This window comes from Adiantum capillus-veneris, chromosome 17, assembly GCF_014529385.1.
Source record: "Adiantum capillus-veneris isolate H3 chromosome 17, ASM1452938v2, whole genome shotgun sequence".
Classification (NCBI taxonomy): domain Eukaryota; kingdom Viridiplantae; phylum Streptophyta; class Polypodiopsida; order Polypodiales; family Pteridaceae; genus Adiantum; species Adiantum capillus-veneris.
In genome coordinates this window covers 155,641,939-155,714,027 of record NC_140947.1, presented here as the reverse complement: position 1 = coordinate 155,714,027, position 72,089 = coordinate 155,641,939, and the positions used below count along the sequence as shown (strand labels likewise).

Here is a 72,089-nt window from a genome sequence, read left to right as displayed (position 1 = left end):
CAGTTGTGGGGGAGAGGGAGAGATGCTTGAGAGACTATGTCTCTTCTTCTTCTTCTTCTTTAAATTCTTCTTCCAATGGGATGAACTTCTAGAGCATGATCTTGGCATGGTTGAGTAAGCCAAGTGGAAGTTGAGGGAATGGGGGAGATGGATGAGAGTACTCTCGGGGATGGAGATAATGATAGGTAAGTAAGAGCCATGGTGAGCAATAGGGCAAGGGAGAACGAAATCTTGAGAAGAGTAAAGCTTTTTATGAACCTAATTGGAGTGAGAGAAGGCAAGGTTAAAGGGGAGATGAAGTGAAAGGTTCCATAGCTAAAACTATGCATGCATGGAAGGGGAGGGGAGAATTGGAGTTTCCTTGAGGGAAGGGGAGGGTCTTCTTGTGGAAAGTTATACTGGTGGGAGAAGCTTAAGGGTGAAGGGAGCATACATACCTGTATAGGTGTATGTTCACTTCTTCAAAAAGTGGCTCCTAATATAGCAATGGACTCCAAAGCTCTTATAGACTTTAGTCTACTAGTTTAAGATAACAAATCCACTTTTAATTTGAGCTAGTTAGATTTTTAATGCAACACAACTTGCTTTTACACTTCACATGCTCTCCCTTACATTTCTTTACTCTCTTCTTACAAGCGTCAAACCTCTTCTTAAAATTCACATGCCCTTTCTTACATTTCCTTACACTACTCATGCTTCTTCTTACAAGTGTCAAACCTCTTCTTACAATTCACATGCTCTTTCTTACATTTCCTTACACTACACATGTTTCTTCTCACAATTGAAAAGTTTATTACAAATCACATGTCCCTCCTTACAAGTCCTTACTATATGATAAGTGAGTTAAAGGGGTACTTTTGTGAGAGAAAAGTATTGCTTGTAAGAAAGGTATTTTCTTGTAAGAAAAATATTTTCTTGTGAAAAGTCAATTAAGTGAGAGGATTTTCCACTAAAAAAAACAAACAAAAATTGGACTTGTTCTTTTTATAGAATCGAATTTTGAACTTATGCCAAGTGCATAGGATGTTTCTCCCACACTTCTCTTGATTTTTCCACTAGTGAAAAAAAAGTCAAAAGTGGATGCTTCGAAACAAAATGCACCAAGATATGGCCCTCAATTTGGTAGTGTACGGGAGTCCGAGAGGGACCTTATAGAGCTAGATCAGAGTCGAGGTGTTTGTCGGATCAAAAGCCTTTCTTTGTCCTCATAGCATCTTCTAGTACCTATTCCAACATGGTATCCAAGACCTTGATGTCTCAACATCCTTGGATGCTCGATTGTATGTTGATCTGGTGTTGTTTTGGACTTGATTGAGAGAGAAGAAGCTTGTTTTTTTTGCTTGGGATTTCCTCCAATTCGAGACTTTTGAGTATGTGGAGGGTATGTACCCTCGCTTTCAACTTTCCCCTTGTTTACTCCAGCCTCTCTTTATAGTGGAGAAGCTCATGGAGGAATCAAGATGTGGAGCATTTCTCTCAAGTGCTAGAGGAGGATATTCTCAAAGTTGAGCCAGATTGGAATCTTTTCTTTGTCTTCATTGCATCTTTTGTTGCCTATTTTGACATGGTATCAGAGGCCTCGTTGTTTGGACAACCTTGGATGCTCAATTGATGATCTCGTGTTGTTTTGGACATGATGGAGAAGTTTGTTGTTTTTTTGACGTTTTCTCTAATGTAAGGATGATTTGGGTATGTGAGGATATGGACCCTTGCTTACAAATTACCCCATATTTTACCCTTGTTTACCTTGACCTCTCATTATAGAGGAAAATATAGTGGAGGATTCAAGATGCAGATTCGGCACTATTCTTGAGTGCTAGATAATTCTCTAGAAGTTGAGCCAAATTGAGTTGAGGTGTTTTTTAGATGGGAAGCCTTTCTTTGTCTTCATTGCATCTTTTACTGCCTATTCTAAAATGGTATCACAACCCTTGGTGTATCCATAGCCTTGAACGCTTGAGTGTTGGCTGATCTAGTGCCGTTTAAAACTTAATTCAAAGAGAAGGAGCTTGCTTTTTTTAAAAATATAGAATGGTTTCTCCAATTTGATTTGGGTATGTGAAGGATATGGACCCTTGCTTATGACTTCCCCGTATTTTATCCTTGTTTACCATGATCTCTCTTTACAGAGAGGGGAACCTTGTAGAGGATGCAAAATTTGGAGTACTATTCTCAAGTGATAGAGGTACTATCAAAGTTGCTTGGTGTGTGTGTGTGTGTGTGCACGCGTACACGTGCGTGTGTGCATGTGTTGAGCATGCTTCACAAGCTCTACTAAGACGCATGGTTGGATACACAAGAGAGAGAATAGGGTAAACCCAAAATGGAAAGAAAAATGCAAACATTCTTCTTGACGTCATAATAGATGAAGAATATCTCCATATGATAGAGATTGGGACTAGGGGAAATGAAGAACAATGGGACGTTGTCTCTTGTGAGCAACATGAATAATTAGTAAACAAGGTGCGTACTATGGAAATTCAAATGAAAACCTACCTTAGTGCATTAGATGTTATGAAAACACAATTGATCAAACTTACTCAATTGATTGAGAAGGGAAAAATAATTCAAGACTCAATAACGATGGACATTCCATCTACATCCTAGGTGATGGGAATGTGATCGTTCTAGCTAAGGTGGGTGATAGACAAACATTATGCACACAAGTGAGTGTGTGTAGGCTATATTATTACTCAAGAAAATTAGGTTCCAAGATAGATTAGCTTGAACTCATAAACACGATCTTGAGTAGTTGGCTAGCCCATCACAAGCTCATCAAGAGACAAGAGACTTGTAACAACCTCACACCTTTAAATGTGGGATAATTCCACCTCTTCTATCATTCACTCACACTCTAGTGACTCTAGGACAAAGCCCATACCTTACAATCCTCCCGTTTGAGTCTAGACTAGGAAAATACATGTAGATTCTATATCCACTAAGGATGACACATGGCATCTACACAGAATGACAAAAAATCCTCCCCTTGAAGTAGAGAGGCTACAATCTTTGTGTTTGATTCTGGAAACACGTATTTTCTTCCCCTTTTTTCCTTTATTCCATTCTTGGAGTCTTCTATCCACACCTTGTTGGTGCCAATGATGTCGCTTTGTCTTGAGCTTTATTGAAAAAAAAGTACAATGCTAAAAATACTGATGCAAAATAACTACTGATGCGGATGCTAATGTTGTTGTGCCAATTTTCAATCCCTTTGAATTGGAACTCCCAAATTCCCCCACGGTACCTTAGAGTGATCTTCGCACTTGGAGACTCTCTAAGGACAGTGTCTTGACTCCATACAAGTGCACGATGACATTATTCTCCTTAATGATAGATGTAGTGACATACATTGCAAGAAATTGTGGTAGGTTGCAATTTTTTTGTGTTTAGAGAGAGAGAGAGAGAGAGAGAGAGAGAGAGAGAGAGAGAGAGAGAGAGAGAGAGAGAGAGAGAGAGAGAGAGATTTTCCTTATGTGAAGGTCCTCTTCACCAGTGGTGAAGCCTCTCTTCACTATAAAGGAGTAATGCCCATTGCTTTGAAAGCTTTGATGAAGGCCTTGAGGTTTGACTTTGAATATCCTTGAAGTTTTTAAATCCTTGATTCTTTGGCTTTGCTATAGCTCATTGGGAGAAGGCCCTTAAAGGGTCTCTTGAGACCTTGTAGTGTCTCGGGATAGCTCTCTTCACAAGGAAGAGGTTGGGGCTCATTGCCTTAAGGGCTTGAGGAGCTCATGGGAATCGGTCCTAATGGACCCAAAATTGGATTTTAAAGCAACTTGAAGGCGGCCCTTGATGTAGCTAAGGCCTTTAATATCACAAAAACCACTCTCTATGGACTCGACATGAGAATTCAAAGGTAGGGCTTATACTCCGCTTGCGTCCGGCTCTACGTGAACTCTGTGAGAGTGCCAACTTGCAGACCCACTACTCTTTAAAAACCAATTTTGATAGTGAGTATGTTTTCGCACAGATTTCCCACATTGAACCCACAACCATGCCCCACACCAACAATAGTATACCCGAATTGGGCTAGCCAACAAGGCCCGTGAGCTTGGTTGATGATGAGCTCAAAATTGAAGGAATTTATGCTCGGTTCTATAGGAACTGCACACACAAAACTCTCTCTCTCTCTCTCTGTGTCTCTCTCTCTCTCTCTCTCTCTCACACACACACACACACACACACACACACACACACACACACACACACACACACACACACACACACACACACACACACACACACACACACACACACACACACACACACACACACACACACACACACACACACACACACCTAATTTTAGTAAAAAAGATGGTGATGGGGTTGAGGGGGCTCCTGATCTCAGAATGGAGAGCTTGAAGTGACTATGGAAAGCTCTCATTGAGCACTTCCTACACACAAGAAATGATTTACAATAATGAGAAAAGGGATGGATTAATTGAAGATGCAAACTACTAGAAAATCGACATCAAAGTGTGTTTTAAATGCAAACGCAAAAAATGGATACTAATCCTTTCCCTAATCAAGCTTACTGGTCATGGAGGGTAGTGGCCTGTTGGGTGTGCCAAGGACATTCCCATACATAGCTAGATTAGGGCTTAATTAGCGAGAGATGCAGCTAGTTATACAAAACGTCAATGGATTGTAACGATGATTAAGAAATACTAATCGCTCTAATGGAGATGCTAATCGCACTAACACACAAATGCATAGCAATAAACCTAGCTAGCACACCATAGCTCTAATACCAATTGATGGGAATGGGATTGTGCTAGCTAAGGAGGTGGATAGAAAAACATTATGTACACAAGTGAGTGTGTGTAGGCTAGATTATTACTCAAGCAAACTAGGTTCCAAGATAGATTAGCTTCGACTCATAAACACAATCCTGAGTAGTTGGCTAGCCCATCACAAGATCGTCAAGAGACAAGAGACATGTAATGCAAAACTTGGAATGATTGTTTATTCATGAAAGAATCTTTAAGTAGCTCTATAGCCTCACACCTTTACATGTGGAATAATCCCGCCTCTTTCCTTATTCACTCGCACTCTAGTGACTCTAGAACAAAGCCCATACCTTACACTAGGATGTTGAGATACTATCGAAAGATGAGAATATCCCTTCTCAAGATTCTGCTCCTAAGACTAGAGGAAATTTTGTTCTAAAAGATATAAAACCACCCTAATTTAGCAGCAGTGAGGGGAAAGATAGAAATAAAGACTCTGTTTACACTTTCCTCTAGAAATGGACGTCATATGCAAGGAGGAACTAATCTCTCACCCGGACCTAGTATCATGTGCCAGTCATATGCATGTATAGTCTATAACTTGGATTTGGGGAAATTAACTTTAGCCCAGTCATTGTGCCAAACAGGTGAAGAGTATGCATAATCTGTTGTACATCATCCATGTTATTCCAAGGCATAGCAAGGAGTTGTATGCATAAAATTGGCCTATGAAGTGCTTCACGGGACGGTAATGTCAAACCATGGAAGCTATTAGTGGAAGTCAAGGACGCAAGATGCATAAGGAATGGGTCGGTAGAAATTGCATAAAGCAAGGCAGTGAGAGGACATCCTTGTCAAATTTTCCTAGAGGCCATGGATCTATGGGAAATCTAGCAGACCCGCAAAGGTGCTATGAACATATAGGAAAAATACCACCTAGGATCTTTTGGGCCCAAATCCAAGCCGTTGCATTTTCCTTGCAATATAGTCCCAATGCATAGTATTGAATGCCTTTTGTATGTCAACCTACATGACCAATATATCTTGTTGAGTATATTTTGCATATTACATGTTGAGAATGACACTTGCCACATTATTTGTAATTTGGCATCGTGGAATGAAACCATATTGAGATTTATGAATTCCATTTATTCAAGTGAGCCTTAAGACGATTGACAATCATTTTGGCCATCATCTTATAGACTACATGCATGAGACTAATTGGCTGCCAGTGAGAGAACTCTTCACATAGAGCATGCTTGGGAGACAACTTGAGGTGTCCTTCCTTCCAAGAGGATGGCAACTCTTGATTTTCCCATGCCACATTTATCATTACAAGCATTGATTGTTTGAGGTAGTCCCGAATCCCACAAGGACAAGAAGATCTTCTCAGTAAGGCCATCCCAACCAGGGGATTTCCAACGACCCAAATCCAACAAACTTGCATGCAATTCCATCTCAATAAAAGGAACCTCAAGTGCTTGAGTTTTTTCATTGAAAGATTAGGAGTAACATGGATAGAAACAAAAGATGCACCTGCCCAACCTCCCGTGGGCTTCAAAAATATTTCCATAATGGGTTATCAAAGCATGTGCAAGCTCTTTCATGGAGGAGGCCCACTCCTCGCATTGAAGTTTGATTCGCTTGATAATTTGAGACCTTCAAGCATGATACAAATGCTTACATATTGTCTGGAACAAAAACCTTCATCAGTAAAAGCTTTCCATCTATCTTGAGTCTACCACTTGCCTATTTTTTGCTCATCATTATGGTGCAATATAGTGTGGAATGACAAAAATTCTACTATCCGAGCCTCTAAGAGTGATGAGGTATTGGTCAAATCCATTAATCCTTGGCAAGTGTCTTTGGCTTGCTGTACTTGGCCTCTTAGCTGAGACATGTAGTACTTCCCATAATCATTGATGACACATTGAACATGCATGACAAAGCAATGCCAAGCATTGTCGATATCAACATGCATCTTGGAGATGAGTGGCAAAATAATATCCACAATCATATTGCAAAACACCTCATGCTTCAAATATGCATTGTTGACATGCAATAGGTGCTTCTTGGGTAATTTAGCAACATCTTAGGATGAGCCAACACACACAATCTTGGAGCGTGGACAAACACACACACATGCACTGGTGGAAGTTCTAGTTGGATCACACACACACACACACACACACACACACACACACACACACACCCCCCCCCCCCGATGGAAGCATCAATTGAGTGGAAAATCAACACAATTTTTGGTGCAAATATGAGTGCACTAACCTGACACTCATTTGTTGATTTATGTGCAGGATTTAATTGACGATTAAGTGCATAAGATTTGGTGAAATTCTAGGTGCATTAGTGTGTGCCTATGTGTAGGAAATGTGCACACATTTTGACTCACATATATGGAGATTTTGGTGCCAATGGATTGATGTGAAGAAACCGGATACTTGTGCTGGTAGTTTTCTTATGGTTCAGAGTTTTAAGCATTCACTTTGCATTGAAATTGCGTTAGAATTGTCTGTGTGTAAGCTTGTTAAGTGATTGTACTTAATGTGCATGTTTACATACTTGTTGAAAATTGATTTGTATGTGTAAATTAATGTGAAAAATGGAATGATTAATATGCTAATTTACTAGTGTTTTTACCAATGTGCTGAAATGTTTTAATTGAATTGCTAATCAGACTGATTTTTGGATTAAAATTGAGTGTGAAAATGATACAAAATTATTCAACTTTGATTAGCACTTTGGTGAATGATTGATTGAAATAATTGCATTGCTAAATATTGCATTTTTAGTTAGATTGAACCACATTAATTTTTTGAATTCTTGGTAACGTTTTGGCTATTTTTTGTAATTTTCAACATATTTTTTGATAATTTATTACCTAAAACTACTAATTTTGTATAATAAGTAATAGAAAATGTTAAGAGTTTGATACAAACCGTTGATTTAGAGAGTACCTTGTAAATCTATGAGTTTTTACTAATTTTTTGGTTAGTTTTGATAAATTTTTTTATTTTTTAGAGCCTGCATATTTTTTAGAGTCTGGCAAATCTTTTCTAGTTTTACGATTGTATGAATTTTAAAAATTTTTTAATAGAAAAAATCCACCTTCGTAGCACTCAATCTTTGTTTCCACTATTTCTTTTTTGGTTAATTTTGGTTTTTATGATTTTTAATGTATTTTTAAAAAAGTTATTTTATTTTTCTTATTTGGTTTTTTTGCACTTAATTTTTGGTTGTTTTCTTTGTAATATTTCATTAAAAGAATCATCAAAAAAATTATTTGCCTAAAAAGGTTTTTTTAAAAAAAGAATTTTGAAAAATACAAAAGGAAAAAATAGAAAAGAGAAAAAAGAATAATAAAAAGGATTTAAAAAAAAGACAAAATTACAAAACCACAGAAATACAAAACAATAATTAAAAAAAAACTAAAAACTTTAAAAAATTCACACACATGCACACACGCAGCACGCACCTCTCTCTCTCTCTCTCTCTCTCTCTCTCTCTCTCTCTCTCTCGTGCGCAAGATAGAAATCGAGGGAGAAAACAAAAAAAGCATATATGGCATGTGAACTCTGATGATAATTTATAAAGATGGTGAGGCTAAAACTTGCTACATCGATGACAATCTCTGAAGCGTTGAATTTTGTAGCCAACACCTTGATGGAATACAATCGTCAAGAGGAGGCATTTTCATCTATTCCTAGTTTTAAATTCTCTAGGATAGATATTTGATTCCTACACCCTACTGTTTAAATTCTCTAGGGGAGGAGACTTGTATTTCTTGAGTGCTACAACACACATGGGGAATCTTGCTAGAGTGTGTGACATTTTTTGCACCTCCATATGGAGCCTTTCCCTAACCACTGATGCATACCTACCTATCCCAAATGATGCCCATACATAAGTACATGGCCTATGGGTGTTTCTACACATGTTCCAATTGCATATGAAACTAAGAGATAGGTCAAAACAGTCTCTAAATGGGTTTATCACTTGAATTTCTCCTTTTGGGCTCATCATTGAGCTCTCTCACATTTCATCATGATGTAACTAAACACATGTTCCAACTGCATATGAAGCTAAGACCCTAAAAGGATGCATCTCTAGACTATGTCTATATAAGAGGCTCTCTTATAATCAATGTCATGATCAAATAATCAAGCTCTACTATGCTATTTTCTATCCATGAATTGGTTACTTGTATTGTATTCTTGCAGTAACTCTACACTTGGAAGGTGGTTTCTTCACCTTCAAGTGAAAACATTCACATTAAAGTTTAATGTTTTGTAGTGAAGAGTTTAATCAATCTAAAGGGTTCGGCTATTTGATGTTAACATTAGAGACTTTTCTATCCATTCTCTCTTCACTCAAAAAACAAAAATCTTCTTCCTTACCTATGTCGCCCATCCACAGTTGTCCTCTATGCGATGATGGAAACCTCGCCCAACTTGACTTCCTCTCCTAGCTCACCTCGTCATTCCATTGCTCTCTCTCTCTCTCTTTCTCTCTCTCTCTCTCTCTCTCTCTCTCACACACACACACACACACACACACACACACACACACACACACACACACACACACACACACACACACACACACACACTAATGACCTTCACTCTGCGCAGTAGTCCAGAATCTCTTCTCTATTACGCATGAGTACATTCCTTGGATCTCATCTCATCGCAATTGTGTGCTTGTAGATTGTACAATCCTTTCTAATGATTTATATAAATAAGGGAAAATTACCAAAATACCCCTCTAATTTGTGGAAATTCCCAATATACCCCTCAAATTTCAAAAATTCCCAAAATACCCTTGTATCTATTTTTGTTGGATCTTCAAGATTTTCTAATCTATTCTTGTTTGACAATTGAGATCGGTTTTTGAGTGCTTAGCATGTAATTTTTTGCAAATTACCTTCCAAAAAAACAGCAATTATGTCTAAAAATAATGAAGGAATTCATCTCCAAAGCCTACATAACCAGCTCAAAATTTAGTTTTAGCATCCTCTATGGTAGACAATCACTCTTCTTAAGCTACAAGTTTTTTTTGTTTTTCAAGAAATTTACTCTCACAACCAGGGGTATTTTGGGAATTTTGGAAAATTGGAAAGGCATTTTGGGAATTTATGACAAATTATGGGGATACTTTGGGAATTTTTGAAATTTGAGGGGTATTTTGGGAAATTCCACAAATTAGAGGGATATTTTGGTAATTTCCCCTATAAATAATTATGTGATCTCATCCGTTTATGATATTTTTTATTTCTTGTCTCTCTCATGCAAGAAATAAAATTTATGTAACTATTGAAAGCTTAAAAAAAACAAGCGTATGGAGCAATTCAAGCTACAACTATTGAAAATGTGTGGACTTGAAAGAAATCAAGAGAAAAACCAAAGTTGATGGAGGATAAAAAAGAACATAAAGAAAAAAACAAACAAAGTTTACTCATTTATGTACAAGATTCCACCCAATCCCATCCTTATCTCCCTAAGGGTAAGGCGAGACTGTCTCTTACCATTTCAAAATGAGGATCAACGACTCAAACTTAAGCCCGTGCTACCCACAGAAGTTGAAGCTATGGAGATGGATACAGAGGTTGTGGAGATGACAGACATACGATGTTTTTTTAAAATTTTCATGCATAGCATATGTGGGCTCTTTCTCTCTTTCCTCCTTTTCGCTCTTAAATGCAGGGTGCATTGCATCTCAGTTGAACCCCCCCCCCCCCCCCCCCCCCCCCCTTCTCTTTCCTCCCTTTTCAATTTTTCTTTTACTCCCCTGCTTTGTGCGACACCTCATGCTGCATGACTCATTGCATCTCGTTTGATTTGTTTCCTACTTTCGTTTTTAAAAATTGTATGCACATACTTGTACAATCTCAAGAGGAGGTAGTGATGTAGATCTTGGGTTGCTGCCAAAGTTACAAGAATTTTCAAAGAATGAAACTTTAACGAGAATTTACACATAAGAGAGAGGTGGAACAATTTTCTACTTTCATTTTCAAATGGTGATATTACTAGCTACTTCAATAATTGTAGTAAACAAAAGAAGCAAAATATATTGGAAGGTAAAAAGGGGAAAGGGTGGGGGGGAGAGGAGGGGGGGGGGGGGGGGTTGTTTGGTTTCCAATCTTTTATTTTTTTTGGTATGCTTAAGGCCACTACAAAGTGAAAAATTTCCCAAAATACCCTTTATCTATTTTGGTTGGATTCCTCAAGAGTTTCTAACCTTTATTCTTTTCGGACAATTGAGACCCGAATTTGGAGTGCTTAGCATATAGTTTGTCACATATTACCTCGCTAAAAAAAAAAGGCAAATATGTCTAGCGACTCAATTCATCTCCGAAGCCTGTATAACCAACTCAAATTCTAAATTTAGCATCTTGTATCGATACACAATCTATCTTCTTATGAAAAGCTACATTTTTTTCCATCTTTGGAAGAATCTAATCCCACAACCAGGGGTATTTTGGGGATTTTTGAAATTTGAAGAGTATTTTGAGAATCAGAGGGTATTTTGGTAATTTTCCATTTTTGAATCTTGAAAAAAAAAAGTATTTTCTGGAACATGGCCGTTCTCTCTCTCTCTCTCTCTCTCTCTCTCTCTCTCTCTCTCATCCCCCCTTGTCTAATACGATTTTGAAGCATTAGTTTCGATAGAATCTAATAAGAGTGAGCACAGTGATTTCACGTGAAGGAGAGAGAGGGGAGTAGAGAGAAAGGAATGACGTGCATCATCCACTGCTGGGTACAATTGTGTGCAACACTGCCATGAACAGTCTCTCTGTGTCTCTCACGATGCTACGCACGAATGGTGGGTGGGGGTGTAGGGCCAGGAAGTGAACAGGATGCGGGTGCAAAGAGTCAGCTAACGAGGACATGGGGGAGACGACAGAGACTCTCTCTCTCTCTCTCTCTCTCCCCACATTGCAAGCTTGGAGCGGCGAATGTGGGGAGAGAGAGCTTGTGATTTTTCCTTTGGAAAAGTAGACAGGAAGGGAATTTTATTAGATTCCATATGATAAAAGCGAGTAGCACGCGGCATGATCAAAAAGAGGTAAAGAAACCGCATGTCCAAAGTATTATACACAACATTACAGCTAAAGATGTCAAGGATTAGAGCTTTATATAGCTGATGAAATAGAAAATTAGGTTTGCCTAGCTCACATAAATATATTTGGTCGAGCTTTGATGGATCGGAGGTTTAATTTGCAACATCCCATTGGTCAAGATATCCTATCAACTCTCCGTAAAAATTTTAAAAGCAGTAAGTATTATCATTCTCTCCATGCATCACACCATTTCAAGGGACGGGGATGCCGAGTAACAACTTCAATGTATTTTGGAGGTGCTTGATTTTCACTAAGGATCCTAGCTTTGCAGTTCTCATGCCTTGGCAGATTTGAACCTCAAATCAAATGGCTTTGAACTAAGCAACTCTAATATTTCATACTTTTACTTTTGTAATTATAAAGTAACCTTACTTTTATTCAAATTTTTTTGCAAATGCAGTGAGTCATTTGCAAAGGCAAAGGAAAAACAAAACAAAACAGTTGAATTTTTTTTTAATAGCAAAACTCACAATTGTGAGTGAATTATATTCATCATCCCAACAAATTACAAGATCTTGCCATGCTCGTGCCGAGCCATGACATCATGGAGAGACTATAATTACATCGGCTAATTGGGGAGCCACCCCAAACGGTCTGCCCCTTTATCCTTGGTACAAGGCATCAGTAATCCTAGGGCAATCATCCGAGTTTTGCTTGCGCACGAGCATCCATATTAGTACTTTGCTTTTTTGTATAATTTCTTTTGAAGCTTGCCACCTCAGAATCTCCTTCAAACACACGATGGCTCCTTGTATGCCATACATTATGTAAGAAGAAGTACCTGACAATTTGAGTGCTGATGAGGAGGGCATGACTTCCAAAATTCTTACATCCAAGGAATAAATCAGTCTTGAAAAAACCAAATTTCCATGTCCTTTGGACCCACTTGCATATTTTCCCTACGAGGCCTCTGACATCTGGACATTCCATGAATAGATGGGCCAGATCTTCGCTAGCCAACCTACACCCCAAACATCGATCTGTCCCGATCCCTCTCTCATGAATCTTCACCCCTGTCGGTAGAGCACCCCAAATTACCTTCCAGAGAAATACCTTCATGTGCTGCGAAACCTTTGGCTTCCAAATGTTCTCCATTACTTGCTCCCACCTTTCCTCCAACCATTGTTTTTTCCAGTTGTGCATCATTGTTTTTTCCTGTTGTGCTAGACCAATTCTTGTTGTGCATCATTGTATGATATATTCCTTTAGAATGGGGTTTCCATAATAGACTGCTTCCGGGCCATTTTCCACACATTCCAATCGAACTCTGATTCACAGATTGGCATCACTATGTTGTCAAGTTCTTTCATCACTTTCTGGACAAGCAAAGCCTCCAAGCCATTCAGTTGGTAATGGGTTACAAGAAGGTCAATAGTTTTCCAACTCTTGCTAAAACAATTGATTCTTATGATGCTTGCAAAGAATTGGAAAATAATAAACCCAACAACAACTCTCAACGAGATGTAAAGTGATGAACACACAAAATAAAAGGGGAAAGGATTTCGGCTCCCCGCTCCCCCCCCCATGTGGCTAGCTTAGCATGATCCAAAGAGTGCATTCTGAAGCCCGGTGGCACAGGGATACACACACACACACACACACACACACACACAGAGAGAGAGAGAGAGAGAGAGAGAGAGAGAGGTGCTTTGATTACGTTGGTAATGCACGTGACCTCGGCGGCTCTTCATGGCCTGCTCAACCTGCATGGTGATGGGGCATGCACGTAGTGCCACGACTGAGTGCCCACGAGAGAGAGAGAGAGAGAGAGGCGGCCGAAGTGTTCCCTGCGGGAGACACATAGACACATGCATGCAGAGAGATGTAGGGAGCGAGGTGGAGGTGCCCTACCACATTACGAAAGGCTTCGACAGACCCTTGAATTAAAGAGACAGCGCGCACTCCAGCATTTCCTACACCTTGGGCATGGCGTGAAAGGCTGAGTGTGCACGATGCGCATGTGCATGTGCATGTGCAGGCAGTAGAAATTCGGTCCCAAAATAGAGAAAAATATTGTAAACACCCGAGGCAAGAGGAAAGGAGACATTCCGCCCCAAAATAGAGAAAAATGTGTCAACTTAATATCATGCAGTTTCGAGTTACAAAATGCCGGTTGGGGCAAGGGGAAAAGGACAAACTCCGCTTTCCTGCAGCTTGGGCAGGGCGTCTAAGGCAAGTCAGGCTGTGCGTGTGCATGTGCACGCAGTAGAGCTTGCTCGAGACTGTCAATGCTCGAATTTTTTTTTTTCCAGAAACTTGGCAAACCTACATATTTGAAACAACAAAGGTAAATTGACAAAATTTGAAGGTTTTCACACCGAATTACACTAATTTTTCAAAATTTTGTAGGTTTTTTCACTTTCAAATATATAATTTAGAGGTGAATTTCAATATTTGTAGGTGGCATTACACTAAACCTAGGTTTTTTTCGAGCACGGGCTCCAATGTTCCCGTTAAATCTGTCTTACTCTTAGCCTAATATCGTGCGAAAGGAAAATTTCCACCCCAAAATAGAGAAAACCAGTGTTAAAAATCAAAAAATTAATCTCCTTTCTTTCCTCTCAATTGCTAGAAAGTCCATCTCTCTCTCTCTCTCTCTCTCTCTCTCTCTCTCTCTCTCTCTCACACACACACACACACACACACACACACACACACACACACATAGTAGGTGCCACGGTTAGTGTTCGGAAAAAATGTGTCAACTGCTTATCGTGCCGTTTCCAGATTCAAAATTCCAGTTGAGGCAAGGGGAAAAGGAGAATTCCGTCCCAAAATAGAGAAAAATATCGTAAACACCCGAGGCAAGGGGAAAAGGAGACATTCCGCCCCAAAATAGAGACAAATGTGTCAACTTAATATCGTGTCGTTTCCACTTTCAAAATGCCGGTTGAGGCAAGGGGAAAAGGAGAAAATTTTCCCCAAAATAGAGAAAAATATTGTAAACACCCAAAAAAATAACCTAATTTTCTACAATTTTCGCTTGACAAATTCATGGAAAATTGATTTTTCCCAAACACTGGTCTCAATGCAGTGGAGTCAAGGCAAGTAGGGTCTAGGCAAGCCCTCTCCTTTCTCTCCTCTCAATTGCTAGAAAGTGCATCTCTCTCTCTCTCTCTCTCTCTCTCTCTCACACACACACACACACACACACACACACACACACACACACACACACACACACACACACACACACACATAGTAGGTGTCACGGTCAGTGTTCGGGAAAAATGTGTCAACTTAATATCGTGCCGGGACCCATTTCAAATTGCCGGTTGAGGCAAGGGGAAAAGGAGAAATTCGGCCCCAAAATAGAGAAAAATATTGTAAACACCCAAGGCAAGGGGGAAGGAGACATTCCGCCCCAAAATAGAGAAAAATGTGTCAACTTAATATCGTGCCGTTTCCAGTTTCAAAATGTCGGTTGAGGCAAGGGGAAAAGGAGAAATTCTGCTTTCCTGCACCTTGGGCAGGGCGTCTAAGGTAGGTCAGGCTGAGTGTGCACTGTGTGCGTGTGCATGTGCAGGCAGTAGAGCTAGCTCCAGTGTTCGCGTTAAATCTGTATCAGCCTAAAATTGTGCGGAAGGAAACTTTCCACCCCAAAATAGAGAAAACCAGTGTTAAAGATCAAAAAATTAATCTCCTTTCTCTCCTCTCAATTGCTAGAAAGTGCATCTCTCTCTCTCTCTCTCTCTCTCTCTCTCTCTCTCTCTCACCCACACACACACACACACACACACACACACACACACACACACAAACACACACATAGTAGGTGTCACGGTTAGTGCTCAGGAAAAATGTGTCAACTTAATATTGTGCCGTTTCTAGTTTCAAAATTCCGGTTGAGGCAAGGGGAAAAGGAGAAATTTTGCCCCAAAATAGAGAAAAATATTGTAAACACCCGAGGCAAGGGGAAAAGGAGACATTCCGCCTCAAAATAGAGAAAAATGTGTCAACTTAATATCGTGCCGTTTCTAGTTTCAAAATGCCGATTGAGGCAAGGGGAAAAGGAGAAATTTTTCCCCAAAATAGAGAAAAATATTGTAAACACCCAAAAAAAAAACCTAATTTTCTACAATTTCCGCTTGACAATTTCATGGAAAATTGATTTTTCCCGAACACTGGTCTCAATACAGTGGAGTCAACGCAAGTAGGGTCTAGGCAATCCCTCTCCTTTCTCTCCTCTCAATTGCTAGAAAGTGCATCTCTCTCTCTCTCTCTCTCTCTCTCTCTCTCTCTCTCTCTCTCTCTCTCTCTCTCTCTCTCTCTCTCTCTCTCTCTCTCTCTCTCTCTCTCTCTCTCTCTCTGTGTGTGTGTCCACAGCACGCACATAGTGTGTGTCTCGGTCAATGTTCGGGAAAAATGTGTCTCAACTTAATATCGTGCCGTTTCCAATTTCAAAATTCCAGGAAGCAAGGGGAAAAGGAAAAATTCCGCTCCAAATAGAGAAAAATATTGTAAACACCAAAACAATAACCTAATTTTCTACAATTTCTGCTTGGCAAATTCATGGAAACGAAATTTGTATGTTTGGAAAAATTATTTTTCCTAAACAGTGGTCTCGATGCGGTGGAGTCAATGTAAGTAGGGTCCAGGCAAGCCCTCTCCTTTCTCTCCTCTCAATTGCTATAAAGTTCATCTCTCTCTCTCTCTCTCTCTCTCTCTCTCTCTCTCTCTCTCTCTCTCTCTCTCTCTCTCTCTCGCTCCCCCCCCCCTCCATAGCATTCACTGGAATTGGAGTTGATCTCTTCAGGTAGCTGGTTCCAGTGTTAGAATTTAAAGCTAATGGTAGGTCGTCAGTTCAGTTAGGAAAACTGGAATAGAGAACTGAGACTGGAATGAAATAGTTAACTGAACTGAAATAGTATACTGAGATGAGAGACATACTAGACGACAGGAAAAGTATTTACAGTTTCAGATTAATAGTTCAAGGGCAATCAGTACAAGGTGTAATGGGTTTAAGCTCAAATGATTACAACAGTGACGATTACAAAGTGAAGCTAGAGGCGAAGAGATTGTAACTCGAGAATACTTGGAAGCCAAAGCCAAAAGATAAGCAACTAAGCCAAGAGACTAAGAAGCAAGAAGCCCAATTACAATGTAACGGGTCCTATTTATAGCTTCCAAGAGTTACTGTAGTAATTGCCTTCGGTAATTATTGATGTGTGACTAATCCATTGTTCGTCCTTCTAAGAGAAAGTTCGTGCCTGCACAATTGTCCTCGCCTTCTACATCCTTCCCTCCTTTCTTGAATTTTGGTATAATTCCAAAAAATTTGGAAAAAATTCCACCGCCTGATTCTGATTGATTGTTGAGGAAACCATCCGGCCTTTTGGTTAGCCTAGACCCTAAACCCTGCTGGTGGCTGGTTTGGCCGATGTTCCTCGTGGTATGGCCGATGTTGCTCATGGCAATACTCTTTCAATATTGCTAGCTTTACACCATACTTCATGCTTGTTGAATGATTGACACTCTTATAATTGTAATTCCAAGGGTGCTCAGCCAAAGAAATACTAGTGCCTCACTGGGAAAATCCATCGTCTGATTCTGAGATGGAACTACCCAGTATCCTTCCACTGAACCCAGCTTCCTTAGCAGGAAATGCATACAGGAGAACTGGTGAATCAGGCACAAATTCTAGGAAATTAAGTACAACTTGGTTCTCCTGCTGCATCATCTTTCGAGTCACCCGGACTAGCTGAAAGAGTCTTTGGAGAGCAGTTGCATGTTGCCGTACTGTCATTTGAGTCCAAGGTCCTTTATTATTGGAAGTCTGATCTTCAATAATAGCCTGCACTCTCTGGTCCAAAACTCCTCTGGCAATTTGCATTTGAAGTAGAATTTCTTTTAGTTGATTCTTACTTCCTTAATGCACTTGTATGAAGGTCTGTTTCCAAGCAGTAGATCTAATTCAAGGGCTAGAGAATGTCGATTGGTAGTGGACTATCGCTGCTAGCGTGGATTGACTATCTTATCATCAGAAGTCAGCACTCACTCAGGTACCCTTTCCAACAGCTGGATGCTGCTGAGATGCACAGGCAGTTGACACAATTCTTGATTGTGGAAGGCAGCTGATTTCCAATGCTAAATCATCTCTCTCGTGCCGAGATATAGCCTTTGAAAGTGTTCTACATCAGAGAGAAGAAAATCATCTTCCAAATACATCCCAGTAAGAGGAGCTTGTTGATGTCTCAATCTCTCGTTCAGTGTGATAAGCTTATCAATGTAGTCCAGGATAGCTTGATTTGCTAAACCACTGCTATATTCAGAAAGCTTATCTTGCAAGTCACTCTACATGGTCTCCATAAGTACCTTCAGATTATCCATATTGATTTGCTAAACCACTGCTATATTCAGAAAGCTTATCTTGCAAGTCACTCTACATGGTCTCCATAAGTACCTTCAAATTATCCATATTGAAAGTGACATTGCCTTCTGGATTCAGAATATCATCCAAGTTATTATATATATACCTCTATGTTAAAGAGTCTTTTAATGCAGTGTGGCTAGTCAGCAGTGCATTGAAATCAACCCTCTTCACTCTCAGCATAGTCTCAAATCTATCAGCATTTCTCAGAGCCTCTGCCTTGTCTTCATTTAGCTACCTATTCTCTGTTTCAAGCTTTGACAGGTTAACTTCCAATGTCTGAATTGTCCTGGCTGACTGATTTTCAAGAATACTATGCCGCAAAGATTGTGCCCATATGTCCTACTTCAATTTTTGAACTTTCTGCTGACTGCTGTCCAATTCTTCATTTAGCTTATTCACTTCATCAATGGAAGCTGAGGCATCCCTCATTTGCCCTAGAGCATTGACAATTGTATTCCATGATGATTGGATAAGCACTGAGGAACCATCCATTACCATCGCTGGGTCAAAGGGAATTGGCTCATAAATCGTAACAAGAGCCATGCATGGTAATGTTCCAAAGTCAAGTTTCTAAAGGATTAGTCGTCCTTTGAGAGGGTGATTCTACAACTATTGTAGCCTGTCTTTTTTGGCTAAGGATAAAGCCAATTCATTCAAAGGAATAGGATTTTTGCTCGCCGGACTGGTAGGTTATGGACCCTTTCCCTTGTCAGTATGAACCGCCAGCTGATCAGCATTGGTCCTCTCGTGCCGGTCTTTTCTAGTAATGGTGTTTACTGGAATTTTGTTCTTGTTGTTGGCTGGTCCCAGCAGTAATCCTTGCTGGAGGCTATCCTCTAGGTGTTGCTGAAGCCTTGCCTACTGAAGTCTGGCCTACTGAAGATTTTGTAGTAGGCGAAGACTTAGCTTGACTTTTTAGCTGCTTTAAGAAAGCACTGCTTTTGGCCAATGTAGTCTTTGGTTTCTTTGAACTACTAGCTTCCACGTGCGTGGCCTTCCTCTTTTGTCCAGCTAGAGCCAACTGAGTGGTTGGGGCTTCTTTATTTGAAGATAAGTCAACATTGTTAGTCTCTGGGATGGGCTTCTCACTCCAAGCCATCCGTACCTGATCATGAGCATTTATAGAAGTTGCCCAATAAAGAAATTGCCAGACATACCAAGCGATTCTTTATTGGGAAACTTCTACAAATGCTCATGAAAGATCTAGGGCTGTTGCATCATTACTTGGGCGCATAGTTGAGGAGTGTGATGGTGGTATTGCATTGTGTCAAACAAGTTACATAGAGACATTGCTATGTAAGTTTAGACTTGAGGTAAGTTGATTGGAGATGTAGCATCCAATCTTTTTGCAAGCAACATCGAAAACAAATTTTTTGACACATACGTGGGGTTATTTTTCAGACTAATAGCTTCAGCCACAAATCGATAAACAGCGGGGACGTCAGACCTGCTACTAGAATCCCTTGTGCACTAGTGTTTTGTTTTTTCTTGGCTGCTTCACCTTCCGTGAGAGCTAAATTCATTTGTTCTACAGTTGTTATGGTCGACTTTGGCTCATTTGGCATTTTGAAAGCATAAGCAATGTCGTTAGGAGCTGCTGACACTTTCATACCATTGACTATAAATCTGCCCTCTTCGGCATTTAAGGAATCAAGAACTTGCTTGATTATAACCGTGTCAAAATCTATTCTTGTGGCTTGTACCACTACATGAAAATCCCACATTTGCAGCAACGCTTCAGCTTGCTCAATAAACACATATCGTTGTATCTTGCTACAGGGAATAAGTGGTAGAGAAGTTTTAATAGGGGTAATGAGTGTCGAAGTTTCATTTATGGTATCCTGCATCTTCTTTGACATTTTTCTTCTGCCCATGCACTATGAAGACAATGAGTCTATAGAGGAAGAAGACTTACTTAGATAGTCAAAGCCGTAGCTAGGTGTGTCTGGTAAGGATAGACAGTGATCGATGGACTCTTCGGACGAGGTGGTTTGTGGCTGTAGTGAAGAAGCCTCAGAGCTTGGCGATGGCGAATGTGTAACAACAGGCAGGCGTCGCGCAAGAGATTTATGAGGAATAATGCCCACTCGCCTTACTGTTATACGCCATAAAAGCTCCACTACTTACCGTTCCTAGAGTTTTTTGCACCGTCAGCAACGTGGCACACATGCATTGGCTAATACTCCTCATGTTCCATATGATTATCAAATGCAGTCCCACTGACTCTTTTGCCCATTAAAATTGATACTAGCTCAGATACGATACTGTCTTTGCCACTGGCACTGCTTTGTCGTACTGAGACTTAGAAGACACCTTGACTCGCTCTGGTACTGGTTGTACATGAAAAATATTTAGAATGGTTGATTCTTAATTTTCCTTGCCATCAGTTCCAAGAATGCCAGTATCTTCTTCTCTGGAAGTCTCTTTCTGATTAGAATAAAATAGCTTAATCTTGGCCCCATTATAAACACCCAGCAACAGTAATCCGGATAAATCCTTCAACCTTACTGTGCCATTGGAAAACACCCAATCAACCTCATATGGACCGGCCCAAGCTATTTTCAAATTTGGTTTCTTAGGCCCTAGTTTGGATTGATAGAGTAGAACCAAGTCGCCCTTCTGGAACTCCCTAAGTTTGATTCGTCTGTCATGCCATTGTTTTCTTCTCTGCTGAACAATTTCTTGTTCCAGCATAGCACTTGCCTTAACCCATCCAACTCTGCAAATTCCTCGAGTCTATTTTTAAGATTATGATTAAAATCCAATCCATATTCTACCGCCATTCTAAGACTCGGAATCACAAATTCCATAGGCACTACAACTTCAGTACCATACACCATTGTGAACGGTGTTAGTCCAGTAGTGACTTTATGAGTTGTCCTGTAGGCCCATAGAGCAGTCTGGAGCTTAAGATCTCAATGGTGTGTCTCCTTCTGGACAATCTTGGTGAGAATGGTCTTGATGGTTTTATTACTGCTCTCTACTTGCCCATTGCACCTTGGATAATATGGCATTGACTTCCGATGCTTTACTGAGATAATTTCCATCAGAATATCCATAGTATCAATAATAAAGTGTGTCCCTTGATCATACACAATCTCCATAGGACATCCATACGGGCAGATAATTATTTCAAATAGGAAAAGAGCAGTGGACTTCGTGGTGTTATCTGGAAGAGCTTTGGCTTCCACCCATTTGTTGGTGACATAACAAGTGGCCATTAATATATATTGGTTCTTCCAGCTTGGAGTGACTTTATTGAATGGACCAATGAAATCCAGACCCCATTTCATAAATACTCTCAATGGTTGAATTGGAGTAAGAGGTGTCATATCTGCTGGTGTTGGTATGTCCATCCTCTGACAGATATCACATGTTTTGCAAAGCTTCTAACATCAAATATTAGAGTTTGCCACCACAATCCAGCCTGCAAAATCATATTGTAAGTAATATCAATGGAGAAATATCCTCCAAAATCCCCATCATTGTGCCTTAGAAATAACTTGCATTCTCCCTTCCATTGGCACATATACCTTCAGAGAACCCCATCTACTCCTAGTCTATAGAGGAATCCTCCGATGATGGTGAACTTCAGACTTTTAATAATCAAAGCCTTCTTCTGATTTTGAGCCAACTTTCTGAGAATCCTCCTTTAGAAATGAATTGATATACATCATACCATTCTGGATCGATGTTTTTCCTAGCTGTTACTTGAAACAACTCTGTGTCCATTGGCTCATCTCTCAAGGATACTTCGGAGTAGCCATCAGTACTCCTAGATAGGAAATCAGCACCACAATGGGTTTTACCGGGCTTATGAAATATATGGAATTCAAACTCCCCACCTTATCAATCTTCCTTGAATAATGACTTTGTTTATAAAAAATAATAATGCCTGATGATCCACATAAAAATGAAATAGCTTGCCCAACAAATAGTGTCGAAAATTAGTAGCACTAGAAACCATTCCTAAGGCTTCTCTCCGCGTAGTAGTATATCCTTGTTCAGCCTAACTGAATCTTCAACTGGCAAAATACATTGGATAATTAGTCTTCCCTTCTGGTTGAGCCATTATTGCTCCCATTGCCAGTCCTGAATCGTCGACATGCACATGAAAAATAACATCCCAATTTGGTTGTCGAAGGACTGGCTTACTAATAATGGCATTCTTGAAAACTTGAAAACTCTCTTCACATTCAGCAGTCCAAATGAACTTGCTGTTCTTCTTTGTCAGCTCATACAAAGGTAATGCTTTGGAAGCAAACATATGAACAAATCTTCTATAAAAATTGATATATCCTAAGAATGCGCTTAACTCTAATGCCGTGCATGGTGCCTTAGCTTGCTGGATACATTGGATCTTTTCATTGGCCATGTCTATGCCAGTTCTGGACACTATGTGTCCAAGTAGTTGTCCTTTCTAGACTAAGAAAACAGATTTAAATTGGTTTAGACAAATTCTCTTTTCCTTACAGCGTCGGAAAACCATTTCCAAAAAGAGTAAATGCTTCTCTTGAGTTGAATAGACAGTGAAGTCGTCCATGAATATGGCAAGAAATCGGTGGAGAAATTCAAAAAATATTTCCATCATACATCTTTGGAAGGTCGCTGGAGCATTGCAAAGACCAAACGGTATAACCAGATACATGAATGCTCCCCATTCAGTAATAAAAGAAGTTTTATCCCAGTCTTCAGGAGCAATCTGTAGTTGATTATAGCCAGTGGCCACTATAGCCATCCATAAAGCTATACATCACGTGGCCTGCAATTTTATCAAGAAGCATGTCCCTAAAAGGTAATGGAAAAGGATCCTTGATGGTCCGAGCATTCAGCTTCCGATAATCCACACAAACTCTAAGCTTTCCCATTTTCTTGGGCACTACAACATTAGAAAATAACCAGTCACTACTAGCGACCTCAGTGATAAACCCAGCCTTCAGAAGGTTATCGATTTCTTCCTTGACCTTCTTAGAAAAATTTGGATTTATTCAATACTGTTGCAGTTGCACTGGTTTTGAATCGAGTTTCAGAGGTATTCTATGTTGACAGACCTCAGGATCTACCCCTTTTAGATCAGTATGTTCCCATGAGAATACATCTTTGTACCTCTGGAACATGTCTCGGGCTTTTCCTTTCATTCCTGGGTCTAGATGATTATTGAATTTGATTAATCTAGGATTTTCCTCAGAACCCAGGTTCCATTCTTCGATTTCCTTATCATCTGGAAGAAACTAGTTAGGTCCACCTCCCTTTCTCTTGGTTGACTCCTCAGCGTAATCCCAGGATGGACCCCTTAATTCTGACCCATCATTCTAAACTTCAGTAATTTCCTTAGAGTGTACCTGTTCAGAGGTCGTTGGCGTACTGGAATCTGAGAATTCTTCTTGTAGAGTCAACTGGTTTTTCTGGCCTTCTAGTTAGCGGAACTGGTCATTCTCCAAAATTCAGTTTGATGAACTAACCTGGAAATTGCTTCCTTTTCCTTTCAGCTTGATCTTTGTCAAATAATACTGCATTTAGATTTATCTCATCCAATGGAAAAATATTCATTGCTGCCAGCATCCTCTCAATTTTCTTTACTCCATACTTCTGGCAAAGCTCTTCTGGTCACAATGCCTTTCTCCAGTTCCTAGTGTTGTTTGTCTGGATTTGAATTCCTTTATTGGTGCCCTGTATTGTCAGAGTCCGATTAGCATAGTCGTGAACAGCCTGTGCCGTTCGCAACCATGGGCGCCCCAGTAGCATCCCATATGTGCCTTGCATATCTAGTACTAAGAAACTGGTCTTGAACTTTTCTTTTCCCACCCTTATCTGCATACTTTCTATCATCCCAGTTGCCTGCACAACTCGATGATCGGCCATTCGAACTTTGAAAGGTGCTAGTTTCAAGTTCGTGATACCCATCCTTTGATGAAGGTGTGTCCCTCAGGATGCTTACTCCTGCCCCTCCATCCAATATGACACCAGATAGTGGGTCTCACTGTTTTCTAACCTTGTAGTCTACCTGGATCACCGGCACCTCATCATCTCTAACAACAACCAAGTCAACTGCTCTGGCTTCCTCTTTAGCCTTCCTTCACTGTCTAATGAATTTTGCTGCTTCAGGCAAAGTTTTTCTAATGTCATCTAGTTCAACTGTCAATTTTTGCATTCTTTCACAAATTTTAACATGAATTTCCTCTTTCTTTTTATCAGAGTTATTATCAGAACTTGAAGAATTGAAATTATCTGGACAGTGCCATTCCTCTGTTCTGGTACCTTTTGTGCCTCCTTCAGTGTTTCGTGTTGCAGTTATATTTGATTTAACGTTCCCTATTTCCTCCATCAATCCCTGAACTGCAGCCAACATAGTCTCAGGAATCCCAGACCCCGACTGATCTGGTTGTGTTTTCCCGAAAGCCTGCGCTGGTATATTCTGAATGACCTGGGAATCATAACTTTCTGGCTGCTCTGGTAGTTTCTTGGCTAGATCTTCTGTGATCTTAGCCGCTAGTTCTCTCTACTCCTGCCATTCAATGACTACCTTTTCTTTACCCTTTGCCTTCCACACCTCTCTCTGCTGAGCCCATTTGATAGTTTTAGAACTGACTAGTTTGGCCGGCTCATCTGGAATTTCCTCAATGACTACCCCTTTACTGCATGTAGTTGCTCGTACTAGAACTGGCTCAGGGGCTTTCGCCTTAGTAGCCGCAGTGCTAGGTGCTTCTGGACATTGAGCCACAAAATGTCCATACTTGCCACAACTATAACAGTTAAGTCTTCGATTCTGAAAGTTACCCCGACCCCGGCCCCAACCAATACCTCCCTGGTATCTGCCGCCCAGTACCAGTAGCACTGGTACCTGATTTCTCCTCTTGGGGTACACTGCTCGTCTCTACTCTGGCTGGTTCAACATTGGTAAATGTCACTATAGACAAATCCTTTCCCTTCTTGAAGTTATGAATGTGAATGCCACAATTGTTCCATAAATGACCATATGCTTTGCAATAAGTACACTATGGACAATCATTGGAAACATGATCTTTAGATTTGCACCTTGAACACCAAGTTTCTATTCTTCTAACTGGTTGTCTGGTCTGGTTGATATCAACAATCTGCCGGCCCATTTCATCAATATTTCTAGACCAAGACTCCTTCTTGGCCTTGTCTTTGCTCTTTTCATTTGAGATGCTTTCAGAGCTATTGGAGGTCTCATTGGAATCATAATTCTCAGTGGAAGAATTGCTACTAATAGACCTCCTCTTTTTGTGACTCCCCTCCTTCTTAGCCTGTTGTTCAAGCTTCAAAGCTCGCTGCACCAAATCATTAAAATTATTTGTTGGTGCAGGAACCTCCTGTTCTCTGAGCTTCTTACTGCGGAACCCATTTAGAAACCATACTCGTAGCCTCTTTTCCGACGGTGGCTCCTGCAACTGCCTAGTTAACTCCTTACTTTTTTCAACATAACTTCTTACTGACAATTTCCTTGTTTAATCTTATCTATCTCATAGAGGATGTCCTCATCTCCCCGGTTGTCTGAATATTCCAATCTGAAAGCCTTGAGAAATTTGTTGTATGATCTGAGTTGGAAAGCTGGGTAACGATAGTACCATTTCCTTGCTGCATCCTTTAGTGTCCGAGGAAAGTATTCTTTCCAGTCATCTTCATCAATATTCTTCAATTCAGCATACTATTCAAAAGCTTGGATATGTACATCTGGATCGTCTTTCTTCCCTCCTTTGAGCACTAGGAAATATATTTTTAGTGAAGAGGTATAATCATGCTGGTCAACAGCATCTCTGCTTCTTCTAACCTTGGGAGCATGGCTTCGTTGTGAAGAATTCTTGTAGATAACTACTCTTGCTGCCCTTGGTCCCAACATCTCTATGTGTAGAGTGAGAACTCCAGGTCTTGCGTTCTTCCCGCTCAGCCCTTCTCCTTCGGGAATGACTGGAGTGCTGAGAGTCCTTGGCCTCATCAGTGTGATTGTGCTCCTCTTGAGCCTCAGTCTCAATCACCGGGTCCTTCTTAGGATCAAACTCTCTTTTTGATTCCTCAAGAATAGGGTCAACACGCTTGCAATCAGTGCCTAACAGAGTGGATGGTTTACGACCATGACTGGTTTTGGGCACCATCAGTACAACTAAAAATTCTAACTGGGAGAGAAGAGTTTTCTGGTCGAAGAGTGAACAGCTCTAACCACCATGATTGCCAAAATGGAATCGGACATGATCTCTTCAGATAGCTGATTCCAATGTTAGAATTTAAAGCTACTGCTAGGTCGTGAGTTCAGTTAGAAAAACTGGAGTAGAGAATTGAGACTAGACTGAAATAGTTAATAGAACTGAAATAGTATACTGAGATGAGAGACATACTGGACGACTGGAAAATATTTGCAGTTTAAGGGCAATCAATACAAGGTTTAATGGGTTTAAGCTCAAATAATTACAACAGTGATGATTACAAAGTGAAGCTAGAGGCAAAGAGATTGTAACTCGAGAATACTTGGAAGCTAAAGCCAAAAGATAAGCAACTAAGCCAAGAGACTAAAAAGCAAGAATCCCAATTACAATGTAATAGGTCCTATTTATAGCTTCCAAGAGTTACTGTAGTAACTACCTTCGGTAATTACTGATGTGTGGCTGATCCACTGTTTGGTCTTCTAAGAGACAGTTCCTGCCTGTGGAATTGTCCTCGCCTTCTACACGCACATAGTGTGTGTCTCGGTCAGTGTTCGGAAAAAATGTGACTCAACTTAATAAAAGGGGGAGGGATCCCCCCTGCCACATGGCATTGTCTCCTGCGTCTGGCCTGTGGCACTTGCAGCTCCGATGAGACTGAGCGCCCGCGAGAGAGAGAGAGAGAGAGAGAGAGAGAGAGAGAGAGAGAGAGAGAGAGAGAGAGAGAGAGGCGGCCAAAGTGTTCCCTAACTAAGACACATAGACACACACACACACAGAGATGTAGGCAAGGAGGTGGAGGTTCCCTACTATAGTACAAGGAGAGAGAGAGAGAGAGAGAGAGAGAGAGAGAGAGAGAGAGAGAGAGAGAGAGAGAGAGAGAGAGAGAGAGAGAGAGACTCTGATGGAGAGACACAGACACACTGCCCATGGTGAGCTTACGTGGAACAACCACATGAAGCACTTTATGATATGCAATTCACAATGCACATTAGCTAAGAAATGGGATGCTGGTGTGACATACTAACTCACGCCCAAGCACCACATGCCAACTCACGCCCAAGCCCCATGTTCTATGCTCCATCCTGGTGTAGTCGCCCGAGGAGGGAAACCCGCTTAACACTAGTTTGGTACCAAAACAGGACACTTTACGTGTCCTTTTTTAACAAATTTAGATTAAATGCTACTTGCATTAGACGGTTTATTTAAGAAAACCCTCTTGATATGCTCAAATATGCTAGCCGGAGGGTCTTTTAAAAATATAACCTTGCATTTTAGAATCTATCATGATCAAGAACTATACCCATCAAGTTGACCCTCGTAAGAGTGCAATTGACGCTTTGAAGAAATCGCCTTTATAAACTCAAGAAAAAATGAAGCGACCTTGTAGAAAATTTTAGGTGACTCTTCCAGAATTTTGCTATAGATAAATAAAAGTTTCATGTGCAAAAAAATTGACTGTGGAGTATATAAAATAATGGAAAGTTCCATGTGTTTGATGTGGTCATTTTAAGCATATTGTTGTATACAAAGAAAAATATGTTTTTGATGTGTTTGTGAGTTTTAAAAAGTGATACATTGCTTGCCTTTTCCATTGAGCACTCAAGGTGGCAAGTAGAATTGGCTTTGGTATGCAACAATTATTGGATCATTTTAAATATTCAAAACTGCATGAGAGAAAACTTTCATATTTTCATTCTTGAGACATAAGCATTCAAAACCTCAAATAATATCAAACTTTCCATATAGATCAACTAAGTATATCACATTAAGTGGTACATACACAATTGGGGTGCCTAAAACCTTGGTTTCAATGTTATTATGGAGAACTCAAGATTTTCAAGAGTTTTTGCATGATAAAAAATTCAAGATAGAGTTCAAGCAACGAGATTTAATTGAGTTAGGGAGCCCAGAAAATATGTAGTTTCTTGGTTAAACATATAAAGTCATTTGTAGTTGTCAAATTGCACTAGAATAGTACCAATTTCATGAGGGCACCTTTGGAACACCAAAATTATGCACTTATTCAGCACGTGCTCAAGTATGAAATTATGTCTATAGCTTGCATGTGACTTGAAAACTTATCTTTGAAGTGTATTTCATTGTTTTGTAACCCTAAGTGCTAGCACTTGGCTTTTATAAACATAAAAAAGTCCATCTCTACAAAAAGATATAACAATTTTATGATTTTTTTTGGCAAAACAGCTTGAAATTTTACTAAAATTTATGTATTGGAACTTACCGAAATTCTCTCCATATAGATTGTATTTTGATATGGAGAAAAATCTAGTGTTTTCTGTCCCTCATAACCAATATATGGTAGAAGAAAGGTGTAAAAAATTTCTTTCTAACTTGACAAATAAATTGCCAAAACTTGGTCGAAAAATAGAACACTTTAGTGTCTCAGGACACTTAAGTGTCCAATTATAGAACTAGTGTTAAAGGGCACATTCTCCGCTAAAATGTGGGGGTAGAGAGAGTAGGTCAGTTAGGTGCACGTGCTTGGATGCGGATGCCATTGCCTTGCAGCGAAAACAACAGGAGAAGCAGAGAGAGTCAAGACAATCACGGTGGAGGGCAGAGAGAGAGAGAGAGAGAGAGAGAGAGAGAGAGAGAGAGAGAGAGAGAGAGAGATGCTAAGTAAGAGCAGAGGGTTTGAGGGTAAGAGAGACCATGCCGCCGCCAAAAGCGGTGCCGTTTTACTAGTTCCAATAATGTTGCTTCACTTTAAAATACATTTAGTATGTTGTTTCACTTTACAAAAGAAAATGTTGTGTATGTTTTGAATACCTTTTCAATTTCAAACAAATCTTGTGTATCACATCATGTTTCAATCTTTTATTTCATAAAAATAATGTTGAAAACATTTTCCTCTTGAGTTATTGAATGGATTGTGTTTATATTCCAAGGTAGGTAATAATAGAAACTCATGAGGATTCTGAGTCACTTTCAAAATCTTTGGTTCACTCCACTTAGCATCCAGTGAGTGTGCAGTGTCACGTTACAACCAATGATACCTTGGGTCAATGTGTGAGGGTATTATGGGTACCTTATGAGTGCAAAGAAAAAAAAGAAAAAGTACACCACTCCACAATTTGTGAAATCCTCCATTGTGCCGTACCAACTACATCAACAAATCACCATGGAGTTTTTGTTGTTGTGTTGGTGGTGGTTGTTGTCGTTGGTGGTTGTTGTTGTTTTGTGTGTGTGTGTGAGTGAGTGAGAGAGAGAGAGAGATATTAAAAGCCATTATATGCATAACTCTGTTTTGCTAATTTTCAGTAGTAAAAGCCTAACACCTCTTTATCTCTCTCACTTGCACACATGTACCTACATACATACACATAGTCACACATGATTTGTATTTACATACATATTTACATGCATTTATTTATTTATTTACTCGTGTGTGTGTCTGTGTGTGTGTACACACACACATACACATTCAGAGTTATAGCATCATGTTATATCTATGTGTGTATACACACATACACACACACACACAATATATATATATATATACACACACACTCTATGTGTGTATATGTATATACACACACACACTCACACACTGCTTTGTGATATAGATTATAGTACTGAGCAAAGAGAGTGTGCTTATGTTTCATATTGAGGAGGTTGGGTTTTTGTTTATCTCATAGTGAGTGAGTGAGTCACATGCAGGTCATATGTCACATGCTAGTTTTCGATTCTTTTTGTTCATCACTTGTTGTAGAGAGAAAGAAGGGAAGTGATTTTTTTTGTTTTTGTAATGTAGGAGATACAATAGTGGTCTTAAAGAGGCCTTTCATCATGTTCCTTAGGAGCATCCAAGACATCCTCAAGGCAAAGAACCACCTAGAAATCCAAAAAGAAAAAAAATACATTTTAATAAACAAGTTCTTATGTAGTTCAAACATGTAAAGCTCTTATGCTGAATCTATGAAAGAAAGAAAGAGAAAGCTTTAGTTTTGGGACTTAAGAAACTTGATTATTTATGGACATTTAGTACAAAGCAAAGCTAAGAAGATTGTTCCATGCCCGATCTAGGGTTTGGTGTTGTCTTTTATTGTGATGGACGTGAAAAGGTTTTCCACAAGATCTATTGATGGTGTTACTATTCCATGGGGCAACTAATCCATGAGATCTATATCTATAGGTATTTACTCTATGGATACCTTGCATTTATCAATTACAAAAGCACCAACTAACTAGGTTCACCTTGCCATTTGCTTTCCCTAATATAAGTGGCGATGACTTTTTCTAGGTGTGGGATTCGACATGTAGAGGTCAGTTGGTTGGCATATTGCCAATATCTTTTTTTTAAAAAAATTTGCAAAACTCACCAAACAGGGGAGTGAAAAATATATTGCATAAAACAAAATAATACATAACCGCCTCATGCACATACCATGCCATGAGGAACAACCATACACCACAAATCGAAAAGGTCATCTGATACAATAACCCAGGCCCAAACAAGGGAGGCCAACCCTTGCATCCAGGCAATAATACAAAAATTCCTTGAATGGTTACCAAAGGTATCAAGGGAGGCAGACTCTTGCATACAAGCAATAATACAAAAATTCCTTGAATGGTTACCAAAGGTATCAGACCCCTTGCCCCACAGGACCAAACCCCTCCCAAACAGGAAAGGAAATGCATACCAATGAGAGATTATCACCACATCGTGAGCGAGGCCCTTAATCCCCATCACCTTAAGGAGGAACAAGCGTCCAAGCATCACCCCTGTTGCACGAACTAGGCATAGGTAGTAGTAAGCCGGATGAATGCCACAAACAAAAATCACGAGTAGAGATTAGGCTTTTGTAGGGGAGCCATGCCCCATCGGCGGACCAAACCCACTGCCATGGATTTGCTTGCCTTCTTTTCCACCCCAAGGGGTGGTGGGAGGAAGGACCTCTCCCGCTTCAAAAAATAGAGTATCTCCTTACTACGCACGCACAAATGATAGGGAGGCCAGCCGGATGCCCCTCCCCAGGACAGAGAACCCTACACTCACAATATAGCCTCCCATCAATGCGGCTTCCACCCATAGAGTCCCCAGGACAGAGAACCCTACACTCACAATATAGCCTCCCATCAATGCGGCTTCCGCCCATAGAGTGGCATTATTCACTGCCGCAGAAGGCCCTTTGAGCGCCCCTAGCTTTGGCCCCTCACAGGCAGAGTAGACACAACCCTATGAATGATGCAGAGAAGAGCTATATTATTATTATGACTACTATATATTATATTATCAATATCTTAATGCATGTTACATGAACCCTGAAGGATGTGCATAGCCCATGAGAGACAAATTTTTGTGTACTTTACTATGGAGCAACCATCAGTTGAATAATCATCAGCTATTTTCTTTTCAAGAATTTTATAGCTACAAACACAATGTCCATCAAATCCAATAAGTTATCAAATCAAACCTTAACTACCCATTATCAAATTGTACCCACCTACTCTATCTATTTGTATAACTTTTGATTAATTTAGCCTATATATTCCTTACAATTAGCTCATCAAAACTATATGCTGCCCTTTCTTGCATGTTCCCATGCATAGAGACTCTCATCTTCTACCCTTGCACATACGCATCCTCACCATGCTCTTCCTTCCTATTCATGACGTAGGCTCCCTCCCCATCAGCAAGCCCAAGTTCTCCCTAGCAAAGCTCTTCACATGCTCCTATCCCCCTTCCATTGAACAAACATGCTCCTATTTGCCCTACTCTCCCGTGACATACTTACCACCACGACCTCCAACAACCATAACTCCTGGACTGACAAACAAGAGATCTATCTACTGCATCTGCATCAAGCATATGTGAATCCTACCTCAGTATGACATGAGACTGCAAGGTTACACGCATGCACACAAAGAGAGAGAGAGAGAGAGAGAGAGAGAGAGAGAGAGAGAGAGAGAGAGAGAGAGAGAGAGAGAGAGAATGATTGCATGCCTATGTAAGTGCGTAGCTTGCCTAACCTACGATCCTCATCGAGTGACGCAATGTGCCTCACACCCCTCCATGAAGACCTACACCCCTCATATTAAAACTGACAAGGGAAATCTCTCTCTCTCTCTCTCTCTCTCTCTCTCTCTCTCTCTCTCTTTCTATATATCTATCTATCTATATCTATCTCTATCTCCACCACGTATTGAGTGTTGGGCCCATGAGTGTGGACCAAGTTGCAACACCCCAGGTGTACTCACTTGCTGTAGAAAGTTCAAGCATCATTCAAAAAATCCAAAGGCAAATCTACTATGACATGGGATAGTCCCATAGACATCGACCTTGGATCTCAAATGGGTGATCACAATGACACATACTGTCAAGAGGCTGCATGCACCAACCAGCTTCTGTCTATAATAGCTTGATGTGCAACTAGACACTAGAACATGGTGACTCTCCTTGACTATTTGTTGTCCCATAAGCGCTCCGAAAATCCTACCAAGAACTTCGGTGTGAGACCCTCCTCCTACCAATTAGTCGCTACAATAGGATGATCCTCTCTCTATGCTTTAATATGTGGTGACCCAATCAAGCTATGAAGAAGGGGGTCCTCGGATGATCAAATGGAGTAAAGGGATCCCACCAAAACCACTCCCTCGGGTCCCATTGCACTTGCACCAAAGGGTGGCTTTCCCAATACTCAGTTTTGTGATAGCTTCAATCAGTAGGATGATTGTCCATGATTTCTTGATGGGTTTCATTCTCTACCCTGGATGCTTTGCATCCTTTGTGTGAGATGGGCTTTCTATCTTCCATCTCTAGCTTGGTTCCTTGCTACAAACACTTCCATTGCAACAACACATCAATGTGGTTGATTTACCTCTTTTGCAATCTAAGCTTTAAGAAAGGCATAATTGCCTTCATCGAGGAAAGAGAGGCTGATCTTTCCTTGACTTTGGCTACAACAAATGGTGTAATCTCCATGCCTGTTGAAGAGTTATCCTTGCATCTTCCATGGCTAGCCTTTTCCTAGATTTGAGGCCTTCATGTAGCTTTGATTTAGCTTCGCGTCTCCTCTTTGGAGAAAATTGATTTTGCATGTTGAGAAACTCCATCTCCATGCACATAAATCGTTGTTTTGGTTTGGGAAAATTAGCTTGCCTCTTCGTTCACAAGATTGTTGAAGTCTTTGTCTTCTTGACCTTCATGGTGATGTATGAATCACCTTGTCCTCCATGCTTTCTCCAAAAGCATAGTTTCTTCCTTTGTGATCTCCTTTGGCTCCTTCCAAGTGAGGCCACAAACTCAGATTTTGAGCTCGGTGGAGAAATCAAGGAAAGAAACCACAATTCTCCCTCGGAGTATCAATCCACTGAAGAAGACATTAATACTCAAGAAAGAACAATCTACATAGGAGATTCCTAAGATGCAAGTACAGAGATCAATGGAGGAAGCACATCGGATTAGAGAAGGAAAGGTTAGCCAAATGATATCAAGCTCAACAAGAAGCTCAAAAACATCAAAGTCGAGCAACTTGAGAAAATTGAGCAACACAAACGCAAGAAGCCAGAGGAAAAAGTCAAGCTAGATAGATCCTTTTGATAAAAAAAGCGTAATATACTCAAGCACAAAGCTAAACAGAGGGAAGAACAAGAGTCAAAAGGCAAAAGACAAAAAATTAAAATCCCCAATGGACTCACCAAAAATTCAACAATGAATGCATGGGGATTTGCCTAAAGATGAAGCTACCACTGACCAACAACAAGAGATGAAAATGGAGACATAACAACAACAAGTCTTTCCAAAACTGCCAACTCCCCCTCCTGCTATTGAGGATCAAGAAGAAAAGCAAGAATCTGAAGGGAAGAAAGAGGAAACTTGAACTAAACAAAAAGAATATGGAGCTGTGAAAACCAATCAAGGCAATCAAGAAGGGGAGCAAGGCAACCAAAGGACCATCCAAAGAAAGATCAAGAGAAGAAAGAGTCGGTGTCGGGGGTCTCTCACCCACCTACCACTCAAAGTGCAGAGAGAGGTCCCACCAATCTCAAGAGCCATAGTTGAAGCTGCCGACAAGCTCATTCAAGTGTTTGAGTTAGAAGAATACTTAGAGACGATACGGTTCCAATTCCAATGCCAAAGAGTAATTTCATATTTGCGGGAATTGGATGCTAGGGATGCAAAAGAGAAAGCAAATGTAGCTATCAAAAAAGTTGAGTGACTACCACAACAAATAGAGTGCTTGCAAGAAGAAAAGGAAGATCTCAAGTTGCACTAGAATGAGAAAAGAAAGATGTGGCAAGAATTTTCTAGGATCTATAAAAGCAAAGGAGGCAAATACCGAGATGCAAGTGGAGCAACAAGCTCTAGAGGAGGCTCTGATAAGGGCGCATAAGAAATATTCAAAATTGTGTGAATCCTATGACATGGTAAAGAATACAGTGTCATCTCTCTGAACCATTCAAGAAGTCTCTGATCTTGCTTCTACTTCTCAAGCTCCTACTCCCACAACAAGCACTTTCTCCCCAACTCTATAACTATTTGTCTCATATTCCATAGTTTTTATTGCACATATGTTGCCAATTTGGAGTGATCGAGGGCATGGTGTGCAATGCAGGAGATATTTTGGACAAGAAAGATGGTAGAAGGGAAGGCATTGGTCATGCAATTTGAGGACAAAAATCAACTTTGAATGTGATCTCCTAGGAGGATAAGTTGAATCTCAAGTACATAAATGGAGCTACATAACCATGATCCTTAATGTTGCTATCACTCGCACTTGGTGTCCTATCTTGTCATGATCTCTTCATTGATAGGATGTTGGTGCCCACAACCTCATAGTGTATATAGTGTGCCACTTGCATCAGGTACAAGCACATCCATGATGCAGCCAAGTATGTCATATGACAGTTTTATGACCACCCCAACATTGTTTCTACATTTAGGGTGGCAAAGTCTAAAAAAGGCATTTTCTTCTTTGTTTTCTCTCTCCTCTTCAATGAAAGTGACCATTCAATAGATCACAAAAATTGAAGAGTCATAGATTAGCAAGAAATAAAAGTCCAATTTTTCATTAATCTTTTTCTAAAACCAATATTGTGTTATAGGTAGGTATTAAAACCTTAGATCAATGGAGCTAGATATAATTATTGGTGTTGCAAATAAGATAAGAGATATAGACATGGAAACCATACACATAGATAAATTACGTATTGAAGAGAAAACATAGGACGCTACAACATTAATCTAGATGAATTAGCAATGAACAAGAGGGGAGCACAACTAGAACCATTTTGAATATCATTAAAAATAGTCCCACTCACTAAAACTATCCTATATATAATCTCACACCCTAGCCCTAAGCTTCTAGCTCATGCTACTTAAAGTTTTAAATAGCTGCTAACCTTAGGTATATTACATCAATTTCATGTAGGAACATACTTTTTAAGAAAAATCTATATGAGTCAAAAAAATTGCATGTACTTGTATATTTCATTGTTGCATTTCCACTAAAAATGTAAAGCGAAGCTGTCAAAAAATATATAGAATATCTTATGGAAATTGTTTTTTAAAAGGCTTTGTGTGAAAAATCTCCCCATGATATCACATAATATTAGTATAATTCCTTTTTTTAAAAACTAACTTTCTTTTATAGCATTCAATAAAGAAAATTTAGGATGGACACAATGTCATCAACACTGTTGTCTACTAAATCAATGGAAAAACCACTCTAGCTTTCTAGTTCAATGGGAAAAAGTTGTCAGGTTAAGAATTCTGATCCGATGGGGGATGGCCACCATGTTGTGGAGATAAAACAACTTTCTACTCATTATTAAGGGCTTTCCACAAGGGGAAGTTCCTCACCGTACACATAATGGTCATCTTGTTGTGCATAGTTGGGCTTGCTTGGCTCTTTTCTATTGCCACCTCTGACGAATTCAATTTGATGGGTAGACTATGCAACTCTCTCAATATAGTTATCATGATTTTGGTTTGTTACCTCTTTGTAATCTAGGTATGTTTCACATCACTCCTTACCATGGAAGGGAATAGAACACCATGCCACTACAGTCTTGCCATGAGACCATTACTCTTGTAGAGAGAGGTAGATAGAGTTGCCAGTTGAGCATACACTTTAGGATAGTGTTTTTGATTCAAATAGCCACGTTTGTAATTTTTTCAAGAAGTATAGGTTAGACCTCGGCATGTTTCAAGTTCCTCTAGGGCTCAACTAAAGTTCTCTCTAGGGCTCAACTAAAGAGTTAAGCTTCCTGAACAAGTTTTTAGAGCTTGAATTGCATTCTTTTTAGCTCTTTGTGCAAATAAATCCTTTTGATGCTTTTTGTCTAGATTTGCTCTTAGTTTTATATGCTCCAAGTATTGTATGAGTCCACCATGATGTTGATGAGATACACTTGGTCCCCTCATCCATTAGTCTAATACTTTCCTATCAATGTGCACATATGTGCAGCATTTGTGTGACACGAGTGAGACTCCCTTCACCTCGGGTAAGAGCAAAAAAAAAGAAGAGAATTTATAGAGAAGCAAGTAGGTAGGGAGGGAGGGAGAGAGAGAGAGAGAGAGAGGGAGGGAGATGCTTATCTTCAAAAAAATGGAAGCACTCTACAATAGTCCATTGCATCATATTGAAGACTCTGCCCAAGGTCTCTCTTTTCACCAAGGCCATCATTGCCCTGCATGACTATTAAGCATTGTGGCCCTTGCTCTGCCCGAGACTGTCGAGCTCCCTAGGATTACTTTCTTATTCCCATATGGCAACTAGCCGCAATGCCCCACTCTTAATCTCCCCCCTGGTAGACCTCCCACGAGACCACAGGCTAGTGCCATTACTGCAGAAGATGCCATGTTGTAAGACTAAAAATGTGTGTCTCTCTCTGTCTCTCTCTCTCTCTCTCTCTCACACACACACACATTCAATAGTCGAACTTGATTGGATGGTATTAGTTTTAGTAGCCTGCTAAAACCATCACTTCTCCACGTCAGTATCTCTTCTTTTTGTCGGTGTCGCTACGTGAGGCTTCAACTCCTCTCCCCCCCCCCCCCCCCCCCCCCCCCCCCCCCCCCCCCCCTCTCTCTCTCTCTCTCTCTCTCTCTCTCTCAGAAAAGGAGCTACATTTTGTTTACATAAGAGACCGCTGCAGATGCTCAATGGGATATTACTCAGAGGAAGTATAAACAATCACTATTCAAATAAAATCAATTTCATAAACATACTCTAGGGTAGATTCAAAGACAAAATTTTCCAAAATAGTTGACATTATTTGCAATTTAAGTCCATTTTCTTAAATTTTCCAAAGGGATTTTTTTCCTTCTCTTGGAAACACTGGGTACTACAATCTACTACTACTAACTAACAATGGGCATTCTGTAGGCTATGTAGCATCAAGGTGGTCTGTACTATGAGTGTGGAAAACCAAAGGAAAAATTACCAAAATACCCCTCTAATTTGTGGAAATTCCCAAACTATTCCTCAAATTTCAAAAATTCCCAAAATAACATTGTATCTATTTTGGTCCAATTGTTCAAGATTTTCTAATCTTTATTCCTTTTTGACAATTGAGATCCGTTTTTGAGTGCTTAGCATGTAATTTGTCACAAATTATCTCGCAAAAAAAGGCGAGTATGTGCCTCTAATCTTGAACGCATTTCTTTGATGAGAATCAACACGGATGCTTTTGAGACTCTTAATGAAAAGAAAATGGGATGAAGAAGGGGGGCACGTGGTGGAGAGAGAATAAGGAGAAAAGATTTTAATCGAGCTTTTTGGGGTTGAATTAGAGGTGGGGGTGGTGGTACAGGAGGCAACCAACGCGCTTGCCGCACGTCGTGATGCCGTTGTGCAACCTGCGAGGCTAGGGTGAAGCCAGTGAGCAGGGGTGGTGAGGACGCGGATAGTCGCAAAGGAGGCGTTCTCTCTCTCTCTTTCGCTCTGTCTCAGATGGGGGGGAAGCCAAGACGCTCATGCTGTTACTGCCAAACAGTGATCTGCACAGGCCTGAGGTGGCAGGCGGAGCCAGAGTTTTGCGGTGCTTTGTGTACACAAAGTGGGGAAGCTTGAGGTCCATGCGATGGTTGCGAGCGGACCAGGCGAGGGGGACTGAGGTCTCCATGGCGGCTCGTCTTCGGAGGGGGTGTGTGCTGACGTGGTGTGGCATTCTACCTTTGAGCTTTTGATTCCAAGAGGAATCTTGTCTTTAAATTAATTAATGAAAACGTGAGTAGGTGGCCATTTATTTCTTTTCATTTGTTTTGATAGGAATCCCGCAAGGTGCTTCGTTTGCATTCAAAAGGAAAAGAGAACATTTCCTTTGCAAGATTCTTGGGCTAAGAAAATGGAAAAGAAGGTGAAGGGGGGCGGGCAGACTAGATGGCAAGTGCTGAGCATGGGGGGTACACACCTATGAGGCCTACCACTGTGGTTCTGAGCTTTATTAGAGAAAATCAAGCGAAGATGCCGCATGGCACGTGGTAGGTGGAGAGAGAGAGAGAGAGAGAGAGAGAGAGAGAGGGGGGGGAGAGGGAGAGGGAGATTTTTTGATAAGTTGGGTGCAGGGCTTAATGAGGGATGCAGAGAGCAATCCATTGGATAGGCGAGCGTTGCAGGCGAGGTGCACAATGCCTGTCTGGTTTGTGGCTAACAAAGGATGTGAGCAGCAGCAGCCATGAGCATGTGAGCGCTCGTAGTGAGCAGTGAAATAAAAAGTGGTTTTGTTATGGCCTTTGCAATGGAGAGTGTGTGGAGATTTTGAGCATCTTGTGAAGATTCCACATAATCCAAATTGGAGTAGACTGAGTAATTTACTAAGTAATTCATCTCCAAAGCCTACATAACCAACTCACATTCTAATTTTAGCATCTTGTATTGATAGACATTCAGTCTTCTTATGAAAAGCTACAATTTTTTTAATCTTTAGAGAAATTTAATCTCACTCTCTCACTCTCTCTCTTCCAACAATTGCTTTGACTCCTTTTCCTCGACACTTGTACTACATCACTTCTCTCTAAACATCTAAAGTTATTGGAGCTTGGTTTGAGCTCTAATTGGAAGATGGAGCTTCTCTCTAGAGGTGCGTGCACTTCCTCATCTTCATTTGTTTCTCTCCTTCCCCACATTGGAATACTCTCTCTCTCTCTCTCTCTCTCTCTCTCTCTCTCTCACACACACACACACACACACACACACACACACACACACACACACACATGCACACATGCCCACACACCAATAGAACGCCATTGCGCGCATAGACCACAACAAAGAAACATGTAGAAGCAATAACAATATCCATAGATCAGTATCTTGGTGCAACCCTTTGTTAGCGTTAACCTAGTTGCACAATGGTGACTGCAGAGGGAGATTAGAGGCTCCCAAAAGAGAGGGAGGCAAGGGTGAAGGCAGTAGCATGGGCATGGCATCAGAGGAGTGAAGGAAATATAGTGCCCAGTGTGGGAAGTCGAAGGCATTTGCATCTTGATGCATGGCTCGCCTTTCGCCCTAGGGCTATGGGAGGAGAGACGGAGAGATAACTTTTTGTTGCCAACCTTTGTAGCGCGCACACACACACACACACACACACACACACACACACACACACACAGATCCCTACTGAACATTGACCATGCCATTGCCCATTCAATGCCTCCCAGAAGATGCTATCATGCATGCCTGTTCAAGCGAGCAACATCACAGGGGGTGTTTGAGAGAGATAGAGAGAGAGAGATAAATATCATATGCTTGAACCTGCTCTACCTTGTGCCGCGGGGCTGCAATTGTCCTTTGCCTTGGGTTGCGGGGGTGTCCGCCTTGGGTTGTAGGGGTGTTGCTCATGTTTGTGATGCGCCGTTGGGAATTGTCTTATGGTTGTAGATGGATGCATACACTTGGAGAGTGCTATGCTGACAGTGCCATCCAAGCAAAGGAAGGTAGAAGGAGAAGCATCATCTCGTGGTTACAAGCATTTGCAGCCATGTGGATGCTACTTCAGCCTTTTTTATATAGATATAAGATAAAAGAGAGGAAAGAGAGGGGAACAATGGATGGATGCTACATATGCTTCCAATATCCATCCAAAGAAAAATCTGCATAATAGTATTCATGATTCCATGTTTAGGTGGATGTGGATACTATGGATTTATTGAATGATTGTGATCCTTCTACTCCTATTTTTATGTCCCCAATCCCTGAACCTAACCAAAGACCACCTTTTTTCTCTCTTGCACTTTTGTTACCCTCCCTTTCATTCTAGATCCTTTTTTATTATATCCATCTTTTTTCTTAAATTTTTTATCATAGCATTGTGGCCAAGCCGATGAGTACAAATCTCGGGCCCATCATCCTCTCCAAAGATTGGTATACTAATGAATATTTGATGCATCTCTTGGACCCTCTCACCTACTCTCAAAATTTTACAACTCCTTTGCCTCTGTGAAATCCTTCTTTGTAGACGGCTGGATAGTCATTATGTGGGAACGTCTTCTTAGAAGATGGGCAATGAATTACTTAGTAATTACTACAGTAAACCCGAAGTGTATAAATAGAGCCCATTACATTATAATCGGGTTGGCAATTATTATCACTTGGGTTAGCGCTTGGCTATAATTGTACTTGAGAATCATTGGCAGTATTGTCGACTGTACTTTCTCTCTGTAATCATATTCACTGTAATCTTGATCTGTAATCCCAATCATGGCATATATTTCAGTTATACTTACCTCTCGTCCAGTCTTCTGAATCTGAATCTAACGTGAACCTTATTTCCAGTACATAAGTCTGATTCTTATTTCAGTATCCACATTTCAGTCTAGTCTCTGATTCCTGTCCAGTCTGCTCTCTGAAATCTTCCCACACTAGTAGTTGAAATCTTCCAACACTGGAATTAGCTGTCTCAAGAGATTAGCTCCAATTCCATTTTGGCGATCACGGTGGCTCGAGCTGAAGCTCGTTGATTGAAAGACTCTTCTCCCAGTTTGAAGTTTCCAGCAATGGCACCAAAATCCAATCGTGGCCGGAAATATACCATTCGTGTGGACCCCATTCCTCAGGATTCAGGAAGAGAGTCTGACCCCAAGCAAGAGAAAATGACTGACACTGAGGCTCAGGAGGAGTATAGTCAGGCTACTGAGGCGCAGGACTTACAGCATTCCAGTCACTCTCGACGCCGACGGGCAGAACAGGAAGCACGGAAGGCAAAGAGTTCCGAGAATTCTCAGTCTCACCAGAGAGATGAGCATACCAAGGGCAATAAGGGAAGTCACCGTACTTCTAGCGGACAAAGCAGAGAAGACACTGATATTGAGACAAAGACAGAGATTGAACGGGATGCTGACACTGACAATTGCAAGAAGGCTCCCAAGCGTCATTCTGAAGCCAAGAAGAGAAGTGGCGGGATCAGTAGTAATCGAAATGATTACCCAGCTTCTCTGAAGATTTCCTTTCCAATATTCAAAGGGGGGAAAAAGGATGATCCTGATGTTCACATACAAGCTTTCGAGCAGTGTGCTGAACTTTGATGAAGATGATTGGGGGGAATATTTTCCACAAACCTTGAAGGAGGCAGCGAGGAAATGGTATTACCATTACCCTGCATGCCAGCTGAGATCATATAACAAATTGCTTAAGGCCTTCAGGTTGGAATATTCCGACAATAGAGGGGACGAAGATATTCTCTGTGAATTAGATAAGATGAAACAGAGGAATTTGTCAGTCCGCAGCTATGTGGAAAAGATAAAAGAGCTAACGAGGCAGTTGCAAGAACCGCCGTCTGAGAAGAGATTGAGGGCATGGTTCCTAAATGGGTTCGTAGGCAAGAGGCTTAGGAAACAAGAAGTACCAGACCCTACAAAAAAATTCAATGATCTGGTCCAAAGGGCATTAAAGCTGGAACAGCAGGCTAAGAAGGAGAAGAGCCACAAGAAGCGAAGGACTAGTAGCAGTAGCTCTGCTACTACTGAAACTTCTGATTCCAGTGAAATGTCCATTAGCTTCGAGAGCATCTCCAATGAACGAGCAAAGGAGAAATCAAAGAAGGGATCATGGACCAAGAAAATTGAAGAGATGGCTAGGCAAATTGCAAAAATTAGCCACACAAGACAACCAGTCCGAAAGATGGAGACTTGGTGTTCAAGATGCAAATCCAAGGACCATATCTCCACTAAATGTCCACAATGTACCTACTGCAAGGCCTTTGGTCACCTATGGAATAATTGTGGCATCAAAATTCACCATTTTAAGAAAGGAAAGGATCTGTCAGTGGTTGCCTACACTGAACCAGTGAAGGTAGAACCAGTCAAAGTAGCTCAAGAGGAGAGACCAGGTACCAATGGTACTGGTCAAGGACGTGACAAATACCAACCAGGAATGGGAGAGGAAGAGGAAGAGGTAACTTCCAGAACAGGAGCATGAATTGCTATACTTGTGGGAAGTATGGTCATTTTGCAACCCAATGTCCAGATGCACGTGTAACGACTACTACTAAGGCTAAGGCACTAGAGCTAGTCCCAGTCAAGGTGGTTACTAGGAGCAAGGGAGTATTCATTGAAGAAATCCCAGACATTTCAGAAGTACCAGTCAATCCTAACAGTAGCAAGTGGGCTCAACAAAGAGAAGTTTGGAAGGCCAAAGGTAAAGAAAAGGTGGTAGATGAGTGGCAAGAGCAGCAAGAACTAGCAGCTAAAATCACGGAGGATTTAGCTAAGAAGCTGCCAGAGCACCCGGAAAGTTCCAAAGCTAGTCATTCAGAGGATACCAGCCCAATCAACTAATAAAGATCAGTCAGTACCGGCCATGACAGAGACCATGTTGGCTGTGGTACATGGATTAGCTGACGAAATGGGAGTGGATGGAAAGAGTAGAAGCACTGCAAAAGAAGAATGGCAGTGTGAAGATACCAGTTCTTCAAGCTCTGACAATCAGTCTGACCAAGAGAGAGAATAAATTAATGTGAAAATTTGTGATAGAATCCAGAAGCTGACTGTAGAGCTGGAGGATATAAGGAAGACCTTGCCTGAGGTGGCCAACTTTATCAGACAGCGCAGGAAGACTGAGGCAGAGGCCAGAACAGTGGACCTGACGGCTGTCCGGGATGATGAAGTTCCACTTATTCAGGTAGACTACAAGGTCAGGAAGCAGTGGGAACCTCTCTCAAGCGTTATCTTGGATGGAGGGGCAGGAGTCAACATAATGGGAGCCCATCTTCAACAAAGAATTGGTATCACTAATATGAAACCAGCACCATTCAAAGTAAGAATGGTAGATCATAGAGTCGTACAGGCGACGGGTATGATTGAAAACATGCAGATAAGAGTGGGGAGGCAGAAATTCAAAACCAGTTTCCTAGTCCTAGATGTGCAGGGAGCATATGGAATGCTACTAGGGCGCCCATGGTTAAGAACAACACATGCTGTTCATGACTATGCAAACCAAACTTTGACCATAGAAGGGGCCAGTGGCAAAATCCAAATCCACACCAACAATACCAGGAGCTGGAAAAAGGAACTGAGGCCGAAGGAGTTGTGTCAGAAGTACAGAGCCAAGAAAATTGAGCGAATGCTAGAGGCTATGAACATATTCCCTTTGGCAGAAATCAACTTGAATGCAGTCTTGCTGAACAAAGAGCAGGCTGACAAGCAGAAGAGACAATTCCCTGATCAGTTTACCGAAGTCAATGCAGGGGAAAGAACAATTCAGCTAACTGGAAGGATGGAGGAACTAGCTGATACTGGTATAGTAGAGGAACCAGTATGTTCTGAAGAGTACCCACTGGATCAGAATAATGATTCAGAAATGAATGGACCATCCTGGGACTACACTGAAGAATCGACCAAACGAAAAGGAGGCGGACCAAACTGGTTGCTTCCAGACAATCAGGAAGTAGAAGAGTGAAACCTGGAATCACAGGAAAATCCCAGAATGATCAAGGTTAACAAGCACCTCAACCCGGCAATGAAGGAAAAGGCACGAAAAATGTTCCAGAACTATAAAGATGTATTTGCCTGGGAACATACAGATTTGAAGGGAGTAGATCCTGAAGTCTGTCAGCACCGAATACCACTGAAACCGGATGCTAGGCCAGTAAGATTGCAAAGATATTGGATGAACCCCAAATATGCAAAGAAGGTCAAGGAGGAGATTGATAATCTTCTCAAGGCTGGGTTCATTACGGAAGTGGCAAGCAGTGATTGGCTATTTCCCATAGTTGTCGTTCCCAAAAAGAATGGGAAATTGAGAGTTTGTGCCGACTATAGGAAACTAAATGCCCAGACTATTAAAGACCCATTTCGCTTACCTTTACTGATATGTTGCTTGATGAGATCGCAGGATATGAGATGTATAGCTTCATGGATGGTTATAGCGGCTATAGCCAGTTACAGATCTCTCCTGAAGATAGAGCCAAGACCACTTTTATCACTGAGTGGGGAGCTTTCATGTATCTGGTGATGCCTTTTGGCCTATGCAATGCACCAGCTACTTTTCAACGGTGTATGATGGAGATGTTTAATGAATTTCTTCATCGGTTCCTCGCCATTTTTATGGATGACTTCACTGTCTATTCAGATGAGGAACAACACCTTCTATTCCTAGAATTGGTTTTTAAACGCTGTCAGGAGAAGAGGATTTGTTTGAATCCATTTAAATCTGTTTTTCTAGTATGGAAGGGATAGCTACTGGGACATGTGGTTTCCCACAATGGAATAGAGATGGCCAATGACAAAATACAGTGTGTCCAGCAAGCTAAAGCACCCAGAACTGCTTCAGAGTTGAGTTCTTTCTTGGGTTATGTGAATTTCTATAGAAGATTTGTACACAAGTTTTCTTCTCAAGCAGTACCACTCTATGATCTTACCAAGAAGAATAGTAAGTTCAACTGGACTGCTGAGTGTGAGGAGAGTTTCCAGAATTTGAAAAAAGCCATTACCAGTAAACTAGTCCTTAAGCAGCCAAATTGGGATATTATTTTCCACGTACATGTAGATGCTTCAAGATTGGCAATGGGGGCAATATTAGCTCAGCCAGATGGCAGAACAGACTATTCGGTCTATTTTGTAGTCGCAGATTCAGTCAGGCTGAACAAGGCTATACGACTACTGAGAGAGAAGCCCTCATAATGGTTTTTAGCACCACGAAGTTCAGGCATTATCTGTTGGGAAAGTTATTTCATTTTTACGTGGACCATCAAGCTCTTCTGTTTCTGATTAACAAAGTCATTATTCAAGGCAGGCTGATAAGATGGATGATGTTCCTTATGGAATTTGAGTTCAGAATTTTCCATAAGCCTGGCCGAAACCACTGTGGAGCTGATTTTCTTTCACCCTTGAGAGATGAGCCAATGGATGTTGTTTATTTCAGTTAAAGGAAGAAGAATCAGTGGATCCTGAATGGCATGATATTTATCAATTCCTTTCCCAAGGTGCCTTTCCAGAGGATTGGAAGCAGAATCAGAAGAAAGCTCTGATCATAAAAAGCCTGAAATTTACTATCATAGGAGGATTACTTTATCGACTAGGTGTGGATGGTGTACTTCGACGATGTGTCCCTATGGAAGGAAGAATGCAAGTGATTTCAGAAGCGCATAATGGTGAGTCTGGTGGACACTTTTCCAATGAAGTAACCTACAAAAAGATTCTGCAAGCTGGTCTGTGGTGGCAAACACTGATTGCTGATGTCAGAAGTTTTTGTAAAAATTGTGACATATGCCAAAGAATGGGCCGACCAACAGCTGCAGATATGACTCCCTTAATGCCAATACAACCACTGGGAGTATTCATGAAATGGGGATTGGATTTTATGGGACCTTTTAAGAAGGTGACTCCCAGAAAGAACAAGTACATAGTAATGGCTACTTGTTATGTTACCAAGTGGGTTGAAGCTAAGGCTCTTCCTGACAACACAGCCAAGTCAACTGCAAGGTTTCTGTTTGAGAATATTTTTTGCCGATATGGATGTCCAGTAGAGATTGTGACCGATCAAGGAACACATTTTATCAATGACACTATGGAAATCCTATTGGATACGCTTTCAGTCAAGCATCGGAAATCTACTCCTTACTATCCCAGATGCAATGGACAAGCTGAAAGTAGCAATAAGACTATAAAGACTATTCTCACTAAGGTGGTGCAAAAGAAACTAGACCAGTGGGATTTGAAACTTCAGACTGCTCTATGGGCTTTTAGGACAGCTTATAAGGTAACTACTGGAATGACACCATTCAGAATGGTGTATGGTACTGAAGCTGTGGTTCCTATGGAGTTTGTAATTCCCAGTCTGAGAATGGCTGTGAAGTATGGATTAGACTTCAACCATAATCTTAAGAAGAGGCTGGAGGAACTGATGCAATTAGATGAACTCAGGCAAAGGGCTATATTGGAACAAGAAATTGTTCAACAACGAAGGAAGCACTGGCATGATCGCCGAATTAAAGTTCAAGAATTCTAGAAAGGAGACTTAGTGCTTCTATATCAGTCTAGACTGGGTCCAAAGAAGCGGAACTTGAAAATTGCCTGGGCAGGACCTTTTGAGGTAGACTGGGTCTTCTGGAACGGCACAGTCAGACTCAAATATTTATCGGGATTGATGTTTCCAGGAGTATATAATGGAGCAAAGATCAAGCTTTATCATTCAGAGACCAGAAAAACTGAGCCATAACAAGGTACTAAGGAACTGGAGGTTGCTAATCAAGAGATACCGGAATCAGACATTTTTGGACTTTTTCATGTGCAACCAGTTCCAGGTTCAGAACCAGAACCAGAAGGACCAGATCAGGCTGACCTTAGAATTAGTACTAGTATAGTCGAGCCAGATTGGAAATCAGTCCAGTACCAGTATGAATACACTTTCCAATTTTTAAGCGTCCAACGGTCAAATGGCACGCCAGTGCTAATCATTTCAAGGATGGGTCGCAGTGTTGTCCAATGCATGTCTGCCACGATAGAAACGACACACAAAAGTCTAGGAGCGGCGATGCCCAATGAGCCCAAACCTTCTCTGGCAACTGCGCAGCAAATAAGTATCACTCTGAAGGAGGATGAAACGGCTAGACGAAAGCGCAAGGCCAGTGCTCAAGGAGCCAGTAGGCAGGACTGGAAGCCTCCACTGCTTACAGGTTTGTAGCCGAAGCAGTAAGCCTTAAGAACAACCCAACGTATGTATCCAAATTTTTTTTTGTTATGCTGTTGGCCAAAATATTGGATCCATAGGTTCATATCAACCTTTGTCAAATTCTCTTGCATAATGTACTGCAGCAGACTGCCAAGCTAAAATCTCAAACTATTTTCAAAGCCTGGTATGTTTGGCAATTCCTGTATTAGGCTACTGCTGCAGATGTTTATGAGCAGGTAAAGAAGGCTTGGAGTGAGAAGCCAATTCCTGAACCAACGAACATTGAACTGTCCTCAGATGACGAGGAAACAGACAGTCAAACCATTTCAACCAACATGAAAAGGAAAGCAACTACAGAAGAAGCTGGCAGTTCAAAGAAGCCAAAAATTACACTGACAAAAAGCAGTGAATTTTTGAAGCAGATAGAAAGCCAGGTCAAGACAATAACCACTGAGAAAGCTGTAGTGAGTCAGATTGAGCAGCAATCTGCTCAGAAGGCTGTGCCTGACCAGTCAGTCGTAAAAAATACAGTTGCTACTGGGTCTGGGAAAGATCATGACAAGCCAGTCACTGTTGAGAAGATAGCAGACCAGTCAGGGGACAAAGGCAAGAGTCAACTGGACAAAGGGAAAGGTCTAGCATTCTCGGCTTTGCCTGGTGGAGTTCCTACAAATACTTGAAACCTTCTGCAACTGGTAAAACAGGATAAGTTGCAGCAAATGCAGACTCAGCAATTGAAAGGGCATCTTCTGCTCAGCAAAGCTAATTATGCAACTCTACCCTACGTGGCTCCAGTGGCAATATATGAGCCTACTGATTCTGATCCAACCACAGTCAAAGACAGATGTTCAGTCCTTATACAGTCTTCTTTGAATACCATTGTCAGTTGTATGGGACAACTGATGGAGGCTGCTAGATCAGAAGAGGAAGTCAAAAAGCTCAAAGATAACTTGACAAAAGAACAACATCAGATTGAAAATCTCCAGAAAGCCCAGGAAGAGCAGAACATACAACACAGGGTACTGGAAGCTCACTCAGAAAGGACTAATGAGTTATTGAACAAAAAGCTAGCTAAGGATGAATCTGAAATAATGATCATCAAGAATCAAAGGAATGAAGCACTAAGAGCTGTCGAGCGGGCTGAAACAATGCTCAGAATGAAGCGGACGGAATTCAAAAAACTGCTACTACACCATACAGCTCTGAAGGCTTCTCTGACTGAAAGATACATCTACAATAGCTTGTCTGAAATTTTAAATCCATCAGGCAATGCTGTTTTCAATTTAGAGAATTTAAAATCCTTGATGGAAAGTATGCAGAGCGATTTGCAGGACAAGGTGAGTGAGTACAATAATGCTCTGATGAACCAAGCTATAATGGATTATATTGAGCAACAAACTTCTCCGGATGAGGAAGAAGAAGACGAAGAAGATGAAGCTGATCAGGAGGAGGATGATCAAGAAGCTGGGCATACAAGGATGATGATGATGCCCAACCACCATCTCCACCTCCAGGACCTGGTACTGGTGGGACAGGGCCAAATGAAGGAGGCCAGTCACAGCCAGACCAGCCAGATCAGAATGAGGGCCAGCAGGAAGGACACGACAAAGAGCACCAGTTGGGTAACCAGCAGACTAAAGAGCAGTAGCCCAGTCACACTGGGAATCAGCCAACCGATCAGTCCCATCTTAGCAGAGATGCTAAAGGGAAAATGAAAGTACAGAATGAGGGACCAGTTGCTGATCATCAGCATTCACTGCAGCTCATCACCCTGAATAGGCAATTAAGACATCAACACGCCTCCATCACCAGACAGTATCTAGAGGATGATGATCTCCTGACTGACTTGGAAAGATTTCAAAGGCTATATGTGGGAGCCAGGGAAATGGTAGAACATTGGAAATCAGCAGCTTTCCATGATAAAGAAGCTTGCCAACTACCTACGCACCCCAGTATAGTCTAGCTGTTGGAACGAGTTCCTGAATGGATACTCAATGCTGATGAGAGAGTGGCAAACCCACACTGGCAAAGGCAGTCTACTGTAGATTGTCGCTCCCTAGCCCTGGAACTGGAACTTCTGCTGGGTAACAAACCAACTTACCGCTGTATAAAGGATGTTAGGGTACAACTCAAGGAAGTTTTGGTGCAAATGCAAACTGCCATAGGTGTTTTGGATCAGAGAGTCAAAGCCATTCTTGAGGACCAGACAGCCACTAGCAGAGGACCTCATACGCGAATGTCAGTTGGAGCACAGGCAACTACTCTCCGAACACTGTTCCAACTATGAGAATCACCAGAAAGATGATGCAGCAGGAGAACCAGGCTGTTCTCAATTTCTTAGAATTTGTGCCTGATTCTCCAATTCTCTTGTATGCTGTTCCAGCAAGAGAAACCGAGCTACCAAGATTCTTTCCAGTGTTGTATCCTCAACATCAAGAACCAGTTGATCGTCTCACATGCTTCAAAAGTACTGATGAGCTTCATGATTGGTATGAGCGGTCAACTGTAGAATGGAAGACTTGGACGTTTCTCAATGATGCTCTCCAAATCAATGACATTCAGGCACTGAAAGAGGAGCTGCATAGGATCCAACTGTGTATGGGCCAGTGGAAGATTCAAGTCAGAGGACTGGCCAGGATTACTAATCAGTTGCTACAACTTACGATCGAATCTTCCAAATTGCCTGAAAAAGACATTGCAGCAAAGCCGGGTCTAGCACCACAGTACAGGGAGATGGCTGAGATTCTTTTCGAAGCTCGAGTCAAAACTAATCAGCCTCTTCCAGAAGGATGGATCCATACTACTTCGCATTGTCATAAGTTGGCCAGAACCAGACTGAGTAAGGGCAGGCGTACACTCTATGATCCTGACACCAAAACCTATCATTCTCTCACGCCTTATGAAGTAGAGATGACCACCGACCGGCGAGATCAGCTTGAGCAGGAGGCCATTTACCGACTCATTCAGAAGGAGAATGCTGGTACTGAGACTTCTCAGGCACCGACCAGGTCAAAGGGCAAAGGCAAACAGAAGACGGTCCAATGGAAGGATACTGGGTAGTTCCATCTCAAAATTCAGTGGCGACTTTTCTTCTCAGCAGACAGGCAAGGCGAGATGACAGCTCTACCTTGGCCTGATGATAGCTCCACCTTGGCCTTTTCCGCTGCCTCTCGCAATCCTTGGTCCTTCTTGAACTCCTACTCGTAATCTTTGAATGGCCATTCTATCAGTGGTCAAGCCGGTATCCCAACATCAGAACCAGACGATGGATTTTTCAGTCTCACATCAGAATCAGACAAGGAAATTTTTCCAAAATTTTGGAATCTTGCCAAAATTCAAGAAAGAAGGGAAGGATGTAGACGGCTGGATAGTCATTATGTGGGAACGTCTTCTTAGAAGATGGGCAGCGAATTACTTAGTAATTACTATAGTAATTACTACAATAAACCCGAAGTGTATAAATAGGGCCCATTACATTGTAATCGGGTTGGCAGTTATTATCACTTGGGTTAGCGCTTGGCTATAATTGTACTTGAGAATCATTGGCAGTATTGTCGGCTGTACTTTCTCTCTGTAATCATATTCGTTGTAATCTTGATCTGTAATCCTAATCATGGCATATATTTCAGTTATACTTACCTCTCGTCCAGTATTCTGAATCTGAATCTGACTCTGAACCTTATTTCCAGTACATAAGTCTAATTCTTATTTCAGTATCCACATTTCAGTCTAGTCTCTGATTCTTGTCCAGTCTGCTGTCTGAAATCTTCCCACACTAGTAGCTGAAATCTTCCAACACTGGAATTAGCTGTCTCAAGAGATCAGCTCCAATTCCATTCTTCTACTCCATTATCTCAATCAAATTCTCTCTACTTCCCACCAATGAGAGAATCTTCATCCTCTCCTCCTCTCAAAGTAAGCCCAAACTTTGCCCTTTTCTTTCTTCTACCCAAAATCCATAAGCCTACCCTAGTAGGCCTTCCCATTTGTCTCTACAAAGGTTACGTCTTAGAGAGTGCCTCCAACTAGCTTGATGTACAACTTTACTCTAAGTTTTTGTCAAAAACCCCAGACCTAAAAAATTCCTACTCACTTATCTTGGAACAAACATCCATCTCAAATTCCCCCCAATGTTACTTTCTTCAATTTTGAAGTGGAATCATTCTACCCAAGAATTTCCATCCGTGAAGGTTGTTGAGGCCTCCATCCAAGGCCTTTTCCCCCGTCCTAATTTAGCTTCATTCTGTCACATTCCATGATCATTCTTAATCACCAATACCTATCCTTCAATGGTAAGTTTTGGCATAAAATATAGGAACTGCAATGGGGTCAAATTTTGCAGTTATGTATGTGTGCCTCTTTCTTTTCCTTTCAAAGGATAGCATTGGCCTCCTCCCTTTCCCTTCACTCCTTTACTTTAAAATTTCTTTAGCTCATGTTTTTGCTATTTGAGATGATCCTCCTTCTAGTATGAACAATCTTCTCCAACTCTATGGACACCCTCTCCAAGAACATATTAAGATTTGTCTCTCCATGGTGCATTTTTTTGAGATAGTGCATAAGCATATAAGTTAGGGATAGGCCCCCCGATAATTATTCTTACGAGCTTAAAAATAAGAGCGGGGCCAAGGTATGAAGTTCCAAAAGGGAATGGATGGGGGAGAGAAGAAAAAATATAGTTGTGCAATAGAACTATCACATTGTCTAATTGAGCACTTAAATTCTTCAGGTTTTAACATGGATGAGGCTATCATGGATGACAATGGTAAAGAATTCTAAATATGAATTCACAAATGTGAAATGAAACACAACTAAATTAATTCATGTCATCTTAATGTCACCAATGAGGACAAGGTAGTGATTGAGGCCAATTTCTATACATGTATAGTACACACATGAGGCACTTGGATTGCTTTGCTCCATGTCATTGCATGGCATGAAAAGCAAGAAATTGAAAGAAAAGGTTTGTTTTTTGGAATCATGTACCCTTTAAAGAAACTCACAAATGCTATGTACTAAAGATAGTAGCTTTTATAGAAACCATCCCAAAAACTTACATGTAAGATAGTTCTTCTGATACCCTAGTGATATAAGTGGAAAAAAGGTATCATGAGTATCTTGTACTTGTTGTAAATAGGGGTTTTCCAAGAATCTCCACTCTTAAGGGGCATGTCTCCTCCTGTAAATAGTGAATCCCTGGGAAGGGGACCCCTTCTCTCATAAGTCAGTAAAAGTCAATTGGGCTATTCATTGTCCTCCCAAAAACAAAGGTGTTCTAGGCATCAAAGTCGTTAAGTCCTAGTAGAAAGAATGGCCATCAAATTCTTTTTTGCAGCAATTCTTTCCCCTACATATGAATGATATGTCCTCCTCACGAGGACATCAATAAATTTAGACTAGTTAAAGCCAAAGGCTAGTCGGATCTTGAAGCAACCACCCACTTAGCTTGTTTAGCAAGTTTAGTGTCTCTGCCTCAGGTTATGACCTGCTAAGATACCTCTTGCAAGCTTGGAGTAGACATCAAGCCAAATGAAAGCTCAATTGGGCTTCCTACTATAGCATGGTTGTTCCTAGAGAAAGTCTCCTTGTTGGCCAACTAAGGACATCCCAAAGGTCAGTGAGGGTCACCAAGTTTAGCCATCATGTTGCACAACAAAGGTGAGCCCTCGGGCTGCACAACAACCTGAGGGCTCTCAAAGGATAAACCTCAGGTTGGTGAGGCTCTCAAAGGTTAGCCCTCAGGTTCCACAACGAAAGTTTTAAAATGTTGGGGGACACATGGGATAGTGGAGAAGGAGAGTGGATATTGCATCTTGATCCCTCTATACACTTCAATCTAAAACCATGGGAAGTCAAACTCATAAGGCCTTGATGTGCATTATTTCTTGACCAATTTTTTTTTTGAGCTCTAATTCCTCTCTCTCTCTCTCTCTCTCTCTCTCTCTCTCTCTCTCAAATCCTTTACATGGAGGGAGAAGATACAAGCTCATCCATTCTCCCATCCAACCCCCTTACCTTAAATCCATAGTACTCTTAACAAGATGAAATGAGCTGGACACTTTCAGATAGCTATTCCAGGTTGGTAGTTAGAGCTAGCTCAAACCAAGCATAAGAATTTGGATCAAGCCAGACAATAATTGAAAGACAAGACAAGAACTAGAAAAGAGATTGACATTGAAATTGAGAATTGAAAGTGGAATTGTATTGTTTAGATTAGACAATTGTGAAGGTGTCGCGGGAAGCGTGTGCGAGAGAGAGAGAGAGAGAGAGAGAGAGAGAGAGAGAGAGAGAGAGAGAGAGAGACCCGTTGTTGGGTGGAGCGCTTAGCAACGTTATCCTATTGCAGCTCCTTATTCCTTTTTGTATTAAAGATTAAGTGTATATGTGGTTAAATTAGTAGATGGGTCAGTAGTAAGTGATGCACACCAAGAACACCTATCAAGAGCGAATGCACAAGGATGATTGGTTCGCCCCCTTGAACAAATAGTGGAAAAAGCAATGGTTGGAAGCCTGTTGGGCTAAGGTCACGATGAGCATTTGGGGCCACATTGGCCCTAGTATATGATGTTACTTATGTGGAAGGTGCTTTGGGGGACCCTACCGACAACAGGCGTCAAGATTCAAGCACAAGGCATAGGATCCGATAGGTGCTCAAGGTGCCGAGGCACTAGCGAAGACCTCGCACACCTTTTCATGGATTGTCCGAATATTAGAGGGATGGCGGGGAAGGTTTGCAAGTGGATACAAAGAATGTGGTTTCTTCAAGAATGATCTATGTCTAGGGGGGAAACAATTTCATAGTCCTGCCCTTCTTGTTTGTACCCAAGTTGTTGAATTTAGCTTCTTTCATAATATGTGGAAGGTCAGGAATTGCCGCGTCTTTATAAAGACCTTTCTATGGCTAGCTTTTGAGTGATTGTACAAGAAAGTGAGGAGCGTATTTATGTGATGGGAAAAAGCCACAACTCAGATGACTGGGTCAGGGTGACCGGTGCCATTCGATCCTGATATTAGTGTGTAATCTGATGTAACATCGGTCTCTCAAGGCTCGACATGAGCTTGAGGTTGGTATGTAATTTTCTCTCCGATATTCAAATACAATCACTCACAATTGTGAGTTTTACCACAATAAGAGAGAAAAAAAAGGAGAGAGTTTTGACCTCCTATCTGCTTTTTTTTAAAGGAATAAGCCCAATCTAAATTCTTGTGGCCTCCTGTCTGCTTTCTAGAATAAAGTCCCATCTTAGTTCTTACGGATTATTTGGTGCTATTCACGTTTTCATTAATTAATTTAAAGAAAAGATTCCTCTTGGAATCAAAAGCTCAAAGGTAAAATGGCCCTCCGAAGACGAGCCGCCATGGAGACCTCAGTCTGCCTCGCCTGCTCCGCTCGCGACCATCGCATGGACCTCAAGCTTCCCCACTCTCTGTACACAAAGCACCGCAAAACTCTGAATCCACCTGCCATGGATCGCGAAAGACAATCAGCAAGGCCTGTGCAGGTCACTGTTCGGCAGTAACAGCATGAGCGTCTTGGCTTCCCCCCCATCTGAGACAGAGCGAGAGAGAGAGAGAACGCCTCCTTTGCGACCTATGCTCGTCTTCACCGCCCATGATCACTGGCTTCACCCTAGCCTTGCAGGTTGCACAACGGCATCACGACGTGCGGCAAGCTCGCTGATTGCCTCCTGTACCACCACCCCCACCTCTAATTCAACCCCCAAAAAGCTCGATTAAATTTTTTTCTCCTTATTCTCTACAATATCATCAAAAAAGCTCGATACAATATCAATAAAGTTTTCATGTTGGTGGTGCTACCCTACAAGCACACATATCACTCAATGTGCTTTGCAACCTTGTGTGCCTGTAGGGATCGATGTGTGGTTTGAGACTTCTACTGGGAAATTCCAGGAGATGTTCAATCGAGTGTGGTATGGGAAGATGATATGAGAATACGATATGATTTTGTCTATATGGTACATACCACTATGCTACATACCAGAGTCATTATGCTATCTAACAATAGCCCATATAGTAGATAGCAATCACAATATTGTATCTAGTAGTGTCATCATGATACTAGCATAGGTTTGATGCTAAATATCAGTGCCGCCATGCTAGTTGTTAGTAGTGATTTCATGATATCTAGCATAGATCTTAACAATGCTAGATAACAATGCCACCATGTTAGTTAGCAATGTCATACACTTATGCTAGATATAGATGCCACCATGGTAGTTAATAGTGTCACATCCTTCTTATGCTAGATGCTAGTGCCACCATGCTAATTAGCAATGTTAGATGCTTATGCTAGATCTAGGTGCCACCATAATGGTTGGCAATTTCATATGCTAGGTAGCAAGTTAGCGGTGCCATAGGTTCATATGCTAGATAAAGGTTCCATTAGGAGAAATTTGGACTCACTCAATTTTGGGCCCTGTAAGAAACACCAACTCAATGTAGAGAAAGGTAATCCTTGAAAATACAAAGGTAGTTTTCTGGAATTCTATTTCTCATAGTACATACATGATAGTTTTCTCGATCACTTAAATGCATGCTCGTACAAAATGCTTTTCGAGAGCCCAACTTAAGTGTGCACAAAAATCCATGTCTGTGAATCTTAATGAGTAATGTGATGTGCAATGAGAGAAAACACATAAGAGAAGTTTTCAAAATACAAAAAGAATACCAGAATGCATCTGGAATGTCCAAATGCCTTAGGATAGCCTATAATGTTGAAATCTGACGTCTCTAGCTCAAGATATAGCATTTTTAAGCGTAGGGCCTCACGAGGTCATAACCAAGCAAACATAGGCCCAAGAGACTAGCGATTGATAGCTACTATTATATTTAAGACTATGAAGGGGTCAAAACCAAGTGAATAGAGGCCCATGAGGGGTCTGATGGGCCTCTATTCGCTTGGTTATTACCCCTTCATAGTCTTAAATAGTAGTTATCAACAATCGCTATCAAGTGATCCGTTCAAATTTGAATTGCGAGAAGCTCATAATAAGGTGATTGATGCTTGTGCAAGATGTACACATACAAGTACCTCACTTTATAGGATTATAACAACATCTGTTCATAAAAAGGCGTTCGATGCTTGTGCAAGATGTCACTATCAAGTGCCTTACTTTTCTTGTGACAATGACAATTTCACCAAAATGATTTTCATGGAAATTTTCAAAAATGAGAGAAATGATTTTTCTATGTGTCGTTAGCTTTCTTCCTATTGGATAAGGAGCATTCTCTCACTAGAGCTAAAAGGCCCAAAACTAAGGACATTTATTTCCTAATGCACCATGCTAGTTAGCAGTGTCATCATGATATCTATCATAATCCTGTATGATGCTAGATAATAGTGCCACCATTCTACTTAGTTGTGTCATATTCTTGTTATGCTAGATATCAGTGTCGCCATGCTATTTACCAATTTCATATGCTTATGCTAGATATAGGTGCCCCCATAATAGTTGGTAGTATCATATGCTCATTAGCACTACAATTAATATGCTAGATATTAGTGCCACCATGCTAGCTGTTAGCATTGGCTCCTATGCTACCTAATAGTTCTACCATGGTAGTTAGCATTGACAATGCTAAATTATCATTGACATATGCTAGTTTAGCTAGACATCTTACTTTGTGCTGGTTGAAAGTGTATCATGCTATTGTGGCTAACAATCCATATGACATGCTTGACTTTTCTTATATCTCATGTGACACATGCAGTTCATCCACAGGAGGAGTCATATGTTCTTGTTTTGGAATATGGAGGGACTCCCAAGTGAAAGGCTACAATAGGTTAGAGAAGGTAAAGATATTGGTGGTGAGGACCATGGGTCAACTATAGATATGGCCAACCTGAAGCTTGCAACAATGAGCATAGATGTGAGTACCTCTGCAACTAAGATTATGGATATTATTGGGGTTGAGGGACTAGAGAGGATGGTGCAAGAATTGAACATTTCACATGCAGAGAAAGACAATGAAGAGGAGCAACCAATGGGGTACAATGTAACAGATGAAGCAAAACACCAAGAAGAGGTGCTAGCTGAGACAAATGAGGTTATAGTCCAGGTCCTAGAATACTTCAGAAGACAAATGAGGTTATAGTCATGATTCTAGAGAAAAATGAGGTTATAATAGAGGTCCTAGAAGACCTCAAAAGCAAAGGATTTGACACGGACACCATTGATGTAGGAGCTGACTTCCCCAAGCCACTAGGCCATTTGTTAAGCTAGCTAGCAAGGAAGAAGGGTCGTAGGAACTTGTGCAATGGAGTGTCTCATGCAGAAAAATGGAAATCCTTTGCAGGTAGAGAGTGAAAACACGTGTCTATAGTTCTACAGTGAAAACGTGTGTCTACAAGAAACTTTGAAATTTTCCATCTAGTTGTTTTGAAAATCTTAGTACACTTCGGATATTCTTGATTCGATAGAATTGAGAACTTTGTTATGTAGAGGTTACATACAATGCATAATTTCCATTTGCATCAATGAGTAAGTAGGTATAAATGTCTTGAGTGTTACATAATTGTGTGCAATTGCGTCTTTGTGTGCTAGTCATATGGGTTCTTGTACATTTATATGTTGTACTTGATTGCTCCGTAGACGGTATAACGATTGTGGTGTGGATGTCAAAAGTTTTTTGTTTGTCTATTGTCTCCCATCCCCAACCACTTTTGTAGCTACTTCCACGGTTTACTCAATATAATACAAAGATAGAGGGAAATCAGGTTCGAGCCCTGCTAAATGTTAGCAGGTTGAAGTAGCCACAAGCCAAGTAAATGACCAAGTGTGTGTGTGTGTGTGTGTGTGTGTGTGTAGCTGTTTTTACTTATATAATAAGACATAAATGAACTTTTATATTCAAAATACAGTTGGCAATGATTAGTACGAAAACAACTCAGTCTTAGAATTATCTTTGTACATGGCTTATGAGAATGAAGCCTCATTCTAGTATACAATGATAATGACTCATTAAAGAAGTACTTTCCAAGTAGTAGGAGCAAGTGAAATCATCACTACAACCCCCCCATCTGAGACAAAGCGAGAGAGAGAGAGAACGCCTCCTTTGCGACCTATGCTCGTCCTCACCGCCCATGCTCACTGGCTTCACCCTAGCCTTGCAGGTTGCACAACGGCATCACGACGTGCGGCAAGCTCGCTGATTGCCTCCTGTACCACCACCCCCACCTCTAATTCAACCCCCAAAAAGCTCGATTAAAATTTTTTCTCCTTATTCTCTCTCCACCACGTGCCCCCCTTCCTTTTCTCTTCATCCCGTTTTCTTTTCATTAAGAGTCCCAAAAGCATCCGTGTTGATTCTCATCAAAGAAATGGGTTGAAGATTAGAGGGGCATATACTGGTACTAGCTAAATTCACATCGCGCTCATGGATTATACTAAGGTTTGAAATGGAGTCCATTTCTTAATGGCAATCATGGCTTTTAGATACCCAATCTTTAACATACAGAACAAGGGTTTATTGTCTTCGTTAAAAAAAAAAAGAAGGATTATGGACATTGGAATGGGAAGAAAAGCATTAAGAATTTCTGTAACCAGCATATAAGGATTTCAATATAGATGTAAGGATTTCTATAACCAGCATAAGGATTATTTTCCCTCATGAAAACAAATGAACGGGGTTCAGTTAGCCCAAAAGGTCAAGCAATGCAAGGGGAAAGGCCAAAACTATTTATCTTTAATTAATCAAACACCTTTTTTGTACAACGCCAGCACTAAAGACTTAATGCGATGAGAGAGAGAGATGAGTTACCAGCGCATTGATAGCCGATAGGGCGAGCTTCAAGGTTACAACGCTTTGGGATGGAGAGGGCAATCGCAGGGTTGACACCCACCAAGCGGGCTAGAGGGTAGGTTACGCAACCACAAAGGCAGTCTGGGTAGGCACCCATCTCCACCACCTTGGAACAGCAGGCTTCACTGGGTTCAACATCTTCATCCTGGGTTGCTTCCAAGCAACTTGCCATCTCATAGCAGTCAACTGCCGTGCCCCTGGGACATGCGTCTTCTCCCCACACCACCGCCCCCCACAACAACACTACTACCATACATATTGAATATGCACCCATACTCTCTCTCTCTCTCTCTCTCCCCTCGCAATTAAGGCCCCATTTATATAACCTTACATTGGCGAAAACTTTCTCTCTCTTTGTCATGGTTACCGTCGATGGTAGAAGTCTCTCTCTCTCTCTCAGTTGGTTTGTTTGTGAGAGAGAGAATAAGTGGAGGGAAATGGATTTATGTGTCCATCCTCCAAGCGTAGAAGATTAGCTATCTGCATGTTCCCTCTTGATTAAAAAGTCTTGAGTTCAAGATGCAACTATACCTTCTCTGTGGCTAGATTATAACGATCGTTTCTACTTCTAGCCTTAATTAGCAAAAATGTCTTGCACAAATGAGAAGAATCGTTTGATTTAGTTGCAAGTGGTAAAGGGTGTTCAGAGAAATCTTGACCTCCACCCACCAGTGACATCGAATCTCCTTTCTTGATTGATGTTCTCCCACCTTTATCATCAACCATTGCAAGTCATATGACCCATTACCCATATCTCTCTCTCTCTCTCTCTCTCTCTCTATATATATATATATATATATATATATACACACACACACTAACATAATATGGCGAAAGGGAGAGCCCTTTACAGGTGTCGTAATCTACGACCTGAAGCTAAAGTGCAAAACCAAAAAAAAGCTCGTTTGCACGCGATAAAGAGAGAGAGAGAGGCCGCCGAAGACGGTCGGCCGTACTAGTATGTATGTATATATATATATATATCTATCTATCTCCAATGCTCGTAAAACCTTAGGTGGTTGTGTTATATTAGAAGTGCTAATGTTTCGATTCAATTTGGTGCACCTGAAGGTTTTCTTGTATCATTAAAAAAAACGCCTGCAAATTCTTATATAATCTTTTTTTAAACAAGCTTAACACAAATAATTCCATTCGCTGTTCAAACAAGGCTTAGAACTAGTTAGAGGAGAAGCATAAAAGGTAGTTCATTTCCTACGCCCCTCACACAACATTTAGGATATGAAGAAAATTATTTCGGTTCTTCCCCTGAATAGGCTAAGAGCTGCAATTCCGGGGTTCCTTCACCTTTTTGGGTTGCGTCATCACTTTTCTTTAATTTAGTTTTTCCTTAGAACAAAAATAGAGTCCTTAGAAAAAGAGTTTTTAATGATCCATGATGTGAAAGTATTGGCTCAATGAAATTGCTCATCGATTTTTACTTTTTGTGAAAGAGTCTTTTAAACATTTTTTTGTCTCAAGATCTCATAAAGGCCCATTTCATTAAATTGTTTTATTATTTGTTATGCTTGCTAGATGATCTTTCCTAACGAAAGCATTGAAATTATTTTTAATTTTAGTTTTTCAACGGATCTCTTTATTTTTTATGTTTTTTAATTTTAATACCCATGTGCGTCTTTCACTTTGTTGTTTGTGTGGGGTCCTCCTAACATACAAAACCTTTGTGATTATGTGTGTATAATGGACAATACAATTTTATATTAAAGCACAACAAAAATGACATGTGATCGTAGCTTGATTGTAGGCACTCATTTTAACCTACTCTCCATAACTCTTAACACCCCCCCCCCCCCCCCCCCCCCCCCCCCCCCCCCCTCAACTTTCAACAGATCTTTGTGACTCCTCACCTTGTTTCATTCGTGTGTTTTTTTTTTTAATTCCTTAAAAAAATAAATTGAAATGCATACTTCCCTTCAACTTTAAGGCTCCTTCAAATAGGAGATTCAACATTTTTATCATGTTTTTTGTAAATATATATACCATTTTCTAAATTTTACAATGATCATCATGAAGATCTTTTATAGAAAAGTCAAATTTATAATAATTATATTTTCTTGTGCCCTTAATTTTTTCTTTCTCCCTGCAAAAAGGAATTATCTATGATTTTAAAAATGTTCTTTGGAAAGCTATATGTTTTAGCATGCATACATGATCTTTCAATATCGTCTTGTTTTTCTATACACTTCCTGGATGATCCCCTACGCTTCTCCATATTGTTCGCTACTCTACATCGCAACCCACCAAAGAAAGAAAACTTACAATTTCTCTTCTCTCTCTCTCTCTCTCTCTCTCTCTCTCTCTCTCTCTCATGCGTGTGTGTGTGTGTGCGCGCACAAACACATACATACACATTAAGTATGCATGTATGCACACACACACTTGTGCACATATACATACTTATGGGTATATGCGCAAAGCCTTAATACACCTCCATATGTGTGTGAATGTACAAGAGACATTAACAACATCATGTGTAAAAAGATAAAAAACGTATTAGTCTGTTGGTTTATGGATTCAGAAGCTTGCAAAGCCTCGTGAGTTAAAAGCCACCAACCCTTCTAGGAGGATTGATGGCCCGTGATCATTGGACGACATGAGGTGTCCCTCTTGTCAAGCAAGGCAGCAAGATTTTGACCCAATCAGCTCCCTTAGACCTTGAACTCGAAATGGACCCACACATTGGGACTTGCTTACCATTATACTATCTATGTCTTGTTATCTAGAGGCATGGTGACATTATTATCAATTATGAATTATGGACATAGGTTACATGTACAAGGACACTAGGTTCACATTACACATGTAGTTCACACATAGCTTACAATTATGTAGTGGGTGGGAGCAGTCTCTTATCTACTTTAGAGCGATGCTTCACACCAATCCTCTCTAGAAACTCCAGCATGAGGCTCTCCACAGCTACCACCAGTGGAGGATGCCATGTGGAGGCAAAGAAGATCAGTTCTATATTGTACGAATGTACAGTGCAATCGGAATATATTGCTGACACTAATAAATAGAAGGGTGGAAGCACGTCAACATAGTATGCTATTTATGTTAGCTAACATATACAAAGGGGTACTTTCGATACCATACCTTGAATAAATTTTATGTGGCATAGAGAATATGTGAAAATGAAAACAAAAGTCACTTCCCATTTTAAAGCAGTAAGTCCAATGATAAAGGCAAACTGGAGTCTACATGCATGGCATCATTGCTCCACCTCTTTGAAGAAATTTCTCTACCAATGTATGGGCACCACCCTTATCTCAAGCACATTGTGGAAGCATGAGGGAGAGTAGGAAATTCTCTCACCTTGGAATAGAGCAGAGTTTGTGGGAAACCCAGGTCTCCCCACCCATGCAACAAACCCCACAACGACGAGTGTGCCAGGAGGCAAATATCCCCGCAAGTACAAAGAGCTCCATAGGAACAAGTCCAAGATCAGGCTTCTCTTGACCAAAAAATAAGTCCCTTTTCAAGAGGAGAAATCCTCTGCCCTCCACCGACAAGCCTAAGCTAGTAGGCAAGCAAAACCAAGTATCTATGCCACTCAACATCGACAACAACACGGAATCAAAGCGGATGCAGAAGAGGGAGAAGAATGTGTCAAGTATAATTCTCTCTCTAGCCACTTGCTGTGTATTTTTAGTCAATGCCTTAATGCTTATGCTCTAATATTTTGTAGGTATATGGAGGTTGCCTAAGCTGCATTACCCCCTCCTATCAACATTTTTCATACAAAGGAAGATTTTCACATTCAATATGGCCTCGAAACAAAAGGTCAAGACCCAAGGCTATTGAGGGACTCTGATGCCTGAGAGGTAGATTGGCTGTCAATCTTCACACATGAAAGGCATGCAGATTCTTATAGGGTTAAATGTAGTAGTATTCGGCCAGAGTATTTAGAGAACCTCCTGATCTTTTACAACAAGGTCTACCAAAATCCACTTACAAATATGAAGGTAGATGTGTCATTTGCAAGAGCATATGACTTGCAATTCAATCCATGCATTATGAAAGTTGGTAGGGTAGTAGTCTTTTCCTTGGGGTGCTTTCGATCATCAGATGTAGCTGAATGTTATTCCAACTCGTCAGTAGAATCATAATAGAGGTCTGAGAATACCTGTTGAGCTTTCAGTAAGTCCTTGGGTTCGTGAACTTCATCTTCAATGTGAAGGTTTGAGATAATTTGTATAGGAATTATGGCATAACCATCCTCATTGCAAAATTGAGTAGGCATAGATGTATTTACACACATATCCATTGTTGCCAAAATTTGAGTCCACTCAAATGGCTCAAACAAATGTTCCAGAAAGTGTTCAGTTATATATGCTTCATCTATGCAATCCCTTTCTAAGATACATTGTTCTTGTTTTAAACTCCCATTTTTTGAGGCTCCACACATCCAAATAGGTCTTTGTTTAACCAAGATGGAAGCTTTGTTTAACCAAGAGACTGAGTCAATTTCTTGATTGGGCATTTTCATGACATCTCTATACGTGTGATCTTTCAAATTGACCCTTGTGATTGATCACACTTGCTCCATGTACAGGTAATTGTTTCCTCAATCTTGAATGAGTTGTACTTGCCTCATGAATGGTCTTCCCAAGATGATTTCATAGTTAAGTTTTTCCCCAAAGTCCACTATCGCAAAAGTATGCTGATAATCAATTCCATAGGAACTAAATATCACTTTTTCAACCAGTCCTAGGGGTTTTTCTATGTGTCCATTAGCTAATGTAATTTTATTCAAGTTTGTGTAATGGCCAATTTTCTCCATGATTCACATATTGCTTTTGTGGCTATGGCTATGCTAGCCCCACTGTCCAATATTGCCATGGTTTTTACATCATTATATCTCACAGAAAGGGTTGTGTTTCCTTCTTCCCTCTCGTAGTATTCTCATAGGGACGGATCTAATCTCCTTGTTATCCATTTCATGTTTCAATTTTTCCAAATTCGTTGCAATTAGCCCTGTTATCCCCACCTTCTCTAGAGTTTTTTGTAAATCATTCCATAAATATGGTCTGATTTTTAACAGTTCTCCCAAAGTAAGACTACATTGAATGGGTGTTGACATGATTGAATGGATGTTCTCTACCTCTAGGGTCTATTCTACTCTTTGTACTAAGTGGTTTTGCACACTATGGATTCATCTTCGTTGTCTCGTAAGTAAGGAGATAGTGTTTTTAGAGTCAATGGTTTAGACAGTGATGCTTCAGATCCGCAATCCCCATACAAGGATTGGATATCATTGTCCATATTAGGATGTAAATTGTCTAACCAAACTTTCTCTAGAGGAGCTGACTTCAAAGCTATGATCCCATCATTAGTCTCTCTCACTTTTTCCTATAAATGTCTTATCCAATCTTCCTCCACTAACGGAATTCCATCTAAACCATCTTCACTGTCAGGCACTGAGTTCTGGCTCTTTAGTTTCAAGGTGGGGTTCTATCATCGCTTTGGATTTCTCTTTAGTGGTTTCTACCACAAGCTCCTCACGTCTTGCTATAATCTCAAGCTTGGGTTTTTGTTTTTCCACCATCTCTTGAGTAATTATTACCAAATTTTGATAAGCTTTAAGCATAGCTGCTTCCATATTTGGAGAAGGATAGTTTCTCCATTTGTTTTCTATGTTTTGGCATGCTTTAAGTCCCACTTGGAAAGCTTCCAAGGTTGCATTGATTGGCTCAAAAATTTTGTATACCAAAATTGATCCTCCAGATATTATTGTGATTTCCTTGATTCCACTCCTAGTTTCTTTCAATTTTTCCTAGAATAGTTTCTTGGCTTTTTTCTCAATTTCATCCTTTTGTTTCTATTTTCTCATCTCATACCTTTAACTTGTTCTTTTCTTGATCTTTTGGGAGGAATTTTAAGTATTCTCTGATTCATCAGAGGAGTTATGTTTCTTTTTCTTAGCCTGGGCTATAGTAATCACTTTGATTGGAACAATAGGTTCACTCTCTAAAGAGCTACTAGGTATCACTTGGACTACATTCACCACTGCTTTTCTTTTGTTTAATGGATTTTTTGGACAGTCTTCAGGGAAGAGTCCCGACCCTTTTTGCAACATTGTGTAGAAAAAGCTTCAATTGGCTTAATCTTCTTGTCAGGTTTTGGGGATTCATTTTTCCAATGATCATCTGCACCACAACTATCGTAGTTTCCAGTCCTTGGCTTAATCATAGGTCTTACCAATGGAGGTCTAACACCTTGATTAGCTACATAGTACATTGGTGTAAGCTCTGGTGTAGCATAAGTCCCAAGTTCTTCCATTGAAGAGGGATGTGAATTATAGCACTCTCTACCATTATTCTAGATGGACTAGGCTCAACATAATGTGTAATAGGCACTAGTTCTTGTTCATCTATGACTCCTTTTAAATGCATGTACTTTATAGGCACTACATCATGTCCAGGATATGGAGGTTGTTGACCCAACACTGTGTTAGCAGCAAGCTAACACGGATACCATTTTTCGGAATTATCACTGTAAAACACTTATCGGGAATATTGTAACTCCTATTTTCTCGGATAAACTCTGTAATTAATGAGTCGAGGCTACAAGCTTCTAGATTGTATCAACCTGTCATTACCCATCTTTGGTAGAACTCTCAGATTATTAGTTTTGACCACTAAAAACTTTGGCTAAGGTATAAAAGCCAATTTTCGTAAGTTATTATTAAGTTTTGGATAATGAAATACACAGCGTGAGCTAATGGCGTTCACTCCTCTCCTTCTCGCACTTCCTACTCACATTGCAGTCATGTTTGTTGCATTGCAACTGCAGGTAAGAGCTCTACGCATCGATGTAAACACTTCACAATATTTTGTAGCTTTTGACGTCGCCGACCCGCGACCTAATTTCATCATAACTAGTAATTTACACTTTCAAATAAAAAACTAAGCATAGGCGGCGTATTGGGGCATCATTGCTAAGCATTTAGATGCATTCTGGATAAAAAATGACTAGGTCAAAAATCCATTGCTTTTAATAATCGCAATTTTGAAACTTAAGCTAAAATGGGGTTTGAGACCATAAGCATGTGTACTTAGGTCTTATAAACATGTCCTAGAAGTTTCATTATGTTTGGATGTCATCTGATGCTGTAACGGATGTGATTTGTTTGCCGATGAGTAATTGGCTTTTGGTAATTTCAGTCACTTGAGTGTAGCTTGAGTTAGATGCGAGTTGTTAGTTGTTTTTCGAGAGATTGACAACCTCTTGTAGCCTCTATGCACTAGTTGAGTCAGCTTCATCCCATGGATTGACAATTTAATCATGGTTCTCGCTAATACTTCAATAAGGTAGGATGGTGAGGTTAGACATGCGTCCCAAACTAGGTAGGATGGTGAGGTTAGACATGCGTCCCAAACTAGGGAAAAACACGAGCATCTTGTGAAGTTATCCTTTAACTTCCTCTAGGATTGCCTAGACTTCAAAACTTTCTTTTAGAAACCACATAGCATAGGATTGTCGTCTTTTGCTGTGTAGAGGTAGCTTGGAAGTAATCATACTTGCTGAGTGCCTTTAGGATTGTAGAAATAGATTAGGATTTTGAGGATGATTGGTAGACGAGACAAGTCTTAAGATCAATGCTCAAAAAACCATAAAAGACAAGAAAACGAGTGTTTGTGGACATTTTCCACAACCCCATTGCATGAGAATCTAGGAGTAGGGTAAGTAGGATCCGAGGTGGATTTCAAAACATTGCTCTCTCAAAAAGAATCATTGTGAGTTGTTATTGGAAGTTGCAGAATTTCAGGTCTACAGCTAGAAATAGCACGAAAAGACTCGAAACCACTCAATCCGACTGGAGAGTAAGCATAAAAGTTGTATGAACCAGTTGGTAAGCTCAAGGACACTTCGAGGTAAACTTTCAAGAGCAAAAATTACATTATTTACTTTTTCTTGATATTTTAGGCCAAAGTAAGTTTTGACTTGATTCATAGGCTTAAAATAGCTCATAAAAAGACTGTCCATTGGAAAATAACAAAAATTGGTTTATTTCAAGCATGAAGTTAATAATCGTGATTATTAACTTTTAGCTCAGATTTGACCAAGGTTCATACCATTGACTCATTGCATGTGTACAAACAACTATTGTGAAGGCACAAAAGATTTGGATCACCAAACTGGGGCAAAAAACTTGGTAAAAACTAAAGTGTGTACTAACTTTCTGAATCTTGAGTGTAAATTTGGGAAAAAACTATCCAAACTTGTTAAAATTTGATTCATAGGCTTATATTGATGTAATGAACATGTGTACATGCTTAGTTGACCAAAAAGATGCAAAAAGTTTCCAATTGTAAATAATTACGATTATTTACATCTGTCCTATTTTTCAACTTTTTTGACCAAGTCATCATACCACTAGTTTTATCATGTTGTAATAAGCCCACAAACCAAATTTGGTAAGATTTGGATCACTGGATTGAAAATTGTGACCAAATTTGCAAAGTTAGTCTACGGACAAAAAATTGATGACCATTTGACCAAAAGTGGTCCAAACTTGATGAAACTTGGCTAGGGATCTTAACTTAAGGTGCTTAACACATCTGTGTCAAAGTTGAGACAAAAATTTGCAAAACTTTAGCTAGAGTAAATAATCGCGATTATTTACATCTACTTCAAAATTTAAAAACTTTGCAAATTTGAGTATACTACACTGTCAAGCATATCAAGTAGACCCCACAAATCAATTTTGGTGAAATTTGGATCACAAAAGTGAGACTTAAGCCAGATTCTTGAAATCAAAGTCTGCCGACACAAAACAGTTGATAAACTTGATCAGATTTTGTCCAAACTTGTCGAAACTTGTCCAGGGACTTTATCAGATTGTATACTTGCCAAACCAAGCTAAAAAGTGTAAAAACTAGCAAAAGTAAATAATCACAATTATTTACTACTACTAGTCAAGGACATCAGTTTTGACTTTTGAACTTTTAAAGTGTTAGACCAGCATAATACAAAGCCACTAGGCAATTTTGGGTTCAATCGGATCCAAATTGGTACATGTTCACTCAGTTTCCAGGTTGCAGATTAATCCTTTGATTTTTTGCTAAAGTCGAATCTGAAAGTCAATTGCTGACTCCCATAACTCGATTTGAAGTGATACACATAGACCAATCACGACACTTAGCAAAAACTCTATTGTCTTTATAGAATAATAGCTAACTTGATCAAATTTGTACAGGAATTAGGTTGCAGACAAAGAATGGACAACTCAACAGAGGTTGCAATCAAGTCAAGTGGAAATTGATGACAAGTCAATCCAAAGGTAAGTACTCTATCCAGGGCTTCACCAGTCTTTATGAACCTTAGATCCGGTAGTGTACTAGGAAATCAGAGCATACACGGAGAAACCTCCAGTAGAGTGTCCCCTGAAGAAAGCGTGAATCAAGGAAATTCCTTGCACACAATTCTTGAAGAAATCTCAGACACTTTTTCAAATTCAACATCTGAAATGTCTTCTTACTCGACTCACTCGGACACCATAATGACTAACTGCCATGGAGCTCAGGTTTACCTGGACCCTGACGAGGAGTATGCTATTCGCATTGATGACCATGGTATTGAGTTCAAAGAAGAAATTAGGGAAAACAAATAAGAAAAAATGTACATGGACAGAAATGGAACTCAATATGTACAAGTCAAAAACCCTGATGTGATAGACAAATGGGGGTTAGAAGTAAACATCATAATCCCAGATATGTCAGCAAAAGAAGGACCACCAACTTTATAATTTGAGGGATACAATCTAGTATATTTGAAGCCTTTGAAACGTCTTAGTACGGATAAGCATAGGATCGGAGTCTATTGCTAGGAGGATAGAAACGTAAAAGATCTTCTGTGGACTTTGCATGCCAAATCAGGACAACTAACGGCCATGAAGATCATCTATGTCTTCAAGATCAAAGATAAGGGATTAGAAGACCTACCAACCTACCTATTTAGGGATTTTTATAACAACAACTTTGTTATGATGACTCCCGAGGAGGTAGAACAAACCAAATACCAAGGGTATTCCATAAGGGATTGGATATTGGGACAAGGACCAAAAACAATTCCAAGAGATGAACACCGTGAGAGATCATTTGAGAGTAATGTTAAGAAACTAGAAACCACCTCATCATGTAGAAAACCGGGTGACACTAAGGCCAGTCTAGGGCTACATGAGTCACTATTTCCAACAGACTGGTTTGAAGGACACGGAATATGACCAACTTCCAGGAGACCGGGAATTGAACCAAACAGATGCATCATACCAGCTGATTACAGAAATGGGTCAGAAAATACAGTGGATCAAGGGATCCATACGACCACTTAGAAAGCTTTAAGCAAGTGCTAAGGGCAAAATGTATATTCGATTTCCATAATCAATTCGAAGGGTATGGAATGCCATTAGAAGGAAAAGCATTGACATGGTTCCAAAACATTCCACCAAGGTCAATCATGGACTTGAACACATTTAGCTCAAGGATTTGTAGCTGCTTGTTCCAAAACGGGAATCAAACATAATACAATAGCTCAAATCTACATCTTTAAACAGAAACATCGTGAGTCTGTTAGGGATTGTGCAACTCGAATGAAACAATACATTGCCAGATGACCATGGCTAGAGATACTTGCTAAAGAACGACTCATATCTTTGTTTTTAGAGGGACTGCTAAACAAAGAAGTTCATGCTATACTCTATAGTAAAAAGCATACAACCCTAGAAGAGTGTGTGTCAGATGTTATTGACTTAGGAGATAATTGTGATATTTTTAACAAAGAAGATGTCCCTAAGGATAACCAAAGAGAGAAAACAACATCCACTAAACCAACACAAGTGGGAACAGCTGCTACAGCACCACTTTTAGCCATAGAAGATATGCTCAAAAGGATGAACGACATGATGAACAACATGCAAAAAGCACCTATGAGGGGACCAGGACAAGGGATACCTCAACAGGGACAACCAATTAGGCCACAAAAGTGGTGTGCAATTGAGGATAAATGGACCAACCATGAGACCCATGAGTGCTACTTCCGACCAAAGTATGATGGGAATGTTCAGTACGTGCCTATGAGGCCACAAGGACAATACATGTACATATATCAGCCTAAGATGGCCCAAGCTCAACGACCACCAATGGGTATGGAAAGACCTCAACCTGTGCTGGGTCAACAACCTCCGTAACCCAAGACATAATGTAGTGCCTGTAAAGTACATGCACTCCGAAGGATTCATAGGTGAACAAGAATTAGTGCCTATTACACCCTATGCGGAGCCTAGTCCATCTACAGTGATGGTAGAAGGAGATTGGTATAGTTCACATCCACCATCAATGGAAGAAACCGTGACTTATGATCCACCAGATCTTGCACCAATATATTATGTAGCTAATCAAGGTGTCAGATCTTCCATGGTAAGACCCATTATTAAGCCAAGAACGGGAAATTGTCACAACTGTGATGCAGATGAATGCCCAGAGCCTCACAAAAACCTCAAGCCAATTGAAGCCTATTGCATACAATGTTGTTAAAAAGAAAGACACTTTCCAAAATATTGTCCTAAAGGAAAGACACTTTCCAGAAGATTGTCCTAAAATTCCCGAAGATTGTCCTAAGATCTGACGTGGTGGCAGAACCCCACCTTGAAACAAAAGAATGAAAACTTATCGTGTAGGACAACAAAGATGCCTTAGACGAAATTCCATTCGTAAAGGAAGATTGGCTAGGACACTTATGAAAAAAAGTTAGAGAGATCAATGATGGGAGCCTAACTCTAAAGTCAGCTCCTATAGAGGAAGTTAGGTTGGATAACCTACCTTCTGATGCAAATATGGATGAAGAATCCTTGTATGGGGATTGCGTATCTGAAGCTTCAGGAATTCCGAAACCATTGACCTTGAAAACATCACTCTCTTACTTGGGAGATAACGAAGATGAATCCATAGTGTGTAAGACCACTCAAGTAAAAAGGGCTGAACAGACCCTAGAAGTAGACAACATTCATTCAATCATGTCTACACCCATCCAATGCACTCTTACCTTGGGAGAACTTTTAAAACTCAGACCATATTTATGGAATGATCTACAAAAAACCCTAGAGAAGGTGAGGATAACGGGGCTAATCTCAAAAAATTTGAAAAACGAAATGGACAACAAAGACATTCGATCTGTTCCAATGAACAAAGTTAGAGAATATTACGAAGGGGAAGAAGGAAACACCACCCTTCCAGTGAAATATAATGACATTGAAACCATGGAAACACTGGATAGTGGAGCAGGCATAGCCATAGCCTCGAAAGCAGTACGGGAATCCTGGGCACAACTAGCCATTAGACAAACTCGAATGAAATTGCAATTGGCTGACGGACACATTGGGAGACTGTTAGAAGCTGGACACACCCCATGGCATCTAACTACTCGGAGGACTATTATTTTTTGTAATTATTCATTCATTGAGGAAAACCTGATTTTTCACCTTGTAATTATTGGGACTTACAGAAGTTTCCAGAGTGTATCCCAGTTTTGATAGTTAGATTGAGTAGATGGTTGATTTTGAAACTTTAGGGTTTGAGAAATTGTAAGGTATATATACCACTTTTTGACCTTAATGAAACACCTTTTGTCATTTTAAACAAGTTGGAAGTCTGTGAGTGAGCGTACTGTGTACGAGAGAGAGAGAGAGAGAGAGAGAGAGAGAGAGAGAGAGAGAGAGAGAGAGAGAGAGAGAGAGAGAGAGAGTGAGATTCATCTTGACGCTATGTGTGC

General features: G+C 40.5%; 1 protein-coding gene across 5 annotated transcripts; it reads right to left on the bottom strand.

Annotated features, from left to right (window-relative positions):
* Positions 1-13,956: 13,956 nt before the first annotated feature.
* Positions 13,957-59,602, bottom strand: LOC147438375 (non-specific lipid transfer protein GPI-anchored 5-like). Of its 5 annotated transcripts, none has more exons than XM_086487673.1 (2): positions 59,262-59,602; positions 13,957-14,136 (listed from the first exon to the last, which is right to left on the bottom strand). In XM_086487673.1, the coding sequence occupies exons 1-2, from the start codon at positions 59,575-59,577 to the stop codon at positions 14,039-14,041; spliced, it is 414 nt and encodes a 137-aa protein (XP_086343799.1). In that variant the 5' UTR covers positions 59,578-59,602; the 3' UTR covers positions 13,957-14,038. The 5 variants fall into 5 exon arrangements, with proteins under 5 accessions (XP_086343799.1, XP_086343804.1, XP_086343802.1 ...); XM_086487678.1 differs by lacking the exon at positions 13,957-14,136 and adding an exon at positions 30,144-30,258 and having other exon boundaries at positions 59,262-59,587; XM_086487676.1 differs by lacking the exon at positions 13,957-14,136 and adding an exon at positions 37,063-37,215 and having other exon boundaries at positions 59,262-59,600.
* Positions 59,603-72,089: the final 12,487 nt, after the last annotated feature.

What these genes read in the sequence shown, in the direction of transcription:
- LOC147438375 (XM_086487673.1), bottom strand. Translation starts at nt 59,577, where the DNA reads ATGGGTGCATATTCAATATGTATGGTAGTAGTGTTGTTGTGGGGGGCG. An exon ending in TATCGGCTATCAATGCGCTG is followed by an intron (nt 14,137 to 59,261) that starts GTAACTCATCTC and finishes TCAAATATGTAG; the next exon opens with GTTTGCCAAGTTTCTGGAAA.